Here is a 72,089-nt window from a genome sequence, read left to right on the forward strand (position 1 = left end):
ATTTCTTGGGTTGGTTGGAGCTCTTTGTGTCTGAGGAGGGAGTATGGAGGGATGGGTGTTAGGAGGTTGAGAGAGTTTAACATTGCTTTGTTGGGGAAATGGTGTTGGCGGTTGTTAGTTGATAGGGATGGTTTGTGGCATAGGGTGTTGGTGGCTAGGTATGGTGTGGCGGATGGTGGTTTGGAGGATGGGGGCCGGAGTTGTTCTTCGTGGTGGAGGGAGATATTTAGGATTAGAGATGGGATAGGCGAGGGTGGGGAAGGTTGGTTTGCGGATTGTGTTAGGAGGAGGGTGGGGGATGGAGCCGAAACCGATTTTTGGCGAGATTGTTGGTCTGGTAGTGTTCCGTTGTGTGAGCGATTTAGGCAGCTATATGTTCTAGCTGTCAATAAAGTAATCACGGTGAGGAACATGTTCTTGTTGGGGGTGGAGGATGGTGGGGGGGCGTGGCAGTGGCGGCGTCGTTTATGGGTGTGGGAGGAGGACCTGGTAGAAGAGTGTAGGGATTTATTACTAACAGTCTCTTTGCAGGAATCAGAAACAGACAGGTTGTTGTGGTTACCGGATCAGATTAAAGGCTATACTGTCCGTGGTGTATATGACATGTTGACATCACAGGAACAACCTTATGTTCATCAAAATATGGAGTTAATCTGCCATAAACAGGTTCCTTTAAAAGTTTCTATTCTTGCTTGGCGGCTGTTGAGGGATCGATTACCTACTAAATCCAACTTGGCAGATCGTGGCATTACATCTGTGGAGGATCGATTTTGTGTCACAGGATGTGACATGTTGAAGATGTGAATCATATGTTTTTGTCTTGTTCAATTTTCGGTGCATTGTGGCCTATGGTGCGGGCATGGCTTGGTGTCGAAGGGGTAGATTCTCATGCTATCTCAGATCATTTTGTGCAATTTATTGAATACGCAGTTGGCTTGAAATCCCGTCGATCTTTATTTCATTTGATTTGGCTTTAGTGTGTTTGGGTTTTATAGACTGAACGGAATGACAGGTTATTTCAGAACCGTCAAAGTTCTATACCACTATTATTAGATAAAGTAAAATCACATACCTTGTGGTAGTTGAAAGCTAGTAATGTAGTCTTTAATTTTGGTACACATATGTGGTGGTCGAGCCCACTTTTATGTATGGGTATCGATTGACTCTGATGTAATTCTGACAGGATTTTGATCTTTGCGTGATTGTTATGGCACGTCTTGTGCTTCAACAATTACAGTGTTCATAGTAATATATTCCATTTTTGTTTTTTCAAAAAAAAAATATAAATGAATATTCCATTTGATTTTCTATTTTTTATTTGCCTGTTTTACCATTTTATTATTGTTGTTGTTTATTTATTAGTATCACTATATTGAAGAAAATCTCAAATCAATTTACAGGATATTGAAAAAAATATCAAATCAATTTACAAGATATTGAAAATATTTAAACATGCAAATTTTAAAAAAAAAAAAAAAAACAAATATCCTTGTGTAAAAAATACAAATGAATATTCCATCTTGATTTTCTATTTTCCTTTTTTTACTCTTTTATTATTATTATTATTATTATTATTATTATTATTATTATTATTATTATTATTATTATTATTATTATTATTATTATTATTATTATTATTATTATTATTATTATTATTATTATTATTATTATTATTATTATTATTATTATTATGATTTTTGTTGTTTATTTATAGGTACCACTTGGCTTCAAGTGGTTTATCAACTCCCCCAACGACGAATCGTTTGGGAGATCTTGAGTTAGATTTCTGGTGGAAACAATTATTTGTTAGACTTTACATATTTTTCGAACGAACTCTAGATTACTAGTGTCCCCTTCCCCTATCATTCGAAGGATTAACATCGAAAAATAGACAAAGCAACAAAAAAGAAGATGGAATTAGCAACACCTCATTGCAAAAATAATAATTAGAGAAAAGTGTGTACTGATATCAAGATATTTTTCCGTGACTTCTACCTTTTACTCCTCATACCAATTCCTTAAACTCTTATTTTTTATAGTAAAAGTTTAATTTATAATAATAAAAATAGATCGAATCACCGCTAAAAAAATGGATGGAATAAATTAACCAAATATTGAAAAGAATTTTTTGTTGAGAGGAAATATTCAAAATATTTAAATAACACATAACCTCAACAATAGATTTATTATTGAATTAAATTTGATTATTTAAAACATATGTAATCATATTTAAAAAAACATGAATATGGTTATTTAAAAAATATGGTTATTTCCTCTCAATAAAATATTCATATTTAATTTATGTTTTTGTTAAATAAGCCATAATAGAGTTATTATTGAATTTAAATAAGAATATTCATATTTAATTCATGTTTTGTTAAAAAAATTCTAAATTTTGTTTTGGAGAGATCATTATAATATTATCAATTTTTTTTTTTTGTAAAATTTTATTAAAAAATATGAATTTTACATATGAGTTTCCTCTAAAGAAGAGACCAAAAGTAAAAATATAAATTTTTTAGGGACTACAAATCAAAAAAATAAAAATTAAGGAACTAAAACTAAAAATTAACATATTTATAAGGATAAAAAAAACACATTTAACTATTATTTCTTCTTCCAAAAAATTATGGTTTTTTGGAAAGGATAAAATATCAGAAGTGACGGTTAAAAATATTGGTCTCTCTTTACAAAGAGCGGAGTCAGTTTCTTAATTTTCTTGGAAATGGCTTTTTCTGTAGTGTTGGAAGCACCATCATCACATTCACATTCAACAACAAACCCATTATTCTCTTCTTCTTCAAAATTTCATTATGCTTCCAAATTCTACGCTTTCCCTTCTAAATCCACAGTTTTTCTCACCCTTACTTCCACCCCTAATTATATAATCAGACATGCTTCCGGAATTGATTCTTCTTCTCCGGTTCAAGAACCTGAACCGGTTATGGAACTGGGTCTTGACCCGATTCGAGATAGGAGACGGGTTGTGAGGGTTGCGTGGGAGAAACTGGTCCGTTGGTCAAGGTCTTGGCGGTCTAAGTCTAATACTGATGTGCTTCAACGCACCAACAAGGTTTTCTTTTTATTTTTTATTTTCTTTTTTGTATTTTTTTTTATATGCGAATTTGTTAAGCAATTTGTGGAAGAGAAACGAGGAAGCACTACACCATACACACTAACGCTAGAGACGACATTACACTGAAACAGATATTTGAATGTAATCACATGTGTCGGTGTTGTGTTAATGTGAGACACATGTTGTGTCTGTCTATGAGCACTGACACCAAACACGACCCAGACACATGACCCTACTTAATTTTTTGAAAAATCAATTAATTGAATGCAATTACATGTGCCGGTGTCATGTTTGTGTCCGACACCTACATGGGTTGGACAACACCTTTCATGAGAATATTCGTTGTTACAGAGGTGTCGGTATTAGACACTGATACATGTTTAGACCCTGGACACACCTTCCATCATAACTCATAAGTGTCAGTGCTGCAAAGAAAGAAATGATATTTTCTAGTCAAAATTTTGATATCAAATTTGGCGTCCTTTGATTTTTATGCAGAAGCTAAAAATTAAGAGACAGTTAGAGATAAACATATATGGTGTCATATACGGTGCCTGTATTTTGATGTTGAAACAACATGGCTTTTGGTAGAAATCTTTATTGTCTTCTTTCATGACTCATGAGTATAGGTATAGTGTTCTTAAATGGTGGGGTGTAGTCTAAGGTTTTAAGTCACGGTATTGGTAAGAGTTGTGTTGCGATTCTTTATATAAAATTGAGGTTAAGTAAGGTACTAAGGTTATAATGTGGAGAATTGTGGATAAATGTGGTCAAATCCTTTATTTTATAGAGAATTGCGGTCCATGATGGTTGTGTTGCGGTCGCAGAGAGTTCATGAACTATGAGTTTGTGACCGAGATAATAGTCCTTGACCTTTATTAATATTTTAAATTTTTAAATAGTTTTTGAAATTGAAAATCTTCATTCAGATTAGTCTTTTTGGATAAGTGTGCAACGAAGAGTATTGATTAATTAAATTTAGGAATCGTTGGGAAATTTTGTTAGTTTTAGAGACCAAGTTGACAATATCCTACAACTTTAGAGATTAAATTGGTTATTCATTCCCTATTAAACATTTTCTTTGTCATTCTTTTCAGTATATTCGATTTGTGATATGATTTATGGTTTATTGGCTTCTTCATTTGAAAATGGTTTATGGTCTTTTGTGTGTTAGAATATATGAAAGTATTTTATAATATCCTTTGATATTATTATGTTACATTATCATAGTTTATCTCCAAGGATTAATATTTTCTTGGTTTATAAGAATTTAATTTCTTGTCTCAAATTATTTTAGATTATGATGTTTATTCAGTTTGTGTTGTGGCATGTATGGCACTGTGAACTTTTGTTGTTGTTGAATAGGTGGTAGTGCTTGGAGGGGGATCATTTGGTACAGCAATGGCTGCTCATGTTGCCAATAGAAAGAATCAGTTAGAAGTCGTGATGCTTGTTCGAGATCCTAAAGTTTGCTCCTCTATCAATGAGAGCCACTGCAATCGGTAGCTAGTTTCTTTGTCCTTGTGATCTTACATACATGTTAATTTGTAAGTTTGGATGATCTAATTTCATGTGCCATTTCTGTTGGTAACTTGTTCGTTTATCTTTTGCAGTAACTACTTCCCGGATCACACACTGCCGGAAAATGTAGTTGCAACAACTGATGCAAAATCTGCTTTGCGTGATGCGGATTACTGCTTGCATGCTGTGCCTGTTCAGGTAATTTGAATTTGCATTTCTTCCTTAATTTCTGGGTAGTAGTTTTAGTCATGGTTATCAATGTCTTAAGATATATGCGAGTCATATCCCGATTCAGTACAAAATTGTACTCAATTGATATGAGTCTCTAGTGTGTATCTGTTTTGGATATGAAATTCACTGTGAATACTGATTCATTATTGGTAATGGTAATGTATATTAATAATAAGATTTGATTCATGATTCGGAAAATAGGTGTCCCGATTCACAATTTGAATATAGATTTGATAAAACCATGGTTTTTGTTTTAATAGTATTAAACTGTGTAATGATTAACTTTTTGGAAGCCTCCTCAATTGCATTGCAGCCACATTTGCCTGTATTTTTCGCAATTTCAAGAAACATAGCATAAGTGCAACTGCAATTTAAAACCTTGATTTTATTGCTACCTTCATCAAGTCTGGGTCTTTGATGTCGGATAAAATGCATATGGTTAACCTTGGCATTTGCCAATAGTAAAATAGGTGACTGTCTGAATCTCTGTTTTTCTGTTATTGCAGTTCAGCGCAGCATTTCTTGAAAGTGTTGCTGATTATGTTGACCCAGGCTTGCCATTCATTTCTCTCAGTAAAGGCCTGGAGCTTAATACACTGAGGATGATGGCTCAAATTATTCCTCAAGCACTGCGAAACTCTCGCCAGCCTTTTGTTGCACTGTCCGGGCCTTCTTTTGCTCTGGAATTAATGAATAAATTACCTACAGGTTACAATGACATTGCTAATTACACTTGTCAGTTTTGTATTTTTCGACAATGTGTATTATTACAGCATAAAGGCCAATGATTTTTGCCATTTCGTTCCATTTTAAAATACAGCAATGGTCGTGGCATCAAAAGACAAAAAGTTGGCAAATGCAGTTCAGCAGCTACTAGCTTCAAATCATTTAAGAATCAGCACATCCAGGTAGATGACCTTCAGTAGATTCATAAATGATATTGAGTTTCATATGTAAATACACTTTATCTTTCTGATTTTGTTTGATACATGATATGTCAAACAACTGTATAGACAGATTTTGATGCAAATGTTCAGGTTGTAATCTCTGATAACTCCAGTGATGTTACAGGAGTTGAAATAGCAGGTGCCCTTAAGAATGTGCTTGCAATAGCAGCTGGGATTGTAGAAGGTATGAATCTTGGTAACAACTCAATGGCTGCTCTTGTCACGCAGGGTTGTTCTGAAATACGGTGGCTTGCGACAAAGGTAAATGACCTCAATTAGACATTTTGTAAATAGTAGAAACTTTCCCTTTTCTTTTATTTTACAGATAATAATCAAACCAAAGAGGATTAAATTTGCTTTGTCAACGATTTGACTAGGTGTAGATAATGCTGTTCAGAACATCTAATTTGCATTGCACATTATTATAATGATAATTAATCCCAAGGTCATGGTAGAGCAATCAATGGTTGGAGATTTTGGATTTGCTAATATTAATTCAATTCGTATACACTTTCAATGTAAAAATGTTTTACATTGCCAATCAATCATAACCGTTAGAGACTCCGGTCGTTAAAAACGATTGAGTTTTCATCATAACTAGTTCTACTTCTACGGCCACACATATATGTTTCTTATACTTATATATGGTTTTGTGTGGATGTACATTTTACATAGATTCATAATAATAGATGCCATCTATTGAATGTGTACACATGCACATTTACTTTCTATTTGTATTTTCATTTGGCATATAAAGGCACTGTTTGGATAGACAGCTTAATTAAGCGCTATAAATGCTTATGTATACAGTATAAGTTATTTCTATAACATAAAATAAAGTCGAGCCGTTTTCTTTCATAAACTTTCCTTGAGAACTTATGAACATGTTATAAGTTGTTTCAATAAGTCTCGCTAACAGTTTTACAAGTGTTTATGTTAGTAAATAAGCTCAAATAAGTCAATTCAAACATGCTCAAAACCTTTTTCATTTCCCCTTAAAACGAATAGAAATAATAATAATAGTTCTCTTTCCTTTTGTTATCTTTTGCAGATGGGTGCAAAGCCAACTACAATAACTGGTCTGTCGGGAACTGGAGACATAATGCTGACATGTTTTGTCAGCCTTTCGCGAAATAGAACTGTCGGTGTGCGTCTTGGATCAGGCGAGAAGCTTGAGGACATACTTAATTCCATGAATCAGGTAGTTTCCAATTGTTCTTGACCATACACAAAATCCTTCAAAGTGGTAGAGTTACTGAAATTACAGGCCTTACTATGTGCAGGTAGCAGAAGGTGTCTCAACGGCTGGAGCTGTGATTGCGTTGGCGCAAAAATACAATGTAAAGATGCCGGTATTGACTGCAGTCGCTCGTATTATTGACAATGAACTTACTCCCAAGAAAGCTGTTTACGAGTTAATGAGCCTTCCTCAGGTTATTTATTCTTACCCTTCTCTCATAAGAACTATACGGGTCTTTCTTATATTAACCGCCCGTTTGGTTTCAAATGGGAACTCCTCAACTCAGTTTGAAATGGTCAAACATGGTTTGACCATATCTTTTACTGTATATGGTTTTTTATATATCAATTGTATGCTGGAGCAACTAATTCTTAGCTTTCACGATGAGGTTGAATCGATTCTAACTGTTTGCAATTTTGTATATACATGTTAAAAAACTTTTTGATAATTACACACTCTAAAGCAATTTTGATCTAAAATATGCAAACAACGTGATTTCATTAAAATTACTTTGACGTGAATGCATCCAAACAAAAATTTTACAATCAACTTAATCCAAAATTATTTTTTCGCAGACGAGTTTGATTGATGACAATTTCTCTTCACAGGTTGAAGAAGTATGAAACCTCCCACCAACACATGGTTTATCTACCAGCTACTTTTTAACTGCTGATTGAAAGGCATTCGTGTAGTCAATTCTTTTTCACCATTGTGCTTCCAATGCTGTGAAGGCTTGGTGATAACAATTTTGTACGATTGGAGTTGAACCATACAGTTATAAGGATTTGATAAATGTGTAGATTCTGGACAACATTTATAGTCTTGCCTTATTAATGCATGTCATTTCTTTGTGCACGTGTATTCTCTTACAAAAAGGTTGTAGTTGGCATGAGCAGGTTAACAAACCAGATTGTTCAAGATTGCCCATAAACTCCAATGACATGCATGGAAAATGATATTGATCCATTGAGAACTTATTTAAAATCAAATTATCATAAAGAGGTCACAAATCATGAGAATATTATATTGTTTAGAAATTATAAACGAATGTTCTTCAAGGGTAGTAAATGAAATGAAATGTAATATTTGATTTGAGTGACCTGTCTTGTAGTTGTGTGGGAATACTAGTGTGAATGCGTTTTTTCTTTTAAAAAAAAAAAAATTGATGTATTTTTTGAATTTGGGTGTAATTAAAGTGTAAAGTAAAAAAAATCAGTAGTTATGTTTTTTTTTTTTTTTTTTTTTTGAGGAATCAATAGTTATGTTAACAAACTCTTATAATGTACTTAGAATATCTACTTTTATTTTTGGTGATCAATGATTAATATTACTTATTTTACACTCTAAATTGAAGGGTCCACTATAGAGGAGTTGAATCCGTATTTTTTAATGCCTTTAATTTTCCAATCACTTGTAATGTTCAACATATGTGTGGTGTGAATAATGAAACTAGATTAAAACGGGTTAAGATCTTCTCCATTTATAAAAATAAATGGAAGATGCAATTTGGAGAGAGATAGACACAAAAAATAAGTGGTGGGTCCTATCATTAAGTAGGTTCCACCATCATTAATTATTCTCTCTAAATGGAGGAAATGGAGATGGAAATAAATGGAGAGGATCTTGACTCGATTAAAACTACTTAAAATTATTTAGATAATAGCTTTAATTAAAATTATGAGTAAATTACACTTCCCTTCCTTAAAGATGATTGAATTACACTCTCCTCCCCTCTTATGTTAAAATATACAATCTCATCCTTTGAAAAATAAAATTTATACTCCCCTTCCTTATAAGATGCTTGAATTACAACCCACTCCCTTAATAATTAAATATGCACTACACTTTAATCTATTTTAACATAAATAAATATATTTATGATATATATTAATTTTGAACCACCATTTAAGAAAAATTAATTCATTTCTTTATAATTTAAATGTCAATGATGTTTAAATTTAAATATTTTGCTATTGATTTTATAATTTAGAGTATAAAATTAACTTTTAAATAACCATGCTTTATTGTCTTTAGTAATTTTTCACATATTTTAATTTTATTTTGGGATGTTTCATATTTTATAATAGAGTTTAAAACTACATGTTAATGAAATTGTGAATAAAATATAGCGAAAAGTATGTATTCAATATTTTATTATATTAAAATACACACGCAATTATTTAGCTAAATATGCTTTTAAGAATTTAGATTGCATATGGGTAGAAGAAACTCCGCTTTGTATTTCTACAGTCTTGGCATTTGATTTATTGCCAGACTTTGGTTATTGAAATTGTCTTTAACGTAAAAAAAAAAAAAATAGACACGCAATACTATTTTTTTCGAAGTGTGTTAGATTATTATTTTTTTGCAAGATTATTAGAAATAAAAAAAAACATTGAGGGAGTAAAGTGTAGATTTTAACATAAGAGTGAAGGGGGATGTAATTCAAACTTCTCTTAAGGGAGGGAAGTGATTTTTTTTTTTAATATGTTTTGAATAAGAGGGGAGATGAGTGTATATTTTAACATAAGAGGGGAGGGAAGTGTAATTCAAGTATTTTTGAGGGGAGGAGAGTATAATTTACTCTAAAATTATTAAAGAATAATCTTTTACAGACCAACAATGCCCTTAACTTATGGGTTACATTAATTAGGTTTTGGAGAATCTCTCAATATTTTTGTGTTGAGATATGATTTTAGACTTCCGTAAAGAAGTTAGAGGAGGGCAGACACGGTCAAACCCCTAAGCCTTTTTTTTTTTTTTACTAAATGCCTATTAGCCTCTCTTTTTTTTTTTTTTTTTTTATCAAATATGCCTATTAGCCTTTTTTTTTATCAAATGCCTGTTACCCTATAGATGTAGAAGAAATACATAGGAAAGGTATGCATTTATTTCTTCCGATTATTTAGTAATAACAAAATAGGAAAAACGGAAAATCAAAAAAATACAAATCAAAATGGAATATCTGTTCCCGTTTTTTATGCAAAGGATATTTTTTACTATAAATAAATAAGAATATGGAGTTTAAGGAATTGGTAGGAGGAGTAAAAGGTAGGAGACACAGAAAAGGTACACACTTTTATCTAATTTTTCTTTACTGAGGTGTTGCTATTCTATCTATTATTTTTGCTGTTGGTGTTGTTTTGTGTAATTGATGTTGTCTGATTGATCTTCATCATGTATATATCTTTTGTTTTTGTTTTATCCTTATTATGTGCCTAATGATATTGCCAAAGCACAACTTTTTATTTTAATATTGCTGAAAAACATAATGTGAAAAACCCTTATGCTCCTATGGAAAAACATTAACACTGGTGGTGAACCACCAAATTGTTTTGTTTTGTCTATTTGATTTTTTTTTTTTCCGGTGTTGTTTTTACTTTCATCGTCGGACTCAATACATATGAGGTTTAACGCGAATTTTAAGTTGACACTCTTCTGAAGCTTATAATATTATTATTACAATATGAATGAGGTCTTTTATCAAATAACATTTAGATAATATTTTATTAATTTTAGTAGAATATGAGGTCTTTTTAACAGGAATTTTTATTTTTAATATTTTTTGAGGCCTACGATGATTTACCTTGGTGGCCTTACCTTTGGCCTGCCCTATGAACCGCCGAATTGTTCCATGGCGCCGCTCTTGCTTTCCCATCGGTGAACTGCAGCTGCGTCGTCCACAGTTGTGGTTCACTCTTGTGCTTTTTCAACTTTTTCCTAGCAATCCTGTCAACTTTGTAAAAACTATCGAAAAATATTAACACTGATGAAAAACCTTTTAACGCCAAAACTCAAGCTTTTTACATATTATTATGTCACTAATGTGAATGTCCTCTGCATTTAGTGTTTTACCTTTGCCTAATGTCCCATTCTGGCTTGCTTGCTTGCATTAGGTTAAGCGAGGAAGATTAGGAATTATGGGTTTGACCCACGAGCTCCATAGTCCATTCTGATAATTAATTACATTATCTTCAAGGGTTTACTTTCGACAAAAAAAAAAAAAAATGCTTGCTCTTTGTCCTGAAAAACCAACCTTTAAAAGCTATCATCCAAAGCTTTTAAAAACATTAAAAATGTCATTTTTGTCCCAAAAAATTGCGCTTTTGTATGGTCCAAAAGAGTAATCATAAAAAAAAGGGTTAATTATGTTTTTGGTCCCTACAAAATTGCGACCTTGTAAGTTTAGTCCTTACTTAATTTTAATAGCATTTTTAATCCCTACAAAAAAATTCTGCACTCAATATTAGTCCTTACTCAATCCAATTTTGTTTAATTTATGCTTAAACTCTTAAGTTTTTCAACAATTTTTTACAGGCGTGTTAAGAACGTTATTAAAAGGTCCTCCGAAAAAAATATCGCAAAAATTTGATTTCTACGTCCATATTTTTGTTACTTATATCTTAAATATCGCAAAAATATCGCAAAAAATTATAGATTTTAGTATATGAACATTTCATAGTGTTCTAAACTTTTAAAAAGAATCGTTAAAAAATTTAAGAGTTTAAGGATAATTAAACAAAATTTATTTTAGCAGGGACTAAAATTATAAGTAAATTTTGTTTTGTAGGGATTAAAAATGCTATTAAAATTAAGTAAGGACTAAACTTACATGGTCGCAATTTTGTAGGGACCAAAAACATAATTAACCCTAAAAAAAAAAAACACACACACACCAATTTATACCAACCTTTTTTATTTTAGGATTTTATCAAAATTTTCTTATTTATTTTATGATGTTAGTCGTTTTTATTCATTGTTTTGTTAACATCCTTTTGTTGTGTTTATATTTCGCTGTTATCGTTAACTGTTCTTTTGTTATGATACTATTTTTGTTGTGTTTGTAGAAAGAGAAATGATATTTTGACAACCACTTTTTGACAACTTTTGGACAATTTTCTCTCTCATACTCACATGATATTGTTATCCTCTCTCTTCCTTTTTCTCTCTCCATTGTTTTTGACCAATAATAAGAAGTGAGAAAAACAAGGTTGTCAACAAAGTTGTCATCAAATGGATGTCAAAATATCATTACTCTTGTAGAAAACTCGTATTTGCTCATATGAAGGTAAAGATCATCATTTGTCTCATCACGTTCGATGTCTTCCTAGCTGTTGTTGCAGGAAGAAACATCCCATCACCTCCCCCTTCTCCCGTCACCTGATGTTAACTTTAATGATTCACCACTTCATCCCATCGGACCTCCCCCACATCTCCTGTCACCACATGATGAGAACTTTGATGATCCACCACTTCATCCCATCACACCTCCACCGCTTCTCCCGTCACTTGATGTGAACTTTGATGATCCACCACTTCAACCCATTGTACCTCCCCCACTTCTCCCGTCTCCTGATGTGAACTTTGATGATCCACATTTTCATCCAATCTCACCTCCTCCACTTGCCATGTCTCCCGATGTGAACTTTGATGATCCACCGTTTCATCCCATCTCACCTCCTTCACTTGCCCCGTCTCCTGATGTGAACTTTGATGATCCACCGTTTCATCCCATCTCACCTCCTCCACTTGCCCCATCTCCTAATGTGAACTTTGATGATCCACCGTTTCATCCCATCTCACCTCCTCCACTTACCCCGTCTCCTGATGTGAACTTTGATGATCCACCATTTCATCCCATCTCACCTCCCCCACTTCTCCCGTCTCCTGATGTGAACTTTGATTATCCACCATTTTATCCCATCTCACCTCCTCCATATCTGATTGTCAACTGAAGCAATGTTGTCCCTCAACATTCATCTTACAACTAGAAGATTTTCCAAAACTTTATTACTCTCCTTATTCTTATTTTAGAGCTTTTGTTTTGCTTCATAACATATTGTTATTTTCACTAAAGGTCCAATTAGTGAATATAAGTATTTTTTTTATTTTTTTTTGAGGGAATAAGTATTTTTTTTATTGAATCTTTGTTTGACATTGACATTAACATTATGTCATGTATTCGGTTATGATGGATTAGTTCCTCTATTACAATTTAGTCTTGAATGGTTTAATTTTAAGGGTTAAATAATATTTCTCCGTAGATTTGAGCGAGTTTTTATTTACTTCCATTAATTTTATTTTATTTTTAAGATTATTTGAATTTTAACCTTACATGTCATTATTTCTTTTTTAAGATTATTTGACATTATAGCATGGTGCGCTGAGTGTATAAATCATTTTATTTTACAATTTTTATTTGTTCACTTGGTTAAACCAAACAAGTAGCTTGCATTGTGAGACAAGGTTTATATACTTATATTGTATGACAAATGTGCCTATGTTAAGAAATCAAAACATTTTATTTTCCTCAAAACAAAAAATGAAATTAAAACATTTTGTTATTTAAGACTCGAATTATATAGAGCAAAGCTCAAGTGTTTCCATTTATGCCCCATAATTTATACCCGGAGACTGAATTTTTACCCCTTAACAGATTTATGAGAAACCAGGAGTAACAAAAAGTTATTTACCCTTCACTTTCATGTAAGAAGGTAAAAATTAGATTATGTTAAAAGGTTAGATAACTTTGTAAGCCCAACTCTCTTTTCATAACTATTTACTCTTTTTATCACTTGAATTATTTTTACAAGAACATCATGGTGAAATTGAGAGCATCCACTATCAAGATTCAAAACCAACCAACTTTACATTAATATCATGAGCATAGCGTAGGGACATTGCATAATTTATGCAGGGGCTGGGGTTCGAACCCCGGACACTCCACTTCTCCACATTTAATTGTGTGAGCTCTATCCATTAGGCTACTAGACCCAAAAAAAAAAAAAGGAAAATGTACTCGAGGTTTCCGAATCAATGAGTTTAATTAATTCACTTGAACTCTTCATTTTATGACTTATTTTCTTTCATTTTTTTTTTTTTATATAAAGCTGATTTTAGGAGAAATTGCTCAAAAGAGTGTTGCCGGTATATTTCTCGTAAAATAAATAATAAGTACAAACGGATGGAGAATGTTATATGCATGATGTGAGGTGAGTTGGTACTCATGTGACACATCGCATGATGTGGGACTTGTGGGCCAACATAACAGTATTGGTCAAGATCGACAACAGAGTATGAAGAAAAATCGAAACGATAACAAATTGATAGAATCCCAAAGAAGAAGAAGAACAAGATCAACGAAGATCATTCAATCTTCATGAAGCGGATGAGGATGCAGAGCAGGGCGAACCTGCTAATACCATCTACATACTTCTCAAACATAAGAAAAGATGAAGAAATGAAGAAAAGTTATTATGATTCTTTGAATGAATTCAGTTACATATCGTTGTATATATACAAGCTAGAAATGACAGCTCATCATAACTAACTTGTAACAAACTAAATGTAATGTAAATGCAATTGAAATTTACACTCAAATGATATAACTTGTGCTCTAAGCTAACTATGACTTGTGTTGCAAACTTGTTCTTCCTTCTCATTTTTACTGTGTGCTAATAAATCCATCCTGAAAAGCTCAGAATCACCTCAAATTTAGAAGCTGAATGACCATTGAATATTGATCCTCTTTCTCCTCCCTTGTTGCTACTCCATGCTGACATCATTTAGGTCCTCCCAAGTGAACAAAGAGACAGTGATTAAAGAAGTTAGGACCAAATCACTCCCTCTTGTCTTCCTCTAGATCTTCAATAACTCCAAATACATGATGATCTGTAGCAAGTGATGTAGACGATGCCTTTCTATCCTTTCTTTCTAGCATGGTAGACATTTCTCCAGACATCTTAACTCCACTTCCAACAACTGCGACAGCTTCCTCATCAAAATCATCTCCCGTCTCTTCCGAGTACGAATACCTACGACGCCCACGTAAAATGTCACTTCCTATGTTAGTGTATCAATCAAGTATAATCAGCTAATTTTTCAATTTGGTTAGCTGCACATTCATTTTTCAAAATCATCTTTCAAACATATGATCTCTTCTTAAGCTATAGCCTCAAATCTCATGGAGTATGTTAGTTTGAATTTCATCCTCGGTATCTTGAAATTCCTTTGGCATATTCTGGTTGACTTTGGAACGAGGTTTAAGCTAGAATGTTATTCAAGTGATACATATCTTATACCTTATCAATAGAGACAGAACGAATCAATCATACTACTTATAAGTTATAACGATTTCACAATCTATGTTAGCATCTACATTAAATAGTAACTACAGCGCTATTATTGCATTGCAGAATTTGAACAAATCGCAATTACACTATGGTTCTGGGATACACTATTTAGGACAAAATATTGTGAAATAGCTGCTATAACAGCACTATAGCACTATTGCGTGGTGTAACTTGAACAAACTGGTATTTTCAGCGATCCTCTATTGACAACACTGGTCAGAATTAATAATTACATACCTCTTTTTTGGGATTTGGTTTAGATTCAGTCAGTCCTCTCTATCTCTCTCCAAGTCAATTTTTTTCAATATAATAATTGAAGGGCCAAGATTGATTATGAACGGTTTCCAATGGTTATGAATGGACCTGACCGTATGGAAAATTGAGTGCACCTAATCCTAGCTCCCTTTTGGGTATGTTCGCCATTATTATTTATGTTTTTTACTTCACGGAATGAGCAACAGTAAAGTTAGACTATACCTGGTTGGATTTCGAGATGGGGCCCAGAGAATGCAGATCACTATCAGGAGAGCATAAGCAAGCAAAGTCCAGAAAGCTGGGATGGCCCATGCTCTTCGCCACAGTTCCCCTAAAGGGTCTGATGCATTGAAGTACAACTGAAACATGATTAAATCAGAGCCTGAGACACTTGTAGTTATTAGCATAAAACACAAAATCAAGATAATGAAGAATACATTTCTGTAGGTTAATCAGGACCTAGTTTCCTCAACTGTTTGATAAGCTAGTCGAATTTTACTTGTTTGGGGTAAATAAGAAAGAAAAGAAGCAGTAAAGAAACAAAAGACTACCTCATAGCCAATCCATAATACTGAAAGCAGCACCGTCACTGCAAGAGAATTTGTAAACTTCCTGTACAACTCAAGTTTTCCAGTACTTTTCCTAATCTGTGCATATAATCAATAAATAGACACAATCAGTTTTAATTGACAGCCAAGAAACTAAAATGCAAGTTATACCTGATTTAAGAGGGGAAATGTACAAGCATTTCTAACAATCTCCAAGAAAACAATGATCTTAGTTTGAAGCTCTGACCATTCTTAAGTTATTGGTTTTTGATCCTTCCTTGGAACATCATACTTTCTAAAAACACAAAAGCTATTTCCTAAAGGTACTTGGGGCCTGTTTGGATTGACTAATTTGAACTTGTCTAATAGCATAAGCATTTTTGAAACTGTTTGGGAGAGCTTATGGAAACAGCTTATGACATATCCGTAAGCTGTTTTCAGCTTATTTCCATAAGCTCTCTAGGATAGCTTGTGAAAACAGCTTATAATTTATATGAAAACAGTTCTTTATTTTATCTTTGTTTATAGAAATAGCGTATACATAAACACTTATAGAAATAGTTTATGTTATTGGCACTTGATTCAGTTGTTTATTCAAACACAGCCTTATTTTTTCCTTTGTTATGCAGTAATAATACTTTGGTAAGCATGTCACAGTAACAATTATAGTCAACACAAATTGTCAAACCCGTGCCAATTCTAGAAATTCATATACTGGATTTAAGTTCATTGAAATGTTGCCTCTCACAAGTTAACAAGTAAGGGAGACCATATTTATAACCGTGCATGAATGACAGCAACGATCGAGACAAGTATTGCATACTAGGTTACCTGAAGCTTCTCAAGGGTTTTAGATAATGATGAAAAGATCCAAAGAATAAAGCAAGCATCCAACAGAGCCACAGGCAGCACCAGGAAAAGCCTTGTTTTTCCAGAGAAGTCATTAATATTACCGAGATGTTCCACCAGTTCAAGTGCTTCCGAGGCCACAAAATACACCACGCCAAAAAGAAGGACTTTTGAGGTTAGACCACCAAGTGTTGGACGGACTACTCCATAGCCCATAGAAACCACCAAAAGAAGAAGCCGTGACACTGTCTTCTTGACAGCAGTGAAAGTCACGGCCCATACTGTAATTACCATTGGCCTGCTTCCCGTCGAATTGAAATTTGCATACTCAAAATACCACAGAGCCATTTCACACATGCCTAGGCCAATAACAGCAGTAATGTGGTAATGCAACTGTATAACATCTTTCCAATATTTTACAAACCAGAGAAACCAAACAAGACCAAGAAAAAGATAAGCCAAAGACATCAAACCATAAAAAGTCATCAATGGCATCATCTTCCCGGGTAGATAACCATCCGGATTTCTCCACACAGTTCTTCCGGAAATCACCGTGTCCTTCAGTTCAGGATCACAAAACATGAAATACAAATAATACATCCCAGTACTATTAATATCAACAGTTTGAATGACCATGTTAGTCTCTTCATTTTGTCCTTCAAAAAACGTTTGCAAGCGTTTCGGACCGTTCGGTTCATCAGGGTTCTCACGGATGATAACCTCTCCTAACTTACAAGAACCTTCTTTAGCAAGCTCTGGTGTGCAGCATATAGCATCAGAGTTCAAATAAACACCCCCAATGTTATTCCTGTCTCTTACCTTAATTATTATAGCTTCAACCAACCCTGTCTTTTGTTGCATCGAACTTGCCTTTTGAGCAGATTCTTTTGTCCTTCGAAAGTTGATAGACTCAAACCTAACATTAACATTAACATATTAAATATAATAACTCTTTTAAACCATATCATATTTGATCAACTATAAATTTTACTGTTAAAATACTATCTTCTATCTGTAAACATGCGGCAGGTGGGTTCTCCGCACCCAACCCGGTTTTACTGGTTTTGTCTATACACAAGAGAAAGGGTTCAAATCCCCTACTTGTTTAAAGTTTCTCCCCTATCAACCAAGTTATCTCTATAAAGAACAGAAAGGTTGAAAACCCAGTTTTACCGGTATTGTCTATACACAAGAAAAGGTTCAAACCCCCTACTTGCTTATTGTTTTCGAGCCCATTATCACTCAGACCAATCAGATGTTTGTTCTAATCAACCCCTGCCATACTTAATTATTTTATTCCAATTCTATCTCAAAGTCTTACTCTTTCACTATGCATCTCTGAAAATACTTGTATTTTTGTTGTCTATAGACGAAGTGACAAACACACCCTGGAACCTATGAAGCACGGACACTCTTTGGATTAAGTGTGTCCCGATGTCAGACATGTGTCGTGTCCGACACCAACACAACACCGACACCTATAATTACACTGAATTATGTGATTTTCTCAAATTATTACCGGTGTCGGCGTGTCAGTGTCGTGTCCGTATCCGTATCCGTGCTTCATAGCCTGGAACTCACATAAACAACTTTGAATTCCCAGGTTCAAACCCGAGTGAAGGTGTTCAGCCTACCAATATCAGCATTGCCATTATAATTTACACAACTAATATGATCTTCAACTAATTTACAACTTTTCTTAATAGTTACAAAATAACGTAAAGTGACACTCATTATCAATATGAGACAAAGGAAGTATCTAAAAAATGACACTTGAGCTACAATTTCATTAAATTTAAACACATATGATATCCAAATAAACAAATCAACACATTTCTGTCATCTAGTACCAAAATTTAATATTATATAACAAAAAAAAACATTTTTTTATCTTACAACAAAAAGTTGACAACAAAAAACAAAACCCAATTTGTTTTTTTCATTTCATATACCAAAAAAAAAAAAAAGATCAAATCAAATTCTGAAAACGGTAAAAAGGTAAAAAAAAAGAGAAGCATTATTACCTGATGAAGGATTTACCAGTGGGAAAGTTATCAAGAGAATGGTTAAACTCAATAGGTTTAGAAGCGTAAAGACCTTCACTACCACCATGAAAGAAGAACGAATTAGCACGACGGATGAACGTTTCGTTTTGGTAGTCGTGAATGGAAGCACCGACGAGGGTGATGATCGAATGGAAAGTGAGGTAGAGGAAAACGGCGGAAATTGAAGAGGGGTGGTTCCGGCGACGGTGACGGCGATCGCCGCCGTGATCGGTGTAAGACATTGTTGTGTTGTGTTGTGTTGATCTGAAAGTGAAAATGAGAAGAGAGAGTGAAAAGAAGATGAGAGTTTTCAGTGATTTGTCGTAGGGTGATAGGTGAAAGAAGTAATACGTGGCACACTCTAATAAAAGAAGTGTTTATTTTAGATTCAATTAAACAAAATAACATTTACGCGTAAATTTTCGATATTTATAAAAGGATCATAAGACGTAATTAATCTTTAAATTTTAGATGTGGATTTTGATTTTAGTATTTATAAAATAAAATTGTTTTTTTTTTTACAAGATAAAATAAAATTGGTTGTTTTCACCTTTTTTAAAATTTTAAATTTTTTTGGTCGCTATCAGGTAATTTATTTCATACCAACTAGAACGCCGACCCGTGCGCCGCACGGGTCTTATGAGCCGTTAAAATATGATATATAATAATACAAAATATGTTGGAATGGAATTTATAAAGTTTGAATACAGATACAAAATTTATCGGAGTAACCGAAGGTACCGTACCGATAGATAATGTATACTAAACTTCTTGGCTCTTGTTAATAGTCATGGCAAATGAGAAAGCAAAAGGGAATTGTTTTCTTTGAAACTTGAACAATTTTAAGTTGAAAAGTGAAGAATTGACAGGGAATTGAATCCGCGCTCAACCATATCAAATGTTTTCTCGACTTTTACAATCAAAGTTGTAATTGCAATATGTTTTTCATTTGTTTAATTATAAGTATAGTAATAGCTTTTAATTTTAATCTCAATAGAGATATCGATCCAATGTGTCTCAAATAATATCAACTCAATTGAAGAGAACTTATGAGAAACAAAAAAAAAAATGCAAAGAAAATCTTACTGCAATTTTTTCTTTCTTTCCAAACAACACTTTATTATCACTTTCACATATTTAATATCATTGCTGATTCATTTTATAACAGAGACCTCTTTCTAAAACATAACCTATAAATTACTTGAAGTAGATTATAGAAACCACTACATTCTTTTGATAAAAAATATCAAGGTCATTACTTATTCCCTTATCAAAATCTGCACTGTCACACGGTAGATTAATATACTAAATCAATCAAAATAAGATTCCTTTAAGTGGAGTAATTGAGCATTGTCACACGTGGTTTGAGCCTTTAACAACATAACTTCTGGATAAGATTCCTTTAGAAAAGCATAGGAGAGTAAAGCCTTATCCTAAAAGCATAGTAATTTTAACTTGAACATTCAATTTATGGTTAACAATCATCACTTCTTGCTCACATCATGGCCATGGACCAATATTTGATTACAAATTATTATCTAAAACATAATATCAATCCGCAAACAAAACTATTGTTCACAAAAATTCTAACTATTATGCAGAAAAATAAAATGTGTAATATATAATACTAATACACATGTTTCAAACTAAACTCTAACAGCAATAATGCACTAAATTGTATATTAAGGACTTGTAGTAACCTGTCAAGATTTCCAAATTTCAGTTAAAAAACACCTTGAAATCAGTTGAGTAAGCAGAATATTAAGTCAACAAAATGCAGCAAAGAAAATAGAAGCCAGCAACATGACACAATCTATGTAAAGCATCAGTTCAATCATATACAGAATCTCAAAGTACTAAACCAATGTATTAAACATGTATATTGGACAAAAATGTTCTTGTCTTGGGAATTATCATTATTCAATCTAACTAAGAAACTCCATTTCAATAATTTGAGAAAATCAAGTAACAAATATTAACTAAGAATGTAAATTATCTCTGCATTTCAGAGGTAGGTTAAACTTCCCAACACAACGATTAAACTATAAGATCTCAAGGAATGATTATCTTCTTTAATTATTAAGAAGCTCCGTGTATTGCAGAAAACTAAAGTAATGATATCCATAATCTACATCAATACAATGTTAATTCAAGCTTTAGCAAAAGGAAAGTATTTGTGTTTCTGAGTTTAAGAGGTTGCAAATCATCTTAGTGTAATGTGTTATGTATCAAACTTGACACGCACTCTTCTATCCTCTTGTGACATATGCGAAATCTATGTTCGACTTAAAAAAATTAATTAACATTATTGCACCGAAACTTTCTGGTAGCTTAGACATGACCTCTTAGCAAAAATGGAATGCAAAAGTTTGGAGTCATACCTCTTTCTTATTGCACATTGGATAAATGCATACAGATCCTTCAACATTATCAACCTTGAATGGATATCCCCGTTAATCCTTGGCTTAACCTTCTTGATAGGATAGGAAACAAAACAATAAACAAATTAGAAAGAGCCTTAATTGGTGGAGCAATGCAGTCGATGAATCTGGTCCCCAAAGTCAGCAGCGAACATGAATCATGTATAATTTAAAATGCAGTAGCAGTTTCTAAGTCAGAAGATCAGGTAAATAAGGCTTAATTTAAAAAAGAACTCATTAGAACTTTTTAAGCTTATATAAATGGAGGAGTTGGAACTCAAGAGAGAGCTATCTATGAATTCAAAAAAGAACTCATTTTTAACAAAATAAGAATCAACATAGGATATTGTGATCAACATATAAATAACCTCTGCAGTGTAAACAATTTATTGAACAAAACTGTTAAAATATTCTCAGCAGCTATTCAACCATTTCAATGAGATAAAATGATTTAATATCATCGCTCACCATTGGTATAATTCAAAATATCACACCCAATTGTGAAACAGAACACGAAGAGTGCAAATTATGTGATTTGTTTTGCAAAGTGTAAATCCACGGTGAAGTGCATTAAGAAATATGAAACAAACACATTTGAATACATATTCAGATAATGAAAAGCGATGAAAAGAATGATACAAAAGCATACGATTACCCTTTAAGCAATGAAGCGCAAGCAAACTTTCAAACTCACGAACGGCCATGTTTTGATCGGCACACCTTGTTGTTATGTTTTTTGTGTAGCTGGATGGAATGAGGATGGCAAAAGGGTGGATGAATGTGTGAATGTGCGTGGAAAACTAAAGGTTTACATACAGTACGGTAAATAAAATAAACAACATTAATTGCCAAAGAATTTTAAAATCAGAACAAAATGGGAGGGAAATTTTTTGATCGGATAATTTCTTCTTGGAGCCGAACCCCACTTTTGTGGCAGGAAAAGATCAATAGTATTGGGATGATAAAAACCCAGCTTATAGCATCCTTCAAAAGAGAAGTTGCTACTCTTTGCGCAGATATTAACACAGGATTCAATATCTCAACATCAATTTTATACATCAGACCGCAACATTCAAAATCTACAGAAAAAGCGCAAAGACTGTCTTGACTCCCAACTTTTAAAATCTGCCAATTCAATTTCAATTCAATTTCACTTGACTCTCAAAATCCAGCTGGAAATCATCAAAATATTTCATTTGCATCAATCACTTTACAAATGTCAATCTACAACCAACTCTTAAAAACACAACACCAACCTTGATTTATGAAAGAAACCTAAAAAAGTACCAAAATCCACTCCTCCCAATCAGAAACTTTCAACCTATGTATTGACTCTGCTTGAACCTCCCTTTTAAGCAATCTGCTATGTTGCAGCAGCACTCGTTTAAAAAAAAGGATTAAAAAAAAGGAGAAGGAGGGATGATGAAAAAATTGCGCACAAATTAGAACTAAATAAACAGGTAGGGGAAATATATAAAAAAAAAAAAACCTAGAGAAAGAGTAGAAAACACTTCCAAAACAGTTAGAAGCAACCATGTCAAGCTAACTAACATCGAGAATAAAATGGAATAGCTAAAACATAAAATAACCTATCAAAAATTGGCACAATAGCATAAAATTATCAAACCATTGCTAAAATTAACCAAAAAACACACAGAGGTTGCTACCAGAAAGCATACAAAAAAAAACACATGTTGCTGTAAAAACCATAAAATACCAACACATCATCACCCTGACGAACAAAAGAAATAGGTCGAACACTCGTCTATCATGATAGGAATGCCAAACCTTGAATGTGTCGTTCTTCCACCGGGTATGAGTAGTGCAGCTATCCCACTTGATGCGACTGTTAAGACTATCTCACCTCTAGATCTTATTGCAGCTGCCATTGCTCTCCAAATGAACGTTTTGCTTGTCCTGCCGTATCCATACAAAAAAGCAGGCCTGGAGTATTTGAATTGACCCTACTCATAATAGTGTCATACACTTTATGTTGCTCATCTGTCATTGTTGAAATTAAACGTGAATGCTCGCCAGCTAACACGCCCCTATTATAGTTCATCTCATGATGAATTAGACGATTTTCCAGATCAGGTATAAGTGATGGAGCTACTCTAGGCATTGGAGGGAAGTTGGCCAAACTCTTGCCAGCACTGAGAAGGAGCAATTCGATATCTGCTACTGCGTATATTTTCAACTAATCTTCTGTCAAAACCAAATATGCACAACAAAATTAATGAAAATTCAAGAATTTAAATATTGATCTCATAATGCTCTATTGCTGTCCATGTGTTCAAGTCTATGCTATAACATATCATATACAAATAAGCACTCATGTTAACCAATTATAATGGATCAATCCAGAACACAAAAAAGTATATATGGATTAAACATGCTGGTATCAATTTCATAATGTTGTACTACTGTACATATTTTCTGGTATAGCCAATAAGAATCACATATAACTACGTAAAAAATTCAGCAAGTTGTATGTATTCAATGTATACTCAGTGTCCAAAACGCATGAAATAAATATACTGCTTCTGCGTAATAAAATATATGACATATTACGGCATTGAATTAAGATTAAGGTACAACTACGTTTCTATCAATTGCAAAAACAGACAGAAATATAAGCATCAACATAAACATAGGAATTACTTGAAGACAACCAACACATAAAAGAGCATGTGGTTACCGTAAGGAAAGAATTGAAGAAAAATCAAAAGAAACAGGTCAATGAATTAAATTAAGGAATTACAGAAGGAACTTTTTGGACAAATATGAAGAGGGTTTGAAACCGGTTTCTTAAAATAATGGGTACACAGTTCTTACCTTGTGAAATTAGCCTCTGTCGATTCTTCGAAATCTGATCCCTCCGCCGTCTAAACTAAAGAATCAGACCGTCCACCACAACCAGCTCCCTCCGCCGCCTCATGTTATCGGAAACCTATTAAAGCCACCATTACCAATCAAATCAATAAACGCCATTACAGTTGGAGAGATAAGGGCAACAGAGAGAAAGAAACGACAATGGAGGAGAGAGCTTCTGAGGAGAGAGAGATGAACTCACCGTCAATGGTGGTAACAGTTCTGTTTCAGAGAGAGTGCGAGAAAGGGGTGCCAAGCGTGTGTGAGTATGCCAAGCGTATGCAGTCAACTAATCACTTGTTAGGTTATGTGACTGCATACCGTAATATGTGGGAAAAATTGTTAGGATTTTGGGATTAGTATTAGCGGAATAAAGGGAAAAATTGTTAGGATTTTGGGATTAGTATTAGCGGAATAATGGAGGAAAAATAACAAATTGCAAGGCAGATTTGAAATTCAAATAATTAGGTTTAGTGACTGCATAGCGTAATATGAGGGAAAAATTGTTAGGGTTTTGGGATTAGTATTAGCGGAATAGTGGGGGGGAAAAATTAGGTTAAGTTGCTGCAGACGTAACAAAATTAATAAATAAGGATTATTTAGTGTAGAAAATATTTGCTTTATAAAAAAAAAAGGCAAGAGGATAGGAATAAAATTGGTGCGATGCATTTTTTTAAATGAAATTTGTTACGTTAAATAATTGCAGAAAATATTTGCTTAAAAAAAAGGAGGATAGGAATAAAAAAAAAAAGAGGATAGGAATTCAAAAAAAAAAATAATAAGGATTCGGCTGGCCAAAAGGAGGATAGGAATAAAAAAAAAGGAGATAGGAATTCAAAAAAAAAAAATAAGGATTCGAAAAAAAAAGAGGATAGGAATAAAAAAAAAAAGAGGATAGGAATTCAAAAAAAAAAATAAGGATTCGGCTGGCCAAAATTATAGCAAACTTGATAACAAAATTTGGCTGGCATTAATTAAGTAAGATGATCAATGGCTAAAATTGAATGGCGCCTAAATGTGCAAGATCCAATGGCTCAGAAAAGTGGAGGGAGAAATGGGGGAAAAATATTAAGGTTAAAAATAGCTTTAGGGGTTAATCTTTATTATTTAGGGTAGAAAATATTTGCTTCATAAAAAAAAGGCAAGAGGATGGGAATAAAATTGGTGCGATGCATTTTTTTAGATGAAATTTGTTATGTGAAATAATTGCAAACCTAAAAGTGTAGAAAATATTTTCTTAAAAAAAAGGAGGATAGGAATAAAAAAAAAGAGGATAGAAATTCAAAAAAAATAATAATAAGGATTCGGCTGGCCAAAAGGAGGATAGGAATAAAAAAAAAGAGGATATGAATTCAAAAAAAAATAAGGATTCGAAAAAAAAAAGGAGGATAGGAATAAAAAAAAAAAAGGAGGATAGGAATTCAAAAAAAATAATAATAAGGATTCGGCTGGCCAAAAGGAGGATAGGAATAAAAAAAAAGGAGGATAGGAATTCAAAAAAAAAATAAGGATTCGAAAAAAAAAAAGAGGATAGGAATAAAAAAAAAAGGAGGATAGGAATTCAAAAAAAAATAATAAGGATTCGGCTGGCCAAAATTATAGCAAACTTGATAATAAAATTTGGCTGACATTAATTAAGTAAGATGATCAATGGCTAAAATTGAATGGCGCCTAAATGTGCAAGATCCAATGGCTCAGAAAAGTGGAGGGAGAAATGGGGGGAAAATATTAAGGTTAGAAATAGCTTTAGGGGTTAAGCTTTATTATTTAGGGTAGAAAATATTTGCTTCATAAAAAAAAAGGCAAGAGGATGGGAATAAAATTGGTGCGATGCATTTTTTTAGATGAAATTTGTTATGTGAAATAATTGCAAACCTACAAGTGTAGAAAATATTTGCTTAAAAAAAAGGAGGATAGGAATAAAAAAAAAGAGGATAGAAATTCAAAAAAAATAATAATAAGGATTCGGCTGGCCAAAAGGAGGATAGGAATAAAAAAAAAAGAGGATATGAATTCAAAAAAAAAAAAAGATTCGAAAAAAAAAGGAGGATAGGAATAAAAAAAAGGAGGATAGGAATTCAAAAAAAATAATAATAAGGATTCGGCTGGCCAAAAGGAGGATAGGAATTAAAAAAAAGAGGATAGGAATTCAAAAAAAAAATATGGATTCGAAAAAAAAAAAGAGGATAGGAATAAAAAAAAGGAGGATAGGAATTCAAAAAAAAAAAAATAAGGATTCGGCTGGCCAAAATTATAGCAAACTTGATAACAAAATTTGACTGGCATTAATTAAGTAAGATGATCAATGGCTAAAATTGAATGGCGCCTAAATGTGCAAGATCCAATGGCTCAGAAAAGTGGAGGGAGAAATGGGGGGAAAATATTAAGGTTAGAAATAGCTTTAGGGGTTAAGCTTTATTATTTAGGGTAGAAAATATTTGCTTCATAAAAAAAAAAAGGCAAGAGGATGGGAATAAAATTGGTGCGATGCATTTTTTTAGATGAAATTTGTTATGTGAAATAATTGCAAACCTAAAAGTGTAGAAAATATTTGCTTAAAAAAAAGGAGGATAGGAATAAAAAAAAAAAAGAGGATAGAAATTCAAAAAAAATAATAATAAGGATTCGGCTGGCCAAAAGGAGGATAGGAATAAAAAAAAAAGAGGATATAAATTCAAAAAAAAAAAATAAGGATTCGAAAAAAAAAAGGAGGATAGGAATAAAAAAAAAGGAGAATAGGAATTCAAAAAAAATAATAATAAGGATTCGGCTGGCCAAAATTATAGCAAACTTGATAACAAAATTCAGCTGGCATTAATTAAGTAAGATGATCAATGGCTAAAATTGAATGACGCCTAAATGCGCAAGATCCAATGGCTTAGAAAAGTGGAGGAAAAAATGGGGGGAAAAAAATTAGGTTTAGGGTTAGCTTTACGGGTTAAGCTTTAGTAAATAAGATATCAAAGGTACCTCCTACATGTTCATATTATTATGTTTATTACAAAATGTCAAAATTAAAACATAAATTTTTGAGATGGTGAAAACATTTCATTTTAGAGACTAAAAGATGAAAAATTTATTTGATCCTTAATACAAATGCTAAGGGAAAATTTTTCTTAAGTATATCTTTTTTCTCTTGGTGTGGAAAACAATTCAACTGGGAGGAAAAAAATAAATTTTGTGTATCTTATAGATTTTTCGACCTGGATTGTCACCGCTAAAGAACATAAAACTCTTATCTATAACATGATACCTAAAAAAAAAAAGGTTGAGGGCAATAGTTTTAAAAAAGGGTATTGTTAACGAGTTCTCCATGGCGCTCTTAAACATTCTAAGTTAAGATAATATTTTTTAACATGACCAAATATTTCTATTTTCAATGGATTGAATACACAAAGTTTTATAAAATTTTAATTTAAAATCTTTAAAGAGTATCATGAAAGCACTCTTAACATTTCTTTTTAAAAGACATTAATAAAGACACATCACATGAGTGAGCACGATAATGCTGGTGCACACCTCCGCACATCCTACGTCATACACATGGCCTCCAACAGCCCCATGATGAGGAGTCACATTTCACGGAATCCGTTAACACCTCCTTCCTCTATATAAGGGTGACTCAACATCACCTTCAAGGTACGATTTATTTCCCACCCATTTTTGCACATTTCATCTCATTTGTTACACAGACTTGAGCGTTGGAATGATAACGTGTCTGCAAGCACCCTTCGTTCTACCGCAAAGACCACATCACCACTGTGCCGGAACACCGCACCGTTATAGTTGCATTCATCTGTCTCTACCGGATAGATCATATTCTATTTTGTAATCATACAGTAAAAATAAAAAAATAAAAAGTTCTAAAGAGATCCAAGTAAATTTTAGTTTAAATATGTTTTTATCCCCAAGCATAGATATTTTTTTATCTATTTTAGTTTCATGAATACGTATGTTGAACATCTTTGATTAGGTTCAAATTCAGAACCTTTAATTATATGTGTGACTTTTGAATGATTTTTGTCATTTCATTTGTAGAAAAATGAAAAGTAAAGTTTAATAATCTTTGTGACCTTCGTAAAAAAATACAAGCAAGTAGAACATCTTCCTTCAAAAAAAAAAAAAGCAAGTAGAACATCTTTCTTTGGGACCTGGAGTCCTGGAGGCAATGGCAACTTGCAAGAGTGTCGATATGGATTAGATATGCGCCTATCATATCCAATATTGATGATAACCCTATTTGTAGCCTACCAATTTCGCTGTGGTTGTAGAAGCCAAAATTTATCCAGGTGAACTCGACTCGTAAACTCGACTCAAGAACTCGTACGAGTTTACCTAAAATTAAAATTAAATAAAATTTATTATTTACATGACATATGTAAACTAATATAATATTGTAAATAGTCCAATGCAAAATATGACTAAATTATAAAGGTTTTCAACCACCATAATAAAGCATTATGTTCAACTAAATATCAAAATACAAAATAAACTTGCAAAATCATAAGTCTCTTACGTCTTAACCATCCAAAAAGGTAAGTTTCACAAGTTTCTGAAGTTGTTAATAAAACTATAAAAAAAAAATTAGACTTACATTCCGATTTTACTCGAGTTTACCCGATTTTACCTGAGTTTACCAAGTTTGACCGAGTTAACTCGAGTCAAACTCGTCAAACATTCCGATTTTACCAGAAATCGAGTTTACCTCCGAGTTGACACGATTTTGGTACCTAAACACGTAAACTCGACGAGTTAACACTCGATTTGTGGAAAAAAAACATTATAATTTGTAAGTTATTTGTATTGTATGGGATGGGATGCTGAGCTCCATTTGTGTCAGCTTCACATGAAGTGCAACGATCAATGACTTGTAACTGTTGGATTTGGATTCTAAGAAAGTTTGAAATGGTGGCATTTAACATGGAAAAGTCTAAAACTTTCCCACCATAGGTCAGTAGATTTTGACCATTAGATTAGAAAAGAGTATTAATTTTATCATAGTCTGCCTACACTATATTTTTTTCTTCTTTCACTTTCATTGTCTTCAACCTCTAACTATGGAATTTTACACTCAATTTCAACGAAGAAGAACAAAACAAGAACCACACGAGTCCTATAATCATCATCAACAACATCTCAAATGACACAATAACCAATAAATCATGAAAATAACAAATTAACGGTACCCTTATTCTTGCTCAACATCCTAGCTTAGAAGTTCATTGCAATCAAAATTGGTTTTTGCAGCATGCTCTAAAAATGAAGAAAATAACACAGACTGGCCAAACCCAGATCAGAAAAAAGAAAAAGACAAGAATTTTATTATGAAAATAAAGGAATATGAAAGAAAAGGAATAAGAAATACAGTTTTTTTTTAAGAAGAAGAATAAGAAATACAGTTGCAACAAGGATCTTCTCCTGTAATGCTTGCATCCACATCAACTAAAAATCAAGTACCCACAAAATTAAAATCATTAAAAACAATGAAATCCTCCAAATGAAGAAATTAACTTCTTCACCAACGATGGCAGACCCAACAACTTTCATAGCAACATGGTTCACACCTTCTTCTATTTTCATATTGTAAACCTTGTCATAGGTACCATAGCTCTAGCTTTTCGCTTCAATGGTCCACCCAAAAACAACCAAACTCAACAACAACATCTTCAACTCAATAGTTCACCTTCACTTCTCAACTGTATCAGGTCCTTTAACCTCGTCACTACAACAACCACAACAACCAAGAATGTTTGAAGGGAAGTTGGTGTTGGGTGAGAGAAACATGGATGGAGGAGAGAGAATGGTTGGGAAAGATAGTGTCAAAAAAATCTAGTATTGAGAGAGCATGACAATACTGTGGTCTTCTATTGATCAAATGGCTAAAACCAAAGTGACCCATGGTGGGAAAGTTTTAGACTTTCCCATGTTAAATGTCACCTCGAAAAATATAGTTGAAGTTTGAATGTGAGAGAAACAAAGCGGAATTATTGTTGGCAATATCGAGGTTAATATCATTGTTTAATTTTGGGTTTTGAACACAAGGTTTGAGTTAAGAAATACTAAGAAATTAGAATTAGAGACTTGAATTTAAACTTGAATGAAGGATCAATATTAATATAACAATTTATTTTTGTCACTAAAAAAAAATTGGGTTTGAGCATAGTCTTGATATCAATTGAGAAACTTAACATTGAAGATAATCGAACTAAAACTATGAAGAAGAGTACACTTCAACGTACAGATCAAAACACTAACGGACCCAAGTGGGTTTTGCAACTGGGAAAATTAAGTTGAAGTTGTAATGTGAATCTGTTACTGAGTGGTCGTATGATGTTTATTTAGTAGTAAGGTTTCTATCTTATGATATGATTATTTAACAATTTTTTTCTTTCAAATTTGGCTGCCCATTATAGATTATTTTTTAATATTTCAATTTTCATTGGTGTAGCTTAGTGAAGATTTAATTATGATCAACTTGAACCGAAGACAACATGTTGTGGAGAGCTGAATTGAGATTGTAGGCGTCAGTTTACATTTATGTGTTATGTTTTGGTTAATGTTCGTGGACTATTTGTGATATAATATAATATTTGGTTTTCTTGGTGAGAAAAAAGGGGTGGGTGAGTGTGCAGTAAAAATTGCTTTTATAGTGTATTATGGCTGGTGATAGAGAACCATCCATAATTAAAAAAACGAACTTTCTATAAAAAAAATCTTTCAAGTGGAAATTTCGGATGAAGGAAATCACCATTCACACAACATGCATGTTTTCTCAAATCAATAAATAATAATAATAAAAAAAATGCAAAAGTGTTGATAAAGGAAATAACGTTGAGGTCATATTATGTTACCATAAAATAGTAATTCTTATGTTATTTAGGGTGTGTTTGGTTTGGAAGAGAAATTGGTAAGAGAGAAATAGGTAAGAGAGAGTTTGAGAAGAGAGAAATATGTGAGAAATAGAGTAGATTTGAGAGGTTGTTTGATATAAGAGAAAGAGAAATGAAATAGAGAAGAGAGAAGTGTACTTTTATAGAAAAGTGAGAAAAGAGATATTATATTTCCATTTAAAAAGACAAATATACCCTTGATTAAATTTAGTTAATTTTTAAATTAAAGTGAATCCATAAACTATTTAATTTTTATCTTTGTTTATTTAATTTAAAATAAACACAATTTAAACGTCAGATTTTAATACGTTTTTAAAATAACAGGTTCTTTATTTTCTTTTATAAAAAAAACAACACTTTTTTGGTTGATATAAAAATTTAAAAACGGATGCAAGCATAATCATCAGGATTATAATCAATGGCAAAAGTGACTTTTTGTATGGAAAAATCAGAACAGCACTCTCTCTCTTGCCATTCTTCACAATTTCTTCGCTAGTTTGAAGAGAAATCATAATGACATGGGGCCCACCACTTTTTGTTCTCTCTTCTTAACTTCTCTTCATACCAAACAAGAGAAGTTTGCTACTTCTCTTCTATTTCTCTCTTCTTTAACTCTCTTTCTTATTTCTCTCAAACCAAACAAAGGCTTAAGGAACATTTTCTTTGACAAAAGGAATATTGTCATTTATGACTGATGTGCCATTAATTAAAAAATCATTCAATATATCAAATAAGGTGTTTTAATACGTAAAAGAAAATTTTCATTTTAAAAAATATCATAAAAAACAACTTATACCCCGTGCAAGAGATGAATTCCCAAACTAATTAGTATTTTCTATGTCCCAAAATATAATTAAAAATTGGTCAACAAAAGTTAATGGATATGGTTCAAAGTTTATACTAGATGCATCAATTTATATTGACCCATTTTTACTTACATTTGGGACGGAGGGAGGGAGTACATTTCAAACTTTTAAATTTTGTTTGTATTTGTCAGAACTCTTCTATCTTTCTCAACCAGCAAGCCAACTTTATATCTCTAATTATATATTTTTTATTTTATAACCTTTTTTCCCTAATAAAACTCCTTTTATATTTGAATATTACTTCTTTCAAATAAAAAGATAAAGTACTTTTATCAAATAAAGTGGGTTGTCGTTTAGTAAGCTAACGACTAATATGCAAAATAGAATGCACAATATATGTGGGAATTTTCTTGGACATGAATATAAAGTTGTTACCTGTCGGGGCCTGATCAAATTTTCTTTTTTTAAATTTTTGAGGCAGAGCTTGGCCAGAAAATATGAAATGGTTAACTTGATTAAGTAGTATTTTTTTTAGGTTTATTATTTGAACAACCATTTGTTGGATCATTAATCCAACATTGGACTTATATGTGAATAATTATGTATTGTGGACTGCCATTTAAGTTAGGCCTAATTAAAGTGATCTAATAAGGTTTGGCTAAAGTGAGCTTATGAGTATCTAATAGGGTGTGAGCCTTTAATGTGTAGAGACTAATGGGTAATTCTATTTTTATGATGGGCTAAAATAGAAATACCAATAGTTAACCCTAGTTTGGGTGTTATAAATAAAGAGGTCATGGTCCCCAGGTCACACACACCAAGCTGCCGTTCTTTGCTGACATCTCATCATCACAAGGAGATCAAGAGAATAACAAAGGGTTCTCTCAGTGAGAGTGTGTGTTGATCTGGAAGGCCATTACCACATCAACAATCTCCAAATATGAATTCAGGTACGCTTCCGCATATTGATTTGTTATTTCTGATGATTAACATGATTGACTCTAGGGTTTAAAATCAAGTTTGGTTCTTACAAGTGGTATCAGAGCGTTTAATCATTGAGAAAATAAGTTTTTATATCGTATTCGGTTTTCTTTGCTCGTTTTTTTTATTGAGCAATTCCTTTGGGTTTCGGTTTCTGTTTTTTTTTTTTTAAAGTTTAATATGAATTTGGTTATTAAAAGTGCATCATATATTTACATATGCTGCAATTCATGAATTCATAGTTTGATTATTGAATATTAATACTCTTTCACGATGGTGTGATGCGATGAGTCAGTTTAATTGTTGTGTTTGGCCTTTAACTGATCACAGCAATTTTTTATATTTGGTTTATATTTTCTGCCATACTGATTAGTGACATTTTATCGAAGGTTTTGGCATAGCTGTTTACGTAAATAAAAGTTTTTTTTTTTCTTTCGGATCTGATGCTAACAACTATTTTATAGCCATGCCTTCGGATACCTTTTGGCAGAATATAATAATATGATCTTTTTTTTTTTTTTTGATATTGTGATTTTCGATTTTGAATATAAATTGCACAAAGGTTTTGCAGAATAAAGCAAATTAGGATTTGGTTTATGTATGCATATGAGGTGTTGTTTTGATCTCAATTTAACGTGAATGAATCAAGGTTTTGTTCATTTTACTTTCGGTGCCATACATAAATTTTGTTCCAATCCAATTATTATTTATTATTTATTTTTTTGGGATAGAAAGGAAATTGGTACAAAACTTAAGTTCTGTTTTGGAAAATTGCAATATGTACTGTTGTACTTGCAAATTCGGTCACAACTTTTGGTTCAATAATTTAAAATTAAATATGGAACAATTTAGGTATATATTTTAGGATGAATTGGTTGAAGCAATATGTCACCAAAGTGACCTCTTTTGTGAAGATTAATTTATGTTAAAATATAAAAGGTTGAATTTTAAGTTTTGGTTAAGTAATTATAAATTCAAATAATAAGGAACAATTTATGTATATATTTTGAGATAAGTTGATTGAAGCACTATGTCGCCAAAGTGACATCTTTTGTGGAAATTAATTTACTTTGAAATATAAAAGGTTGTGCGTTTGTAACTTATGTGAATAACTAATCGGCCCAAAGGAAGGTTGTTATTTTACAGAATTGCAAGTGCACATGTGGTAATAAACATGTGATAATTATTCGGTTTTACGTGTGAATAATGAATTGGCCCAAAGGAAAATTTATTGTTTGACATGTTCTTATTATCAGTGTTTGATTCCTGCGCCAAGGTGTCACTGAAAAGTTAATATTTTATTCAAAGATAGAATGTTAATGGATTCCCGATATCTTGTAATGAGATTTACCTTTATTTGAGTTTAGTATTACTTTTATTCTATGGTTTATCTGAGCATGTTTTGCTTGTTTGTTGTTCTCTGTTCGGATGATCCTATGAATATTACACCCAACATCAGTTATTTTGTTAAATGGCTCAAACTTCAAGTTCTAGAAAGTAAATATTTTGATCGTTCCTTGAAGTTATGGCTATCAACATTGCATTAAAGTTTGACTATCTCTTACCTCTTACGGATGAGAGTATCTCTAAAATAAAGAAGTGAGAGAAGTCAAAATTGCATGTGTTTGATGATAATGATGAAGGCCATCCGTAAACATTTAAGGGCAAACTATCTGAAAAAAGATAATTACAGTTAAGGATTTCATTTAATTTAAGATATTGAAAAGTGGTTTGTCAAGCACGAAAAGTCCAAGATAGATACGTTTTTGACGAACTTTAATTCGATAAAATGTAAGGATAAGGAAGCTGCGAATACAGTTCCTCAAAAGAGAAAGTTATTTATTTTGTGGAGCTGAAAAGGTATTACATGTTTCTTAATTTGGTTTGTTTTGAGATCAATTTAACTTTCATACCTAGTGTGTCTATGCCGTGTTGTCTAAATTGTTGAAAACTAAGTGATGCTGAAAGATACATCTATATTGGTGACAACAATACAGTTCAGGTAGAGGCAATTGGAAAGCTTAGATTATTGTTAAAGACTGGATTTTATTTGGATCTTGTTGAAACTTTTTCTTTGTAGCGTCTTTTACACGAAATTTTCTATTTCTGCTTTGGGCAAGTTTTGTTTCTCTTGTTCATTTGGAATTGGAAAAAATTTAGCTTGTTTAAAGATTCAAAATTGGTTGGTTTCGGTTGTTTATCAGGTTATCTTTATCTGATTGACATAGTTGCTTCATTTGATGAAACACTGCAGTTAAACACATTAAGTGTAAAAGTAAAATTAGCCAATGAAAATTATGTTACATTATGGCACAAGAGATTGGGTCACATCTCCAAATGGAGAATATAGAGACTTGTATCAAATGAAATTCTAGAACAATTGGATTTTCCAGATATTGATATTATAAAGGGGAAACAAACCAATACAAGGAGATTTAAGGCCAAATAGGTCTTCGGGCGTCTTAGAAGTTAAACATTCCAATATTTGTGGGTCATTCCCTACAACTTCTTGGAATGGTCAACAATATTTTATAACGTTCATAGACGATTTTTGGTAGATATGACTACATTTATCTCATTTATGAAAAGGAAAAGTCTTTCGACATGTTCAAAATATTTTAAGTTTGAAGTTGAGAATCCACTCAATTAAAGAATAAAAGGCGTCAGATCAAACCTTGGTGGTGAATATCATGGTATATGTGACAGTTCAGGTGAACATTGTCCAAGACCAATTGCTAAATTCCTAGAGGAATGTGATATCGTCTCATAACACACTATGTCAAGTTTTCTTACTATGAATAGTGTTTCTGAAAGGCGAAACAAAACGCTTAAAGTTATGGTAAGAAGTATGATTGCTCATTCTAACTTACTAGAATCACTCTGAGGATAAGCAATTAAAATTGCAGCATATATCCTTAATAGGGTTCCAACAAAATAAACTACACAAACTCCTTACGAACTTTGGATAGGCAAAAGGTTTATTTTAAAGCATTTGCATGTTTGGGGTTGTCCAACTGAAGCAACGCCTAATAAGCCAATTGAAAAGAAGCTGGACTCAAGGACCTTGAGTTGTTGTTTTGTTGGATATTCTAAAAAAGATCTAGGGATATAAATTTTATGATCCCATAAATAAGTCGATTTTCAAATTAGGAGATGCCCGGTTTTTTGAGGATGTCGAGTTTGCAAGGGAAGATATGGTTAAGGACTTTGTTATTGAAGAGGAATATCTTGATATTTCCACAGGTGTCATTGACATTGCTCAAGATCATTTTCTTGACTTTGTCACAATAAATCAAGACAATGTTGAAATCCCCATGCAAGAAATTTTTCCAAAAGAACAAACTCTTACATCTCAAAAACATATGCCATTAAGGAGATCCACAAGAGAAAAGTAAAGTAAAATACAATATGAATATATTGTGTTTATTCAGAAACATAAGGTTGACATTGGAATGATGGATGATGATTCGATCAACTTCCGTCAAGCCATGGAAAGTTAGAATTCTTGAAGGTGGATTGATGCCATGAATTACTAGATTAAATTCATAAAGGACAATGACATTTATGATATTGTCACATTGCCATAAGGTACAGAAATTATTGGTTTCAAATAGATATTTAAGACTAATAATGATTCCAATGGCGATGTGGAGAGATACAAAGCTTGTCTTGTCATATAAATGGTTTATACAAAAGAAAGGCATTGATTTTAAAGAGACTTTCTCTCTAGTTTATTTGAAAGACTCTTATAGGACTAAAATGACATTGGTGGCATATTTTAATCTTGAGTTATATCAAATGGATGTAAAGACTTTGTTTCTAAATGGCAACATTGACGAGACACTTTATGGTGCAACTAGAAAACTTCGTTTCAAAAAGATTCAAAGGAGATGGTTAGCAAACTTAAGAAATCCATTTATGGGGTCAAGCAAGAATCTCGACGATGGTATTTCAAATTTCTTCAAGTGATCATCTCGTTTGGTTTTAAGGTGAATTTGGTTGATGATTGGATATATTATAAGTTCTGTGGGAGTAAGTATATATTTTTATATGTTAATGATATTTTGCTTGCCAATAACAATATCGACTTGTTGCTTGAAACCATGAGATTTCTAGAGAGAATTTTGAGATGAAAGATCTTGGTCATGTATCTTTGGTATTGGGCATTCAGATATACCGAGATCGTTCTCGGTGTATTCTTGGATTATCCAAAAAGAGCTATACTGAAAAAGTTCTATAAAGATATGGCATGCAAGATAGTAAACCAATAGATACCCCTGTGGTTAAGGGAGACAAGTTTAGTCTCAATAAGTCCCTTAAAATGCAGATGATTCTCTATGCATCAGCAGTAGGGAGTCTAATTGTTTGTACGTATCTAGATATTGCGTACATTACAAGGATGTTGGGCATGTATTTAAGTAACTCATGTTTAGAGCATTAAAAAGCAGCCAAAAGGGTCATACGGTACTTAAAGAGAACGAAAGACTACATGATCACATGTTGGAGGTCAGATCAGTTTTGAGATCATTATGTATACTGACTCCAACTATGTTGGATGCAAAGATTTATTTTATGAGACATCCAACCATAGTACTTAACTGAGACATTTTGTCACGAGGCTGCACATATAGTGAATATGGAATTTAAAGACCACTAAAATTATTTTTGTGACAATTTATCAACAGTTCTATTTTGTAATAACAACAGGAACCTGACGAAGTACAAACACAAAGAGATCAAGTTCTTGGTTATTAAAGAAAGATTTATGAGTGAATAGTTGTCTATTGAGCATATCAGGACAAACTCCATGGTTGCGGATCCGCTTATGAAAAAGTTGTCACCCAAAAGGTTTCATAAGCATATTGCTTGTATGGGTGTTATGGCATTAAGTGATATTCAGTTTGTGTGGGAGTTTGTTATTTTAAATGCTTTTATGATATAGACATATTTCAGTTTAGGTAAGGTTTAAGGATATTTTCTGCCGAAATAAAGTTTTGGTAGTTTACACTCTGATTTTGGTTAAGGTTTGATCTCATTAAGGATTAAGGAGGACCAATTGGAATTAGGCATGTTCAGATCATATGTCGTTTCTCTATTTTTTTTCTTTCATATCTACGCTAAAAAACTGGTTATTTTAAAGTTTAATGATTTAGTTAAAAAAAGGTTAATGATTAATGGACACCTCTTTTCACCCCTTACACACTTACATATATGTGGTATCTTTTTGTTGTTGTATTAGACACATAAAAATGACATGTGAATGAGGGTCAAATTAACGTATACTAATTAATAAGTGTGTATTTACCATGACTCTATTTGAAATGCTCATAATATTTGTAGTAATTCTTTTTTTTTTTTTGAAGGAATATTAGTAGTAATTCTTTGTTTCTCTATTTCAAATTCATACACTACGAAAGTTTAATAACATTGGTATTAATTCTAGATGTCACGTGTAACCAATTTTTTTCTTCTAGATGTCACAAAAAAACAAACTATTATTTTCCATAAAGAAAATTAGTATTAAGTCACTAGGGCCATTTTAAAACAAAAAAAAAAAGTCGATCACTAGGGGCCAATTAAATTTGAGGACCACATTTTAATTTTAAACTAAATAAATATTTTCCTTCTGCGATCGGACCAAATAAACAGTAGTTAAAAAGGATGATTCCCAGAAGTTAAGTTTAATTAACCGGTTAATAAACGTTCAAATCATAATTTCAAAGAATTGGCACCTAAAAGAAGAAAAGTTCTTGCTTAGGTCAGTACTTCAAACATTGAAATTTCTTCAAATTGAGTGTCCAATGAAAGAAACGGTTTCAATGGGGCAGGGGGGGTCTACTCCAAGACCAAAAGAAAAACAAAAAAAGGAAATACTAGTTTGAAAATTTTCCAAGTGGCATTGACCAAAAGACCAAGTCTACGCTTCCACACCCCACCTCATATTCCCATTAACTTTGTATAACAAAAAATAATTTTTCACATTCGTTTTTAAAATTCCTTGGTATCCATTAAAAATTGGTTACTTGAGTATTAGAGATAGTGTTAACAAGATAATGTTCATAACATTTCTTTTAATACCGAATGATATAATTTTGTCTAAATTTTTATGTTGAGTTTTTGTGAAGGCCAATTACATTTTTCATTTAAAAAAATTGAAAGTGTATTTTTGTGCGCTAACTTACTTAAAAAAATAATCTATAAGACAGATTTAACAAAAAAAAGGTTAAATTTAGTATAAAATAGTTTTATATGAAAAAGTAAACGTAACGTAAATTTTTAGAAGGCTAATCTCTTGACATGTAATAGAAAAAAGTTCGAATACAATGTTACTATTTTAAACTTTTTGACATGTGCAAATTTATATATGATAGATAAACCCCAGGTAATTGCATTAATTTTTAGAATAAAAATTTGAACTCAAAACCACTTATTGACTCGAAAGAGACACATGTCATTTCATCACTATTTATTGCATAATTAAGTCCGTAATTGCTTCCTCTAATAGTAGCTTATATATGTCTCACATTATATAGACAGAACCAACCTAGAAGCTTACCAAGAAACTTTGCACTTTCTTAACAACCCCTTTATATATTTTCAAAGATTGTGTTCAAATTTACAGTAAACCAAACAAATCCTAAACTTACCGAAGCCATGGAAGAAGTCATGAATTTCATCATGCGTGCTTTTGAATTAGCAAAAAATCTTGAACTAGAACTACCCAACATGGCCAACCACCCTGAAATGCTATTCTCATCCATTGATGATGTAGAAAAAGCATTTAATGCTGCCAAAGAAAGAGTAATGATGATGTTGTCATCACAACATGACACAACAACAACAACAACAAAACCTTCTAATTCCTTTGCTCAAATTCTGTCTCATGATGTTTTCATGCAAAAAACTCAACATGCTCAAATTGGTGGAAGTGGAAGTGCAATTTCAATGCATGCACATTCAATGGATCAATTGCTTCTAATGCAACACCCTTTTGATGTGAGTGTTCTAATTGAGAATAAGATGATAAGTGGCGGTGGTGATGACGGTGACGTTCAGTTGTTAAGGTCTAGGGGAACTTTGAGGATTGCTGAAATGGGTGGGAGGGATATGGAAGGTTTAGATAGATCAAAAGGGTTAGAAGGAGATCAAATGCAAGCAATAGAAACACCACCTTCAAGACCAAAAAAATGGTATGTATATAATACATTTATGTTTATAAGTTCTTTATTATTAATTAGTTGATTAGTTAAAGTGAATATGTATATCAAAGTTTCATATAATAAATGGAGCTTGACATAGCCTCACAATCTATGTTATTGAATCAAAGTCTTGGAATTGATTGAAATGAAACATCTTGAAACAACACAATAAAAATTATTTCTAAGGTATTGAATTTAGGTGTTGAGGTTGATTGAATTTATCTAGTTTCAGTGTTTTTCCAACGCCGGGTAATTTACATATTTGGGTTTTAGTTTATGGTTATAGGTGCCTTGCTAATTGGGCAACTAGATTACAAAATTGCTTTAAGATGTGACATATGCGACCTTAATTTCAGTTGAATTGCAATCATAGATACATAAATAATCTTGATGTTGTGTCTATGTCGCAGCCACGACCTAACTTTCAACTTTGATGTATACATGTGATTGAAAGTACTAGCTAGCTTATGATGAGAACAAATCTTTTCTGTAAGATTTTCACTAGAGGGAGTCCATAATGAAAATTTTCACCCTACTTAGGATTTTCACATTATAAAACTTTTAATCAAATCATACCAATCATTTCCATAAGATTTTTACTAGAGGGAGTCGAAGTTCCTAGTACAAACATTGAGTAATCTAAAAGTAGAGATTGAAATGAGGTTAACTTGGCCTCACAATGTGTGTGTGATTGAATCTAGGTGCCTTGCTAATTAGGTCACTAGTTTATGAAAATGGTGAAGATAGAGCTTGTCCTGTTTTTGTCACAATTGTAGATTGCTTACACTTCAGCCGCCAACAACAATAATTGAAAGAAAGAAAACAAAAGTGAAATGCTTTTGAGGTATTGAAAGCTTTAGTTTAGGATCCGTACGTTATTATTGGTGTGTTTGTAAACAGAAAGGAAACTGACACAAAATGTAAGATAGAATTTTCCATGGTCTTTCTTAGTAATTAGGCAACAAGTCATCATGGATATTTCCTCATCATTCACACAAGACAGCTGTGTTAGTTTACATGACCAAAACAAGGTCTTTGCTATAGTATTTAGGCACAAATAGACATTTTCTCTAACCATAAAAAAAAAATTGATTTGAATTTTTTTGGTGTTTGCTATTTTGGTGCGTGTCTAAGAACCGTGTATTTGGTCTTGTGATCATGTAAGACTAGCTTCACTTAAACATATTGAATTGAAAGTTCTTATAAATTATATCAAATTTATATACATTTCATGCACAAAAATAAACTTGTCGAAATTGTATCTCACTAGTTAATTATTTTAATGGATTATATGCTATTATATTATATATGCACAAATTTATATATGCAAGATCCGGGGTTCAAACCTCGAACCCCGGCCACCACCAAAAAAAAAAAATTCACTTTTCTACACAATAGTTTGACACAATTATTAGGAAGTTAATATGGTATAATTCAGTTGTTAGATTGGTCAATTTTTTACATAAAATTATAAGTAGGTTAATTGATCATTTTCCTATATGTGTGTTTGTGTGTGACACATTGACCTAATTTGTTGTGCCTTCACATGCATTGGTAGCAGCAGGAAGAATGATTTGGAGAAGAGAACAGAGATGCATCCAGCACCTCAGATTGGAAACACTGAGATGCCACCAGAAGATGGCTTTACTTGGAGAAAATATGGCCAAAAAGAAATACTTGGCCGCAAGCACCCAAGGTAAATTAACAATAATTACTTAGAATTGTACTTTATAATATAGGGTAATAATTTCCATAAAGAGTTTGAAAGTTTCAATTCTAAGACAAATTCGTCTTTCATTATGCACCATCCAGAAAACCTTATACCTTTCTTCTAAGAATATTTCTTGGTCATGTTGAAAATTCAGTAGAACAACAAGTGTGTGCCCTATGAATTGACTCATTCACACATCATAACAAGACAAGTTGACTATTTACATTCATGTATAAGAGACAACTAGTCGCTTTTTCATCACAACTACTCAACTAGTATTAAAAAAAGAAAATACTAAGATGAATAAATTCATCACGTTTATTTTGCCTTGATTACTTGTTAAATATTTCTTTTTCTTTTTTTTAATAATTGATTAGCATTAAAAAAAAAAAAATCTAAAACAGCAGTTTTGAATGAGAAATTGTCTTGAGTAGCTTATCTAAAAAAAATATTTTCAATAATTGATTTTCTTCAAAAAAAAAAATTGATTTCATTATAGTAAGCAACACTTAATTGTTTATTTTTTAAACATCTTGGTTTTTATTATATAATTTGTTGGCTAATTTGAAATATTTATTTCCTTTATCAGAAGTTACTATAGGTGCACACACCAAAAATTATATTTGTGTCCAGCCAAGAAGCAAGTGCAAAGACTTGATGAAAACCCTAACATAGTTGAAGTAACATATAGAGGTGAACACATTTGTCACAAATCCTTAACAGCACCATCATCATATCCACCACCACCAAACCTACTTGTGAACATTAGTACCATTGAAACTGCCATTTCTTCCCAAGGGTGGCCACCTGCGGTGAACCACGACCTCAGGGGCGGAGACGGTACTGGTGGACCCTCTACTTCAAGATTCGGCATTGATTATCCGGTGGCCGATATGGCCGATGTAATGTTCAACTCGGGTAGTAGCAGTGGCAATAGTATGGAATCACTCTTTTATCTAACTGAAGATAAAGGTGAACCTGATGAGGAGAAAAACTGAACAATATATAAAATAATTCATTTCCTGTTGAAGTTATTTTCCAATGATTTTCTCATATTAAAAGATGGATCATTTTGCATCATAACTAGCTAGTTGATATATGGCAGGCTTCATGTTTAGGCTTAATTTATATCCTGCATTATTATGTAATGCAAGTTTAATTTTGTAGCTGATGCATAGAAGAGAGAAATTATGTAAGTAATTCGAATTCATAATTGTTTCCCCTTGTGTAATATTTGCAATTTCGTAGAATAAAACTTAGTTTTGATTTAAATTGCAATCTGCAACCGTAATTGTGGAAGCAATGTAAAAGATTTCGAGGACTCTACAATGACATTCTAACTATACTTTTGACCGCATCGGCCACATTTTCCTGCATTATAAAAATTTGCAGCATAACTCCATCTGCAATTTACAACCATGAGGTGTATATGATGAAGTAGGATGAACTTCTCTTTTTGGTTTGGTTTGGTTTGGTTGTACTTCTCTTAAATGGATTCTTGTATCAGAAGTCTAACTAAAAGTGGAGTTGAACGACATATTTTGTTGCTTGTTGGTGCATTTTTTCGAAACAATAAAGTCCATATACAACACGGAGGGGGGAAGAAGAGGAAAGATAACAAAATTAAAAGAGAAAAAAGCGATCCAAAAAGACTAAAACTATCCCCTACCAAAGACATTCCATAAGATATTGATGAAGAAATACTAGCATTTATAAACGAGTTCGTCTCATAAAAGATTGTGTCGACAAATAATAATCTATCTATATTTTTTTTTTTTTGAACAAGCCAAAATGGAATATAATAATCACCAAGAGCTATTCATCTCGCACAAGGCGTGCAAAGATAAACGCTCCTAAAAGAATATAAAGTTCAGTTTTCTGTTGCCAAATAAAACACACACAAAAAGAAGAAAAGGAACATTAACCCAAAACACCCATACAAATTAAAGGGTGCCGCCACCAGTCATTATAACTGAAAGCTGAAGTTAGCCTATTAGCCTGTAACCAAGAAAAAGACACAAACTTTACATTGTCAAAAAGTTGTTCCAAGTCTTCTGCTTTGTCTTTGAAGATCCTGTTGTTTCTTTCCTTCCAAACAATCCAAACGCAAGCATGCCAGATCACCTTGAAATAAGAATGAGTAAATCGCGTTAACCTCGTCATGTGACCAAACTGATGTAGATGATCACTGACAGAGTCTGGAGAGATGAAATAAATACCAAGCCACCGATAAACCCTGTACCAAACGCTGCCAAAGATGTCACAACGGATTAGAAGGTGACATGCCGACTCCATGGAGCCACAACCACCTATGCAATATATATCATCCTGGTGAAGAGCCCTCCTACGAAAAAAATTGTCTTTGGTAGGAAGTCTGTTGCGGAGAAGCCGCCAAACAAATATAGAAACCTTTAACGGAACCTGTTTCAACCAAGCTGCATCAAAAAGACCACGCTTCATTGATGTGTCAGGAAGCGTAAGAAACTGATAAGTCCCCTTAACGGAGTAACCGTTAATAGGATCCAGAACCCAACGTCATCTGTCAATCACATGATCCTGCAAAACAACAGAACACAGCAAAGAAGAACACTCTGTAACCAGCTCCTCTTCCCACGCCAACAAACGCCTCCGCCACACCCAAGCATCACCGCCGTCCTCCCACCCTCTTCTAGCCATCTCCCTCACCATCACCCTTTTATTTTCAGCCAAATCAAATAAGCGAGGAAAACACACCTTTAAAGGCGTGCCCCCCACCCAGTTGTCGTGCCAAAAATATGTACTACTCCCTCCACCAACCACCCTACGGATATTCTCCTCGAACCAACTCCCCTCCCCCAAACCGACACCACCACGAATATCAGACAACATCCTCCACCACACCGAACTATCCCTCCCAGCCTCCTTCAAACGACCCCCTCCTCTCCGTACCTAGCCTTTAAGACTCGATACCATAACCCCTCCTTATCCACCAACATACGCCAGCACCACTTCCCTAATAAAGCAACATTAAATTCCCTTAACCTCCGAACTCCTAACCCCCCCTCCTCCTTCGTTAAACAAACAGAATTCCAGTTTACCCAAGCAATTTTTTTAATATCCTCACCGCCCCCCAAAAAAATTCTTAAATAAAGATTCGATAGAAGAAATTATACCTGTGGGAGCCTTGAAGAAGGAAAGAAAGTAAACCGGAATAGATGACATGACAGATTTCAGAAGAATCAGACGACCCCCAAACGAGAGAAATTTGCTCTTCCAATTCGACAATCTAGAGATGATGCAGGTCAAAATCGGTCTCCAAAAATTTAGTTTCCGCTGATCCCCACCTATAGGCAACCCCATGTACACAAATGGAAAGGCACCAACTCGACACTGTAAGACCCTAGCAGCCTCCGACAACCAAGATTCTGAAACATTAACTATACTTCTATACTATATATAAAGAAAACTACCCCTTTCAGCACTTTTGGGTTGAACTTTTCTTTCCAAAAATACCCTTAATTTTAAATACAAATAACAAATAGATAAGAATAAATTTGATTTAAATATTAAAACATATGTAACAAACGTGAGCAAAAAATAATATTAAAGATTGGACTTTAAATCCTCTAAAAAAAAATATTAGTAACAAACGTGAGCCAAAAATAATGTTAAAGATTGGACTTTAAATCCTCTAAAAAAATATTAATAACAAATGTGAGCAAAAAATAATGTTAAAGATTGGACTTTAAATCCTCTAAAAAAAAAGATTAGTAACAAACGTGAGCAAAAAATAATGTTAAAGATTGGACTTTAAATCCTCTAAAAAGAATATTAGTAACAAACGTGAGCAAAAAATATTGTTAAAGATTATACTTTAAATCCTCTAAAAAAAATATTAGTACCAAACGTGAGCAAAAAATAATGTTAAAGATTGGACTTTAAATCCTCTAAACAAAATATTAGGACTCAAAATATTTTAGAAAAAGATTTGTTTTTTGTTTGTCAGGTAGAAAAAAAATTAAGAAAAATAATTTGTTAGCACTATATTAAATATTAATAAGTAGGGTTCGCACAGTTCATAGTTCGTTCCCGCATTGTTTAGTTTTTCTCAACCTCTCTCAACCCTTTGCATCAGAATTAACCTGTAAGTTTTTTTATTTTCCATTCATGTTACAACTAATCAAATTTGATTAATTTTATGGATTATTTGACTTTGTTGGTTTATAAGTGATTATGATTCTAATTGTTTACGATTAATTTGATGGATTATTTGACTTTGCTGGTTTAAAATTGTTTATACAAACTATGATAGCGTGACTTTTTTTTATATAAAGAGAACCATGAGTTTTTTTTTAATTATTAAATAAATCATTATTTGTTTAATAAAGGCAATATAGCTTCATTAACGTATGTAACGTCGGTACCGATGATGACATTGAACCCTCTATCACTCAACTCCTTTATGCTTTCTATGTGATCTTTGTTTCCCCACTCAAGTTTTTTTGTAGTTAGTTTAGTCAGCAATGGTTGTCCTCTTCACATGCAAGTTGTGACGCCCCACCATTGATAAGGACCTCCAATATTTTCAAATGGCCTTCACTCACTGCTGCTGCTGTTGTAGCATAGCCCCAGAACAATCTCACATTTACATTAGCTCCCACATTCTATTTAATCTTAACACTTAAATTTGTGTTGGCGACATGTCACACATCTATGGCTTGAAATTGGGTAAATAGAGCACATATAAATGGAGCAATGATGAATGCCACTATTTGGACAAATATCACAGCCATACGTTGATAAAAAAATATTAAAAATTCATGCCTTCTTTTGTTAAAGAAATTAAATATATGCATGGTACTTTTACTAACTCTTTTATTACCCCTTTAAAACAAAAAACGAAAATCTCTTTCATTATTAATTATTAATCTTTTAATTTTGACGGTTCTTATTAGAAAAATGGGTAATAGCAAGAGTCAACTATCGAGGGGGATCACCAGAAAGTAAGGACAAAATATGAAAGTAAAAGAAAACAGAGAATCGACAATGAGCAAATACAACAACGACTACTTCAAAGACGAGAAAATTATAAACAACGGAAAGAAACGGAAAAAGGAAATGAAATGCACTAATGATATCGTTGAGCCAAACGCCCAATCAAATTTTCACAACTATGAATTTTCAAATACACACTTTCAAGGAACCATGACAACAGAGCAAAATCAAGTATCATACATATTAATGACCCAACACTTGGTTAGTGATGAAAACAAAATTATATACTTTTACACCTATTTAACAATTACTATTATTTATTATTATATTGTGATACTTATTTTTGTGTCATAAACATTCTTACATATTTATTTTAACTACCAGATCTTAATAATGCATCAAGAGGAGTTTCTCAAAATTCAACAAAAATTCTCATTAAAGAAGGGAAAATAGAAGAAGATGAAGACTTTACGAAAAATGTAGTTTTTAAAAATATTATTTTATCACAATCATAGCAATGTTTCTTTTACATGACATGTCATTTATACATTTATCTTATGATGTTACTAATTACTATTAGAATAAACAATAAATGATCATTATTTTATCTTTATTTTATATGCAGACAAACTAAAATATGTTGAGTTCATAAATAATTTTGTATATGGCTTGACAATATTTTGTTTATAAATCAATATATCAATAATTTCCATTAATATTTTAAAATTTTAATTAAAATTATACAAACAAACATAATAAAATAATCACATGCGTTAACGCAGTAGAAAGAGAGGACAGACGGACACAAGGGTTTGCATGTGGCAAAATGGTTGGTTTTAAGTCCTTAAAAGAGAGAGAGAGAAACGATTAGGTCATGTCAGACTTCCTTCCGTGAATTGTATGGATAATTACAAACTATGAATATAGTGATATTCATTACTTGATTTTAATACCAATGAGCAAAATAGCTAGGCCAATTTCTTGGTCACTAACTTTCTTCAACGGTTACTGCTCCCTGAAGCAAGTAGCAATTATCATTAGTTTATATCTAAACTTAATCAAGAATTAAACGGTAAAAATAGGTTAAGCCAGCAACGTTATGGTTAATAATCATTGTGACCTAAATCGATTTATGAATATTTGTAAACTTATAAAAAAAAACATTAAGAACAATATTAATCGAATAAAATAGCAAAGTAATCGACCGAAATTCAAAGAATGCTTTAAGTCACATAATCAAACAATTACAAGGAAGTTCCTCTTTCATGACCTAACCTAGAAAGGATTAGCTACTCATATTTTATATACATATAAAATTAGATATGAATGTTCACGATAAAAGGATCACTGGTTGATAATTTCTTGGCTCCCGAATGAATCTGATCGCTCCAATCCTTCTGAAATCACGTTTCTGCCTTCATCTGCTCGTCAAAATTGTTTTTCAACTAATCTAGGGGTCCAATATTTATTTTGGGTTTTTATTTTATGTTGACTGCATTTTATTAAAACAAGCAGTTCTAGCAAGATATTGGACCAGATGTCCCAAACATATAAGTAGGACATCTTGTCTCAAGGTGTTATGCTTTGTTTCGCGTTCTTGGAAGATTTGATTTTTACGTGAGATCTTTGAAGATTTGATTGAAGATATGATTCACGTAACTTGTGCTTCAAGAGGCATGTGTTTCTGGAAGAAGCTTATGTCGGTTTGCCTATGTCGTGTTATTTGTATTTAATGTCCTAAACATTTTAGGAAACATTATATATACTTCTAAAAGATTGTAGCTGAAGACTCTATTAGATCAGCTGTATTGGTTTAGCCTGATTGATCATTAAGCCCACATTTTTGTTTGTCCTTGTTACTTGTAGCCACTCATTGTATCACCTTGATGCACTGAGCTGGAATATTTTAGTTGAGTTGTACTTTGTTGTTTGTTAACCACTCTAAAGCTTTTAAGCAAGAGTAGGTTTTGTCTATTGGAGTTGTTCTCCTATTTGATTGGAATTGTTGATTGAAATCACAGGTTGTGGGGTTAAGAGAAAGTGAGATGGGATCTCATATCTAGGGGGAGTCTTAGATAGAAATACCACGGGTAGTGATTAGGTGAAAAGGAAGTTAAACGGAGGTTGTTCACATATGACTTTGAACTAATACTATTATAGTGGATTTCCTTTCTTGGCATGGATGCCTCCAAACGTAGGCGACGTTGCACCGAACTGGGTTACCAAATATCATGTGTTCTTTCTTCCTGCACTTTACTATATTGTTTATTGTGTTACTTTGTCACAAGTAAGTGTCCAGAACATCGCATAAGAAATTCTTGGTGTCCTGAACATCTTATATGACATATGTCCACTGCGTGCCATAATTTCATTTTATAGGCACGCTTTTCCCAATGTTTAAGGGAAATTAGTTTGCGATGCAAACCTAAATCTCATGATGCAAGATAGACAATGAGCATCTCTTTTGGCCTTTCGTTCTATTCTCCCTGTGACATGAGATAAACATAGCCGATCACCTTGATTTCCAATTGTATTCTCGCAATGCGCGCTCATAGCCCGCATTGCAAGATAGGAAGTAGCTGACTCCTTGATTTCCTCATCCCTTGCTCCATTTCTTCTCACCAAAACACCTATAACGACTATACCCAAAGAATCATCAGTGATAAACTTGTAAAAATCATAACACGTAACAAAGTTGTCTGGTCTGGGTGGATTTCCATGGCTTCAAGGATTTCCCCCCTTTTTTTTTATCCTTTCATGACTTTTTGGGCGATTTCTTTACAAAAATTGACAAAGCAAACATAAACTACCTACTTTTATGCTAAAATGACACTAAATGATGACAAAAAAAAACCTATATGAATTCTTGTCATCAGAGCCCCACACTTGAAATTTTGCCTGACCTCAATCAAACTTACATATAAACGTAAAATCACATAAATTAACACACCTTCCTAAATGACAAGAAATAACCAAAAATAATTTTATCTCTCAAGCGATGTAATTACCGATGTCTTATGCATTTTTCTGCTCATACTACTATGGTTCTCCACACTTCAAGACAACCAGCCCAAATGACTGATAACGTTGATGAAAAGCAAATTACAATCTTTTTCTACTTAAAACTACTTCCTAATCATTGAATAAAGGTATTCTCTTAATTCGACATGCACATGCCCCTTAACCAGACAATTTGAAAGTATTCTAAATGCAAATCAAAGCATATACAATGCACACATTATTAGAAGGATTTCATGGGTTATAGCTTGACTTAGATAAGGAGTGAATAATTTTGGAAGAGTAATGTTAAATTAGAGTTTGGTTTCTACCACTCTTTACTGATCTATTAAGTATTTCCACAACAACCAAGTAATTGTGCCTTTATCATTTTAGAATGGCTACAAAGAGATTTTTTTTTTTTTTGTGAAGGGACCTATTTTTGATCTTTGAGGTCTTTCTCCTCCATTTTTTCTTTTTGAGAGACATATTTCTAAATTTTGTCTCTTGATTATTTGATTCCCTTGTAGACCCCCAACTTAGGATTTTGATAATTCCAGAAGCAACCCTCAACTTAATTTTAAACCTACATAAAACATTTTGATTCTTCTACCTATCACCATAGACGATAGTATTGATGGAATAACATATGATGTTTTTAGCTATGTTTTTAGTTATTTTCTTTGCATTTGAAGGCAAATTAGAAGTCAATTAGAGGAGTTGTCAATAGTTTGAGGAACTTTTTGTATTGTTTTTATTTTAGTCGTTGTAATTCAGTTTTATTCAAAATCATACAACTCCATAGGTGTTTTGAGACTTTTTAGTGGGAAATCATGTAAATCGGAAAAACAAGACATCCAGTGAAGGATCAAGGATATGAAGATTGAATATCAATGGTTCTTAGAAGACATCTGAAGACAATACAAAGTGAAGAATATTCATTTGAAGTTCCATGGCAATGCAAGACGGAAGAACGCTTGAAAAAGAGTCGAAAACTACAGAACTTGCGCACTCGGGGCTACCAGAACGCCCATGCACCCTACGCATGAGGCATCTTTGGCTACTGCAAAAAGTGAGCCTAAGCACCAAACCATGCGTCCCAGGAATGGCTTTGACAAGTTGTTGTTGTTTGCTTGTTTTCCAAGCTGTTTTTGGTGGAAAAATCACATTTCTTTTCTATAAACCCATTGCGCACTCTTTTATTCATTCACAAAGCTAGTGGTATAAGACAAGAATCAAACATCAAGAGCTTCAAGGTAGAGGATCTCCATCCTCATCTTGTTCTCTCTAGGGTATGTTTTTCTATTATTTTGTAATGATGTATGTTGATATATGCAACTAAACCTCTTTGATTAGGGTTCTATGATGAATCCCTTCCTATTTATTGGATTCCATTAATAAAGTTTTTGTTCAATTTATGATGGCTTAATTGAACTTTTGGTCCCCTAACAAATTTCTCGTTTCCATTTTGGTCCCATAAGTTCTAAAATCAATGTTTTGATCCCTTTGGTTTTACTCCGTCGGTCAATATGGTCCTTTCTGTCAAATAAGTGTCTTTCCTGTTATTGAGTTCACACGTGGAGGATCCGACGTGGCACGTATATAATGCGTACTTGGACATAGAGAGAGAATAGAAAGCTGGTTTTAGAAACTTGAAAAGGTTTTAGAGTGAGTGAGATACGAATGGTTGCAGAAGAATCAAAGAGGAAGAAAAAGATCGATTTCGCAAGCTGAAGACGAAATGGCTGCAGAAGATGACAATTTTGAAGGTCCGATTGACGAGGTATGTGTTCACCGTCGTTTTACATTCTGCTTTAGGGTTTGTTGATATTTCTGGTTTAGGGTTTTGGTTTCAGGTTTTTCAATCCGGTTTTTTGGTTTGGGATCTGGTTTAGGGTTAGTGTTTTCAAAAAAAACATTTTTTTAATCAACTTTTTAATCGTTTTAGGATTTTGAAAATAAAAAACTTGTAAGTCATTTTAATTTTGTTGTTTATTGGGTTAAGTTGGTTGTTTTGATTTTATAACAGTTGGAAGGCAGATTTCTGCTTGTGGTCCACCATTGGGGGGGGGGTGTTCAATTTGACCATACTCAGTATGATTGGAACACAAATTGTGTTAGAATGTGACCCAAATTACTGGAGTTATTTTTCTTTGCTATCAACTGTTAGGAGACTAGGTTACCCCATGATTAGGTGCCTTTGGTACCATGATCCTTATCTAGTGGATGACTTGATTAGGTTGATGAATGACCATGGTTGTAGAAGGATTCAAGATATAGCAGAAATGAATGATAAGGTTCATCTTTATGTAATACACTCTGTAGACCAACCAGACATTGATAATCTGAACCCTTTAGATGAAGCCAATGACTTTCCTGTACCAAATGCAGGAGTTGTTTGGGAGGAAATTGTAGAGGATGTGGAAAATGTGGGTGGTGAAGTGCTGGAGGGGGTTCCTATGATTGAATACCCAGTAGGAAATGTGGGAGAAAAAGGGCTGAATGTTCTTATAATTGAATACCCTGTAGGTGACAGTGAGGGAAATGTTGTGGATGACGGAAATGCTGGTGACATGGTGGTAAATGAGGGAAATGCTGAGAATATGTTGGAAAATGAGTGGAATGAGGGTAATGTGGTAAATGAGGAGGACCTAGTAGAAGGTGAGATGGATGGTGGGGCTAATGGTGGGGCCAATAGTGGGGCAAATGGTGGGTAACTGATGTGAATATTGTAACTGATGGGGGGGCCCCACTGGTGTGAATGAAACAAATAAGGATAAGCCCACTGAGTTTGGTGAGGGATTAAATAATGACATAAATATTGATGGCCCATTTGTGGTTGACAAAACTGGCGAGGAGGAAACTACAACTGGTCTAGAGGAAGAATTGAGGGATGTGCTTGATATTAACTTAGAAGATGACAATGATGCTTTCTGGCTAGGTGAGGAAGGTGAAGATAATGCTCTAGACATTACCTTTGGAGATTCAGAGGAAGAGGTGGGGGATGAAGATAATTTTGGAGTTGTAGTTGGTGAAGAAATAGAGAAAGGAGGTGAGGTTTTAGCAGGTCCATCAACTGTTGGTGAATCAACTCAGGAGAAGCAAATCAGCCACATACAAATGAAGGGAATCAGAGTGAAGTACAAGCTAGTCAGCCAGAAACAAATCAAGGGAATCAGGGTTAAGTAGAAGCTAGTTAGCCAGCAACAAATCAAGGGACTCAGACTGAAGGAGAAGCTAGTGGTAGTAAGTTAAAGAAAAAAGGGGAAGACCAAAGAAACAGAAACAGAAGAGTAATGAACATGTGTTTGAGGATGAGGTCTTTGCTCATCAAATTAACATAAATGAAAATGGTGGGGAGGTTCCTAGTCAGTCTAGAATAGTAAGGGATAATGGATTAAGTGATGATGAGGAGTACAATAGTGATGAGTTGGAGAGTAGATCTGAAACTGAAGATGAGGAGGAAAATAGAGGTAATAAGCATAAGTTTCCAACATTCAAGCAACCTGAAAACATGAAAGACTATGAATAAGAGGTAGGGACATATTGTGTCTAAGAAGCAATTTCAAGAAGCTGTGAGAACTTATGGAGTCCATTCTGGTAAGGCTTTAAAGTTTAAGAAGAATGATACTAGAAGGGTGAGGGTTATCTGTAAACCTGGTTGTGAAAGGGAGCTATATTGTGCAAAGATACAAAATGAAGAAACATGGCAATTGAGGAAGATTCCAGTGTATGCTTGTGTGGAAGATTCCAGTAAGATCCTAAAGAATCTCATTTAACTGCTGTTAAGTAAATCTTCAGGCATCTGAAAGGAACAACAAATCTTGGACTCCTTTACAGGAAATCCTTAGATTATAAGTTGGTTGGATTTTGTGATGCTGATTATGCTGGTGACAGGATTGAAAGAAAATCAACCAGTGGAAACTGTCAATTTCTTGGTGAGAATCTGATATCCTGGGCTAGCAAAAGACAAGCTATTATTGCTATGTCTACAGCAGAAGCAGAATACATCTCAGCTGCAAGTTGTTGTACACAACTAGTTTAGATGAAACATTAGTTGGAAGATTATCAGATTAATGCTAACAGTATTCCCATTTATTATGATAATACTGCTACTATTTGTTTTTCAAAGAATCCAATTCTACATTCAAGAGCCAAGCATATCGAAATCAAACACCACTTTATTAGAGATTATGTTCAAAAAGGAATTTTGGATATACAATTCATTGATACTGAACATCAATGGGCTGATATATTCACTAAGCTTTTAACTGTTGAAAGGTTTGATTTTATAAAGAAAAATTTGAACATGCACTTTGTGTCTGATTAAAATTCTTGCCTCTGAATAGGAATTTAGGTTCTGAAGTTATTCAGAAGCTATAGTCCATCAGAAGCTCTTCACTGAGGTTCTGAGGAAAATGTGCTTCTGATGACATCAGCATCTGAACTCCAGAATCTGGACTTCTTGGTTCTGAATAGTAGTGTTAGTGGAAATGTTGGAAGCTATTACTTTTTAGTAACACCTGTCCCATTAACATGACAGTTACTCTGAAAAATTCTGACGTAGCTTATGTGTATTGGTGTGTAACGTAAGAGGGCAATGATGAATTTTGCTTTGAATGCACTATCTCGCGCCCCTATGTCATTAATGTTGTGTTTGTTTGTCCCCTTCTGAATTGCAAACGTTTTACTAAAAACACTTAGACAAAAACACACACTTCTCACTTCACTACTTACACTTTCTGATTTTAGACCGTATTCTCCAAAATCTCTCTTTTTCAAAATCAAAACCTAAGAACCCTAAAACCTTCATCAATCTCCATGGCATCTTAAAGTTCCAGTCAAGCAACTTCCATGCAATTAGATACTTGTCGCGTCATTTTTCGGAGATCAAGGCTATTTGATTAGCTTTTGCCTCACTATTTTATTCACGACTGAACATTTTATTTTTTAAGAAAAAAGGGGAAAAAAGTTCAAACCACCCATTTTGTAAAGATTAAGGGTTCGGAGGTTGATTATATTTAGGGAAGGTGTTAGCACCCTAAATATTCGTAGTACTCTACGAGAACCTCTTGATTTGTTTAACTTTTTGTGCTTAAACTTGCTTGCTTTTAAAAGAATGAAAAATAGAATTGAATGATGAGTTAAAAAGAAAAAGAAAATTGATTTTAGTTGATTTGGAAGGACAAGTCCTTTGCCTACGTACCCGTGAGGGATCAAAACCACCTAGTTCATGGTAGAAATTGACGTTTGATTGGTTTTGTGTTTTTTATTAGTTTTGAAAAAGTTTTAAAGAGAAAAACCAAGCGGCAAAAAGAATTTGTTTGTGTTTTTTATATTGAAAGAAAAATGACTCAAAGTAGAATTAAAATTGATTTGAAATTTGATTAAGAAAGAAAAATAAAAAGAACGATCACTTGATTGAAATCAAGGTTTATTATGAAAATATTTTTGTGATTTTTGTTATTTGAATGTTTTTTTTGTTTTGGAATAATAAACGAAAATTAAACTAACGGAGCAATAAAATTAAAAGCACGCGGATTTTTGTAGTGACGTTGGATCATCACAAAATCCCTCATCTATTTTTTTTTGTATTTTTTGATATATATAAAGCGGTAAAGAAATAAAAGACACACACACACACACACACACACATTTTCTCATTTATATTTACATTGGACCTAAATACATTCTAATTGCTGGAAAATAAATGACAATAATTAAAATGCTAAATAGAAATAAAAAAAATGCTAAAAAGAAATAAAATGCAAGAAAAAATAAAAGAAAATAAAAGGAAGGGACAACCAAAAGGACAAAATTACCGAAGGGACAAAATTCTGAAGGGAGTTTTTCCGAATGGAGTTTTTCCGAAGGGACAGAAAAAAGAGGGAGAAGAAAAGAAATAACTAGTCAACACAAGCTAAATGAGGGAGAAGAGAGAAAAGTTCTTTGACAACTCAAGAGAACTTTTGGTGTGTGAAATTGTGAGAAATGAGAGCTATATTTATAGGTGAGGAGGTTGATAAAAATGGAAAAATGGTTTAATGGATTTTGATGGTGATTTGAATGGTGTTTAATGGTGAATTTTAAAAGAGGATTGTGAAAGTTTTGACTCTGCACTGATGGAGGAAAAAATATTTTGGACCCCTGGACACTTAATTTTGGACTCATTGACACTTTGGTTTTTTTTTTGACACTAATTAAAATGAAATGAAAAATAAAATAAACCTAATAAGAAATAAAATAAAAACAAATTAAAATAAAAAGTAAAACAAAATAAAATTAAAAGAAGGGAAATAAAAGGTAAGATAAAACTAAAAGACTAATAAATAATAAAATAAAATAAAATTTCCTTTGAAAAGTCAAAGACTATTCAAGATCAAAAGGCACGTGAATGCAGGATCTTTGGTAAAAAATTGGGGTATGACACATGCCCCTATTTATGTTTCTTCGTCCGGAGACTTGAAGATGAAATCTTTGATTTGACGGACCGAAGAGACTTAAATACAAAAGTACACCAATTTTGGACCTAAGATGCTGTGAAATGCTCATGATGCAAGTATGAATGCAGGATGGCAAAAATGATTTGACTCGGATAAGAAACAACAACTGGATACCCAAGTTCGTTGGAGAAAAAGGGATCCGACTCCGCTAGGGGGAATGTAGTTTCACTGGGGAAAATTATTGTCTACTATCGCATTGATAGTTGTATGAAGACAAAACCTTGGGGTGACATCTCTTGACCAGACACACTGAGGATGACACTTTTGACATTCCGACAAAACGGGGAATGACAATTGAGAGAATAGAAATTGAGTGACGTCTCGTCATTCGACATACCGGGAGATGACACTATTGACATTCCGTCATCCGACAAAACGGGGAATGAAACACTTGATATTCCGTAATCCGACAATCCGGGGAATGAAACACTTGATATTCCGTAATCTGACAACTCGGGGAATGAAGTTTTTGATATTTCGTAATCCGATAAATCGGGGAATGACACATTTGATATTCCGTAATCCGATAAACCGGGGAATGACACTTTTGATATTCCGTAATCCGATAAACCGGGGAATGACACTTTTGATATTCCGTAATCCGACAAACCGGTAAAAGAAGTTTTGATATTTCGTAATCCGATAAACCGGGGTATGAGACTTTTGATATTCCGTAATCCGATAAACCGGGGAATGACGCTTTTGACCTTCCGTAATCCGACAACAAGGGGAAAGACACTTTTGATATTCCGTAATCCGATAAACCGAGGAATGAGACTTTCATATTCCGTAATCCGACAAACCGGGGAAAAAAGTTTTGATATTCCGTAATCCGATAAACCGGGGAATGAGACTTTGATATTCCGTAATCCGACAAACTGGGGAATGAGACTTTTGATATTCCGTAATTCGATAAACCGGGGAATGAGACTTTCATATTCAGTAATCCGACAAACCGGGGAAAAAAGTTTTGATATTCCATAATCCGATAAACCGGGGAATGATGCTTTTGATATTCCGTAATCCGATAAACAGGGGAGTGAAACACTTGATATTTCGTAATCCGACAAAACGAGGAATGAAGTTTTTGATATTTCGTAATCCGATAAATCGGGGAATGAGACTTTGATATTCCGTAATCCGACAAATCGGGGAATGAGACTTTTGATATTCCGTAATCCGATAAATTGGGGAATGACGCTTTTGACCTTCCGTAATCCAACAAAATGGGGAAAGACACTTTTGATATTCCGTAATCCGATAAACCGGTGAATGATGCTTTTGATATTCCGTAATCCGATAAACAGGGGAATGAAACACTTGATATTCCGTAATCCAACAAAGCGGGGAATGAAGTTTTTGATATTCCATCATCCGACAAAGCGGGGAATTAAGTTTTTGATGTTCCATCATCCGACAATGCGGGGAATTGAAACACTTGATATTTCGTAATCCGACAAAGCCGGGAATGACACATTTTGTGACAGAATGAAGGGTAAACGCAAGATGTCCATTGTTTATGACTGACCACTTGAAACATGATAGAAGGTAAACTCAAGATGTCTGTTATGTAGGACTGACCACTTGAAACATGATAAAAAGGGACCAGATTGAAGGAATACAACCAAACAAGACTCCGGGTGACTGATGCAGCCATGTATGAATAATTATGTGTATATGTTGTGTATGCATGAATGTATAAATACGTGAAAGTATTAATGTATGAATGAATGAATGAATGTATGAATGTAACTTGTATGACCGTATATATAGTATGTGATAGGTGACTCGATGAAACGAGACAAAGACAGGTAAGATGGGAGACAGACTGATATTGCAGTACAAACACTCGACAAACTTCCTTGGAGATGATATTATTGTGAACAAATTGAAGCGCAGACGGGGTAAATCCCGACACAAGGTAGCAACTGATGCCTCCTGGGGATAAAGCCAATTGTTGACCAAAAGTCTGGAAGAAGTCGCCATTTATAAACCAGCGCAGAGTGTTCTTCCACTGGTATGCCTTAGCAGTCATGTTTTTTTGTATATTTTTTTGAAAATCCCTAACTTTTGCCTGGACCGCCCTTTCGGGTTTTCGGTCCACCAGGAATATATTCCTTTTTTGTGCCCCTAATTTTTGCCTGGACCGCCCTTTCGGGTTTTCAGTCCACCGGGACGCTCTCTATTGCCTAAGCCGCCTTTTCAGGTTTTCAACTTAGCGAGCTTTTCATTTTTTGTATTTTTTTTTTTTGGATTGTGACTTCATCTTGCTCAAAGCAGAGGTCCTCTCCATAGTGCTTAGTCATGTTTCTCTTTCGGAATGTAACTGTTCTCGAGGCGGATGTTGATGTACGCTTCACCTACTCACGAGTTCAAAGAGAGTGTGTTTGTTGTTTACACTTTTCAAAAGATGTAAAAAAAAAGTTTTTGTATTTTGAAAAAAAAAATTGCTTCAAGTATTGCCATCAAAAATAGAAGAAATTTTGTGAATAGAATAAATTAGAATTCCAAGTAAATGGGTACAGACTGAAATTTGATGAATTGAGTGGTGACCTTCCAATGGCGTGGCCCCATAGATCTTTGCAAAAGTTGGAAAATGGTAATTATATGGGAAAGGTACATTGAACACAATAACTGTTATTCTCCCTAACAACTTTGAATGCCCCTGTTCTGAGTCTTTGATTTGGAGATGCTTTGAATTGGAGGTCTTTTGATAGTTGGATGCCCCAAGTGGATGGTGCTGACTAATGCAGTTACTTTGTCATGATCTTTAACTTTTGCATAGATCGCCCTTTTGGGTTTTCAATCTATCAGGATAATCATTTTTGTTCATGTCTCTAATATTTGCCTGGACCGCCCTTTCGGGTTTTCAGTCCACCGAGACGCTCATTTTTTCCTAAACCGCCTTTTTAGGTTCGCGACTTATCGAGCTTTTATTTTTGACAAAGTATTGCTTGACTGCACCGGTATTCACAGGACATGCGGGTTTGTCACCATCCATAGTTGTAAAAAGTCATTGTACACGAGCCTTCATAGTTAGGCGTCCCCTTGCCCCTGGAGTATGGTTAGAAAGATAGCACCTTTATGGGCACAAAGTCTCCTTCTTTAAATTCATGAGGACGAACCTTCTTGTTGGAAGTTTGTTTCTGTTGGAACAAAATGTGTTTAACAATGAACCTTAAAGAGTTTTGATGATAACAAGGTATTAAAAATTGTAAATTGGACAAGCTAATATTTGTTCAAGTGTACAGGACCATAGTTAAAAATGTACATCATATAAAGGTTCTGAAGAACAAAAAGAGAGTTATGGACTAAAGAAAAGGAAGCTTGAAAGCATCTAAAAAGAAGTGCATCTGAAGTCATAAGTGCTACTGAAGAATGATGACATCATCAGAAACTGAAGATCATCAGAAGCTGAAAGTCATCAGAAGCTGAAGGTCATCAGAAGTTGAAGGCCAACAGAAGCGGATAACCTTCAGAAGCGGATAGTCATCAGAGGCAGATAGTTCAGAAGCGACTTCATCAGAAGCTGAAGCTCATCAGAAGCTGATTATCACCACAAGCTGAAGATTCAAAGATCAACACTTCAAAAGCTGTCTATTGGATTCGAAAACACTGCAGAAGATTAGTGGATGGTTGCAACGGTCATTTTGGTGAAAATTTGAAGGCCTTAGAACCTTATCTTCAAAAAGCGTTGACATTGTACTTTGTACGAACTGTACAACCACCTTCTCCACTACTCTGTTTTGTGTCCACGCTACAGGACAAGAAAACAGCTCCAGAATAACAGCTTGCCTGCAAAGATGTTCCTTCACAATGGGAATGGATTTCAAATTGGTTCTTCATAGGACAACAACCAAATCAGGCAAAAAATCATTGGTGAAAGATCAAGCTTCAACAACGACTCTTTGATGTGCTGGCAATTTCACAACGTCTCTTTCACACCTCTATATAAAGGAGTGAAGACTTAGAGATTTGGTAATGCTGAACGAAAGACTCATAACATATTTACAAGTGCCAATCCTCTACTGAAATTGTTCTGCATTCACTTAGAATTTCTGTGTCTCAAAGTTTCATCTTAGATATTCTTAAGTTATTGAGTCTGTATCTGATTTGTATTGTGAGCACCTCTGATTGTATATCAAGTGTTCAACCTTAAACAATTTTCTGTGTAATTTTGTTTAGTTAGAAGTCTCTTGCAGTTGTGCTTGAGCAGGGAAGTCTCTTGATTGTGTTCTTGAGCATAGGAAGACTCTTGCAAAGTGTGCTTGAGCAAAGGAAGTCTCTTGCAGGTGTGCTTGAGCAATTGTAATCAGATATTACTCTTAGTGAAATCTCCTTGGAAGTGCAAGGGGGACTGGACTACTTCCGGTTTGTGGAAGGAACCAGTATAATTGCTTTGTGTTTTTTTTCTTCTCTCTCTCTCTGTTTTATTCCGCTGCGTTCAGATTCTGATTATCACTTCAGAAGCTGTTTCACTTAGCTTCTGATCAGTGTGTTCAATTTTAGGAGAAACGAAGAATTTTTCAAAACACAATTTAACCCCCCTTCTTGTGTTTTTCTCACCTTCAGTTTCAACCTCTTTTGACATAGTTGTATAAGGTCGTCATGTATTTTAAGTTCTGTCAAGCTTGGATTTTGGCAGAACTCCTATTGACGAAACTTTCGACCTCCACGGGAAGCATGGCCTCCATGTTGTATACTGAAGAAAAAAGGGGGTTTCCCCTGTTGAAGTGTGTACTAAAGTACAATACTCATGAAGTGCAGATGGTAGCATCTCGCGCTAGTCTTTGTAAATGAAAGCCATCTTCTGGACAATCTTCTTTGATATTTTGTTTGCAACTTTGACGGCTAAGATGCCCTAGTAGGCGAGAGATCTTTGTCGGGAATCTCTCCATTCTCCTCTTCTTCATCCTCAGACAAAGGGAACTCAAAGTTGGAAGAGAGTACAAGGTTAAAGTGTTCAACGGGTTTATTAATGCATGATTTGATTATTGATTTTGACAAGTAAGTACAAGTTATGATTATGCAGATATTTGAGAATGAAATTTATTTTTTGGTTTTTTGTATTACCATTTCTCCTGAAAAAGCACAAAATAAAAACAAAGTCGGGATCAAAACGACCTTTTCATTAATGATGGAAAACACATGAAGCAAAAAAACCCTACACAAATTCACTTTCGTCTCGGGCGGTACGAAAGGATTTTTTTGAAAAGCAACAAACAACAAACCAACGCATTATTTGAACAGATAAGTAGTAGAAGGAACATCAAAAATGACCCAATTGCGGCTATCCACTCCATGTGTCACAATATAGTCTGGCAGTGGATTAACTTGCACGTCCGAATTCAATCTTCGAAAAGCAAGACATTGGCTTCAATCAGCATCTGGACTTCAATCTTCAAAGAGAAACAGTGCTCGATGTCATGGCCGGGTGCTCCTTGATGGAAGGCACAAGAGAGGTCTGATTGATACCAAACCGGCAACTCGTTAAGCACCCGAGGAGGCGCTCTAGTTTGGACAAGGTTCTTCATGAGCAAGATGGGAAGCAGCTCTGCATATGTCATTGGGATTGGGTCAAACTGCATCTTTGGAGCCTGTTGTCGAGGCTGTTTTGATGTTGGCGTTCGGGCCTTTGCTGGAACTATGGTTGATTCCGCGAAGCTACCAGCGAAGCTACCAGGGTACTCAGTCTCTCTAACTCGGTCTGGAGTGTTTGTTACCTCTTCAAGAATGCTCGTGGATTTCTTGTTCAAACTGGTACATTTTATTTGCACGAGTTTTGTAGGTACGAGTTGGCTTTGGTCGAGGACAGCCGGACCACTTTTGAAACGAGTTGACCCCTTTGATGGAAAGAAAATTTTGTGAGACTCGGATTTGAAACTATGAAATGCAAGATGATGCATGATGCTTATGCAAAAATGGACAATTTTTATTTTATCGAAGGACTTGTTAAAGTGATTGTAACATCATAAGGAACATTGTTTCATTTGATAATTTTAAAAAAACAGTTTCCTTAAATAGCAAAGGTAAAGTCAAGGAAAAAGACCCCAACAAAAGCTAAGGTCTAGTTAAGACTTTTGAAGATGTATTTCTTGGTGTTCCTCTTTACAAGCTCCATACCTCTGATGTTTACAAAAACTTATCTAAGTCCTTCGATATGAATGTATGCATGTATGCATGACTATGCAACAAGAACGGTGAAAACATGGTGAGGTTAAGTCCATAATGTGGGAGTCAAGGATAAACACGCCATTTGGTAAGGACTATGGTTTCATATGTACCTGTATTTCGGGTTCTACCAAGTTCTCAGAGTTATCAACCACTTCTGAACACTATCGGGTTACGGAAATACTTCCGCTCCAACAATGTTCGTAAGAAAGTCTCGTCTGAGTGTAGTATCGCGTATCAACTAAGCCAAGATTACTCATGATTAGCCACCGCACTACATCCTAAAAGGCCAAGAGGGGTTTAAAGGTAACTAAAGGTCCCCAACTTCGACGGTCACTTGAAAAGAACATGCCAGACACGAATACTCATGCCAACATAGTATATTTCCAAGATCCCTCAGTTGAGTGGGGTTATCACATGTGTCACAAACCAAAATTCACTCTTGGCAAGGCACTATGATTATACCACCGTCCTATCCTAATGTTTCTCTCAAGTCTGGGTAATGGACTTATCTCACCACTCCCGTTAGAAAGAAGAAAGAGCATATATACACGTATTTCCATCTTCTATTTTTTTTTATTTTTTTTTTGGATTTTTTAAGCAAGTTTAAAGCACAAAATTTTAAACAAAGCCAAGTTAGGCTTAACCCTCTTAAGGGGTCCCCAGTGAAGTCGTCGTTTCTGTCGCGTCATTTTTCGGAGATCAAGGCTATTTGATTAGCTTTTGACTCACTATTTTATTCACGACTGAACATTTTATTTTTTAAGAAAAAAGGGGAAAAAAATTTCAAACCACCCATTTTGTAAGGATTAAGGGTTCGAGGGTTGATTATATTTAGGGAAGGTGTTAGCACCCTAAATATCCGTAGTACTCTACGAAAACCTCTTGATTTGTTTAACTTTTTGTGCTTAAACTTGCTTGCTTTTAAAGGAATGAAAAATAGAATTGAATGATGAGTTAAAAAGAAAAAGAAAATTGATTTTAGTTGATTTGGAAGGACAAGTCCTTTGCCTACGTACCCGTGAGGGATCAAAACCACCTAGTTCATGGTAGAAATTGACGTTTGATTGGTTTTGTGTTTTTTATTAGTTTTGAAAAAGTTTTAAAGAGAAAAGCCAAGTGGCAAAAAGAATTTGTTTGTGCTTTTTATATTGAAAGAAAAATGACTCAAAGTAGAATTAAAATTGATTTGAAATTTGATTAAGACAGAAAAATAAAAAGAACGATCACTTGATTGAATATCAAGGTTTATTGTGAAAATATTTTTGTGATTTTTGTTATTTGAATGTTTTTGTTGTTTTGGAATAATAAATGAAAATTAAACCAACGGAGCAATAAAATTAAAAGCGCTTGGATTTTTGTAGTGACGTTGGATCATCACAAAATCCCTAATCTAATTTTTTTGTATTTTTTGATATATATAAAGCGGTAAAGAAATAAAACACACACACACACACACACACACACACACACACACACACACACACACTTTTTCTCATTTATATTTACATTGGACCTAAATACATTCTAATTGCTGGAAAATAAATGACAATAATTAAAATGCTAAATAGAAATTTAAAAAAATGCTAAAAAGAAATAAAATGCAAGAAAAAATAAAAGAAAATAAAAGGAAGGGACAACCGAAGGGACAAAATTACCGAAGGGACAAAATTTTGAAGGGAGTTTTTCCGAAGGGACAGAAAAAAGAGGGAGAAGAAAAGAAATAACTCGTCAACACAAGCTAAATGAGGGAGAAGAGAGAAAAGTTCTTCGACAACTCAAGAGAACTTTTGGTGTGAAATTGTGAGAAATGAGAGCTATATTTATAGGTGAGGAGGTTGATGAAAATGGAAAAATAGTTTAATGGATTTTGATGGTGATTTGAAAGGTGTTTAATGGTGAATTTTAAAAGGGGAATGTGAAAGTTTTGACTCTGCACTGATGGAGAAAAAAATATTTTGGACCCCTGAACACTTAATTTTGGACTCATTGACACTTTTTTTTTTTTTTGACACTAATTAAAATGAAATGAAAAATAAAATAAACCTAATAAGAAATAAAATAAAAACAAATTAAAATAAAACAAAGTAAAACAAAATAAAATTAAAAGATGGGAAATAAAAGTAAGATAAAACTAAAAGACTAATAAATAATAAAATAAAATAAAATTTCGACTATTCAAGATCAAAAGGCACATGAATGCAGGGTCTTTGGTCAAAAATTGGGGTATGACAATACTGAAGAAACTTATCAGATTAAAGGTAGAACTATGGAGGTGGAGAAGACGAGTTAACGGTTCAAGTTGAGAATCCAGTGGATTTCATCTCACTAACTCATCACAAGTGTGATCTCACAAGTTATTTGAAATATCAATATATGAATGGTTACTTCAACATGCTGAACGGTCCAACTTATGTGAATTTGGTTAGATATTTCTGGATTAGGGCAGAAATCTATGACAAATATGCTGCTAAGTTGGAAGAACAAGAGAAGGTGTTGATTGATCCTAGTCTTGAAGGAAAGACAAGAGCAGAAATGGGTCTGAAACCATTTACAAGGACAGAAATTCGTTCAAACATAATGGGGATTCCTGTCACCATTACCGAAGAGGTGATTGGAAAGGCTTGCAGAAGAGATGTTGAAGGAGCCTTCCAATGGAATCTGAATAGTAAATCAAGCACCTGGAAAGAAAATGTTCGTGATACTCTGTTCAATGGCAAAGTTAAAGGAAAGTACAAGGATATGCAGAAAGAACACAAGGTTCTTCAAAAGCTGATGCAAGAGTGTTTTCTACCCAAGGCTGGGGGGGTATATCAGCTGTCATTAGAACACAAGGTGTTCTTACACTTCATTGTTACATTTGAGAAAGTAAACCTACCAAGGTACATTTTTCATCACATGCTGAAGACATTGAAGGAAAGCCAGGACAAGGAAATAAAGTTTGTCCCTTATGGAAGACTGCTGTCAGAAATCTTCCATCAAGGAGGTATTTTGGAAGCTCTTAAATTGTCCAAACTGGTTACTGATGATCACTTGGGCACAGTGGTTGGCAAATACATAAATGCCAACACTTTGAAGCGCATGTATTTGGTGAAAGAGGTCACAGAGCTACCAACTGATCTAAGGAGTCTATGATAGTTTCTCACCTCATGTCTGATTTTCCCCCTATCTCAAAGGAAGATCCTCCTGAAGTACGTGCTGCCTATGTATTTGATCATTTTCAGTGGACTGGAGAAATCATACTGTAACGACCCAATATTTTATAAATGACATGTTAATTATTTTAATTATTTATTATTATTATAATATTATTTTTAGTGTGATCCTTCTATTTTTATAGTTTCAATCGATTTATATTTTTTACCACAACCACATGAAACCTTTCCTTATTAACCATGCATGTGTTTTTCCTCATTGTATTGCCTCTAGATACTAGTAAAAAAATTATGTATATCATATATTTTTTTTATCTTACGTGTTTGTGAAGTGAATCATTGCATTTGACCTAGCCATAATTGATAAGAATTGACCAATGAGATTTAATGATAATTATTCACTTTCCTCCTCGTCATATGCTAATGTTAATTGTGGAGTATTAGAAAATAAAAGACATTAAAGTAGCAATTGATATCCATTATTATGGTTACTTTGTTGACTATAGAAACCTATCATATTATCAATTTTTGGTCCTACGATAGTTTTTGTGATTTCATTAGATTCACTTGATCATAGGTTTGTTACTTGTATATATATGTAACTCCTTGCAAGCATTGTTATTCAACCATTCATCACTCATTGTCGTGTAGCAATGCACTTATTATAAATTGGTAAATCAAAACATAGCCTTATACCTCCACTTAAGTCAAAAAAAAAAAAAGTATCACTCTCATATTAGAAGAAGAGAACTAGTTGAATCCTTTTATAGCAAAGCAAACACCCTTGTGTGATTGAGAGTTTTTGTTAGGAAGTAAAGCGGCAAAAGGTAAGGGCTTTTTCCCATACGTTTGTACTAAGTGTTAGGACCTTGTTATGAAACAGTGGTATAAATTCTTGTCGTTTGAAAGAAGATAATAATAATAATAATAATAATAATAATAATAATAATAATAATAATAATAATAATAATAATAATAATAATAATAATAGGAGGGATCCATTGACTCCAAAAGTAAGTTTAAAGAGTTACTCCAAATCTTGACCATTAATTTTAATATTAATTGATGGTTGTGATCAATCACCACTAATCCCTAGCATAAGGTTTTATTGCTTCTTCCTAAACAACCCGCCCAATACATCAGTGAAAACAATCCAAATAAATGGCTAATGCAATGGTGAACCAACCATTTTATTTGATAGGAGATTAAAGGAAAAAAATCTGATTCAACTGTGAACTTTTGCAATCGTAGAATACAATTGATTGAATCCAATTAAAAAAATGAATTTAATTGAATCAGTTTTTTTTCTTTTATTCGATAGAAGATCAATTTTATTTTTATTGAATGAGATCTTTTACTTATTCATATAAATAATCTAGAATTGAAGTCATCACAGAATTGCATGATTTTTTAAGCCAAATCTTAGATACAATTGTATATACAATTTCAGCAAATGGTATATAGTTTCATCTTGATTTATTTTAAGTTCCACGAAAGTCTTTGAGATTGCCTTGTCATTGGAACGTGTAGGTGTTGAGCTCTTTAGGAAGAAGGAGCATTACAACCTTATGATAGGGATTAGTAGTGATTAATCACAACCATTCATTAATATTAAAATCAATGACTAAGATTTAGAGTAACTCTTTATACTTACTCTTGGAGTCAATGGATCCCTCCTCTTAATAATAATTAAAATATATATTGATTAAAGTTTGGATTTATTTATGAAATTTATATATGAGAATGTGATATTGAATTTTATTATGTTTTATTTGTTTTGTGATGTTTGAGAATAAAAAGATATAATTTGTTTATGATTTAGTTGTGTGGTTGCCTTAGTGGCTGGGTTCTATTTTCTTTTGCCTAAGTGGCTAGATTATATATTTTTGAAAATTAATCATCATGGCATGGCATATGCATAGCCTTTGTGGCTTGTTCCATTATCATGACATTTGCATAGCCTTTTGTGGCTCGTTTTAGCCTTTGTGGCTTGTTTAGCCTTTGTGGCTTGTTTATATCTGGATCATGTAGTAATTAAGAGCATGCATCTCATGCATAATTTTATTTGAGTTTTTTTCTTAAAATATGGCTCAAGTGTAATTTTATTTCTTTTGATCGAGAAAATTTTATACTATCTATTTTAGAGCATTGTTTCTTGTGCTTTGAGTATGAACCAATTTGAATAAGAAAATTGACCCTTACATTAATATAATGTTGTAGGTACCAAAGATGAAATATGAAGCTTGATGTGTGATGAAACGCTTACGGGGGAAAATTGGGTTTTTCAATGAAAAAGAAGACTAGTTTTCATTAATTTGTAATTGTAACTTTTAAAATATTTTTGAACTCTATTATTTCTTCCATTTGGAAATAATGAATATTATAGAGAAATTTTCTATCAATTTATTATAATAGTTTATGTTTCTATTAGTTTTTTTTCAAATAGTTTGGAAAAACAAAATATAGTCTCATATTTTCTAAAGTAATGAATAATTTTAAGTAATGTGTTGGATGAAAATCTGGGGCGTTACACATATAATATAGCTCCATACCAGATACAATGTATCGCACTCCTCTGAAGATTGCTACCAAGAAGAGAAAGTCAAAGAAAATCTCTTCAGAAGTTGTTGAAGGCGAAGCTTCTGAACCAAAGCCTAAGAAAGCTAAGAAGAAAAAGCTACTCTTCAAGTCAATGAAGTTTGTTCTGCTCTGCCAGCCATACAAGAAGAAATTGAAGACTTAGAGCCAGTAAATGTTCTTGACAAAAGAACCGAAGGAAACTAATATGTTGGTTCTTCAGGATCTATACCTGTTCAACCAAAGATTCAGAAGAAGAAAAGAACTGATGTGAGGAAGATAAAGGAATCTCAGTATGTGCTGTAAGAGGAGGCAGACGTTGAAGCTAATGGGCTGGTTACAAGGGAGATGACAAACAAGAAAGCTGTTGACGACTCAATTCTACAACAGGTTATGCACATTGCAAGTGAAATTGATGTGCCTGTTGAGTCACTACTAAAGGAATCAACTGCTGAAGATGCTCAGAAGGTAATTGAGCTGGCTAAAGATGTGAAAGATTTGGTTACTGAAGAAGCTGGTGGGATGCTAAAGGCCACAGTTGAAGATAAGAGGGAGGAAGGCACATCAGAAGCTGTTACTTCAGAAGCTACTAGAGGTAAAAGTCCTTCTCAAATTATCTCTGATAATATAATAGATTTAAATACCTCCGCATCCTCTTCTAGCTCAGATAAGACCCCCATCCCATCACCAGCTAACCAATCTTATAAACCTGATGATGTTGGAACTTCTGAACCATTGTCTATAGATGATAGACATGGTGCTTTAGTTGACCAAAGGCTTGGATTATGATGTCTGATGCTGACACTTTAGTATCAGAAGAACAAACTCTTGTTGAATCAACAATCATTGTAGCCTTACATGCTTTTGTTTCAGAAGCTACAATTGATCCTCAACCTATTAGTGTAGCCCTACCATCTTCAGAAGCTACACTTAACACTCTTGAACTCCCCACTGAATCGGACATCATAATCACAACAGATTCAGATGTTGAAGATGAGCAACCTATTCAAACGGGTACTACCTTAGAATCATCTTCACCATTTGTTTTAGAGTATGTTCATGATGCACCCTTTGTTCCTCCAAACCCATCTGTTGTTATTGAAACTTCAAGCACATATGCACCTTCTTCCTCAACAATCATTAATCCACAACTTACAAATGTCTCACCCCCACCTACCCTTTTGTTAGAATCTGATATATTAAAGGAGGTATGTGAGAACATCTTCAAGGACTTGAACAAACTGGTGCATAACAGAAGCAACTTTGTTCATAAGGAGAATTATGCAGATGAATGGACTGCTCTTAGAGAAAGAGTTGATTATGTGATGTGTGAACTTCAGAAGTTATCTCTAGAAGCACATAATCAGGCTCTGAACACCCTCAAGGACTGGTTCAAAGAAGTTGTTAAGAGTATGGAAGAAGTATATGTTAACATGAATCAGAAGAAAAGCAAGCTGTATATCTCAAACCCTCTTGTCTACATGGATGCTTCTAGTATCATCTTATCAAGTGTCCATTCAGAGAACCCTGACCTGGTTAACAAAGTTGAAGATTCAAGCTGAAGCTCCAATTCTTGAGAAGTTGAAGAATGATTCTGAACAAGAACAGAGAATCAAGAAGCTGGAGAAAGATATTTTTGAGCAGAAGATGATGTATGCTAATCTTCAAAGGAAAATGATTACTCAGCAAGAAGAGTCAAAGGTTAGAGAAGAAGCACTTACCAAAGGTTACAATGAGCTCAAGGAAGCACTGGAGAAGCAATCTGACAAGATGACCAACATTGATGAAGAAACAAAGCCAAGCCTTAGATTGCACACTAATTTTTAGCTTGTTTTTAATTCACTTTTGATATGTCTCTAATCTTGCTTCTGAACAATGTTGTTTATCTGTTTAATTTGATGCTTCTGAAATGATTTATTTGCTCTGATTATTTTGACTATGTTATTTTTATCACATGATGTTTTTTTATCAATTCTCTTATTTTGTCTTTATTTTTATACTTTTTGTTGATGACAAAAGGGGGAGTAGATATAGTATTAAAGGCTCTGAGCCCCACTAATTTTAATTTAATAAGAATTGAATTAGGAGAACCTGCTTCTTATCTGTTAGTCTATTGATTTTATGTGAGATTATTCTGAGTGTTATTTTGTTTAAAACTGAATTTAATTAACTTGTATAGGACTTAGGGGGAGCTTACAAACCTTGCCTTAAAGGACTATTGGACTTAGGGGGAGCTTACAAACCTCAGACCCTAAAAGTCAACTTGTTAATTAAATTAACAACAATTGAACATTTTAATACTAGTGTTTGTCATCATCAAAAAGGGAGAGATTGTTGGAACAAAATGTGTTTAACATTACCCTTTGAGTTTTGATGATAACAAGGTATTAAAAATTGTCAATTGGATATGCTAATATTTGTTCAAATGTGGAGGATCATAGACAAAAATTTAGTGTCTTTAATTCAAGCATAGGTTCTGAAGAACAAATGAGAGCAATGAAGTCTACAAAATGGAAGCTTATGTTGCAAGGAAGCATCTGAAGAAAAGAGGTTCTGAAGATCATCAGAAGCTGACGTCATCAGAAGCACTCTCATCAGAAGTTGCTCACCAGAAACTGGCGTCATCAGAGGTTCTGAAGATCATCAGAAGCTGGAAGACTGGAAGCTTCATGATTTTGTCAAATGTTGTTATTATCATGCCTATGTACGTAGAAGGAATGGAAGCCTGGAGCAACGGCTAATTCAGAGGAATTGAAAGACATTGGATGTTTATTCTTTGGTGAACGTTGGAAAAGGAAAATAGTACAACTGTACAACCATTATCTCCACTACTCTGTTTTGTGTCTGCAATAGTACAAGACTACAGTTGTGACTACGCTGGTATTCCTCTATACTTGGAATGGATTTGAAATTGTTCCTTCATAGGACAATAACCAAATCACGCAACAAATCATTGGTGATTTGATCAAGCTTCTACAACGACTCTAATTTGATGTGCTGGCAGATTTCCAACGTCTCTTTCTCACCTCTATATAAAGGAATGTAGACTTGAAGAATGGCAAGACTCTTACAACAATTTTACAAGTGTCAAACCTCTGCTAAAATTGTTTTCACATCAAAGTTCACTTAGAATTTCTTTTCAACTTTCATATCTTAGAAATTCTAGAATCTTAAGAGTCTGTATCTGATTTGTACTGTGAACACCACTTATTGTATATCAAGTGTTCAACTTCAAACATTTTCTTTGTAATTCTGTTTGAATAGAAGTCTCTTGCAGTTGTGCTTGAGCATAAGAAGTCTCTTGATTTTGTTCTTGAGTATAGGAAATCTCTTGCAGTTGTGCTTGAGTAGTTTGAAGTCTCTTGCTATTTTGAGCAGTGAGCAGTTGTAATCAGATATTGATTTTAGTGAACTCTCCTTGGAAGTGCAAGGGGGGCATGACTACTTCCGGTTTGTGGAAGGAACCTGTATAATTGCTTTGTCTCTCTCTCTCTCTCTCTCTCTCTCTCTCTCTCTCTCTCTCTCTCTACTTATACGCTGCAACTAGACTTTGATAACTACTTCAAAAGTAGAACTCGATCAGGTTCTGAACAGTGAATTCAGTTTTAGGAGAAGAAAAAATCCCCCCCCCCCCTCCTCTTGTGTTTTTCTCATCTTCAAAGTCCAATTAAGCCATTTATGATATAAAGTATGATTTAATTCGTATATGTTTGTTTTTTATACCATATCTCTAAATGGAAGTAGGATTGACAATCTGAATTCCTTTGCAACAATACAACAGTGAATTGTTTAGTTTCTAAATTAATTGAATCTAAGTAAGAATTTATGGCTATAACTCATCTTAAGGGAACCCCACAATTGTAAATTGTTGAAATGTGGGGATATTAAAATAAACTTCCACTGATTCATCATGGGGTTATGTTCTACTTTCATAAATCCTAACATAAGACAAGTCATAAACTAATAATGAATAGAGTTAATTTCCAACAA

General features: G+C 33.6%; 3 protein-coding genes and 2 long non-coding RNA genes across 6 annotated transcripts; 2 read left to right on the top strand and 3 right to left on the bottom strand.

Moving 5' to 3' along the window:
* Positions 1-2,671: 2,671 nt before the first annotated feature.
* On the top strand, positions 2,672-7,870 carry GLY1 (NAD-dependent glycerol-3-phosphate dehydrogenase family protein). Its single transcript, XM_085715718.1, has 9 exons — positions 2,672-3,073; positions 4,442-4,578; positions 4,690-4,795; positions 5,335-5,536; positions 5,649-5,736; positions 5,889-6,036; positions 6,827-6,976; positions 7,059-7,208; positions 7,624-7,870. The coding sequence occupies exons 1-9, from the start codon at positions 2,726-2,728 to the stop codon at positions 7,636-7,638; spliced, it is 1,344 nt and encodes a 447-aa protein (XP_085571844.1). The 5' UTR covers positions 2,672-2,725; the 3' UTR covers positions 7,639-7,870.
* A 6,386-nt stretch (positions 7,871-14,256) lies between these two features.
* LOC146922952 (Lung seven transmembrane receptor family protein) lies at positions 14,257-19,135 on the bottom strand. Its single transcript, XM_085715726.1, has 5 exons — positions 18,824-19,135; positions 16,782-17,715; positions 15,954-16,049; positions 15,625-15,761; positions 14,257-14,829 (listed from the first exon to the last, which is right to left on the bottom strand). Exons 1-5 carry the CDS (start codon positions 19,084-19,086, stop codon positions 14,634-14,636), a joined length of 1,626 nt encoding a protein of 541 aa, XP_085571852.1. The 5' UTR covers positions 19,087-19,135; the 3' UTR covers positions 14,257-14,633.
* Positions 19,136-20,277: 1,142 nt separating this feature from the next.
* LOC146922953 (uncharacterized) lies at positions 20,278-23,457 on the bottom strand. The gene is made up of 3 exons (XR_015010881.1): positions 23,053-23,457; positions 21,226-21,314; positions 20,278-20,544 (listed from the first exon to the last, which is right to left on the bottom strand). It is a non-coding gene; the product is annotated as an uncharacterized LOC146922953 (long non-coding RNA).
* A 15,858-nt stretch (positions 23,458-39,315) lies between these two features.
* Positions 39,316-42,935, top strand: WRKY55 (WRKY DNA-binding protein 55). Of its 2 annotated transcripts, none has more exons than XM_085715728.1 (3): positions 39,316-40,002; positions 41,573-41,707; positions 42,312-42,935. In XM_085715728.1, exons 1-3 carry the CDS (start codon positions 39,467-39,469, stop codon positions 42,718-42,720), a joined length of 1,080 nt encoding a protein of 359 aa, XP_085571854.1. In that variant the 5' UTR covers positions 39,316-39,466; the 3' UTR covers positions 42,721-42,935. The 2 variants fall into 2 exon arrangements, with proteins under 2 accessions (XP_085571854.1, XP_085571853.1); XM_085715727.1 differs by having other exon boundaries at positions 39,378-40,002; positions 41,570-41,707.
* A 531-nt stretch (positions 42,936-43,466) lies between these two features.
* LOC146922955 (uncharacterized) lies at positions 43,467-44,490 on the bottom strand. The gene is made up of 2 exons (XR_015012652.1): positions 43,942-44,490; positions 43,467-43,846 (listed from the first exon to the last, which is right to left on the bottom strand). It is a non-coding gene; the product is annotated as an uncharacterized LOC146922955 (long non-coding RNA).
* Between the last annotated feature and the right edge of the window lie 27,599 nt (positions 44,491-72,089).

The sequence above is a fragment of the Medicago sativa genome, chromosome 5 (genome assembly GCF_051527215.1).
Source record: "Medicago sativa cultivar Bolivia chromosome 5, Bolivia_mono, whole genome shotgun sequence".
Classification (NCBI taxonomy): Eukaryota; Viridiplantae; Streptophyta; class Magnoliopsida; order Fabales; family Fabaceae; genus Medicago; species Medicago sativa.

Coding starts and splice junctions, on each gene's coding strand:
- GLY1 (XM_085715718.1), top strand. CDS start 2,726: ATGGCTTTTTCTGTAGTGTTGGAAGCACCATCATCACATTCACATTCA. Junction 5,737..5,888: donor TTAAGAATCAGCACATCCAG/GTAGATGACCTT, acceptor TGATAACTCCAG/TGATGTTACAGGAGTTGAAA. Junction 6,977..7,058: donor TACTTAATTCCATGAATCAG/GTAGTTTCCAAT, acceptor TACTATGTGCAG/GTAGCAGAAGGTGTCTCAAC.
- LOC146922952 (XM_085715726.1), bottom strand. CDS start 19,086: ATGTCTTACACCGATCACGGCGGCGATCGCCGTCACCGTCGCCGGAAC. Junction 15,762..15,953: donor TATTATGGATTGGCTATGAG/GTAGTCTTTTGT, acceptor ATCATGTTTCAG/TTGTACTTCAATGCATCAGA. Junction 14,830..15,624: donor CCATCTCGAAATCCAACCAG/GTATAGTCTAAC, acceptor TGGGCGTCGTAG/GTATTCGTACTCGGAAGAGA.
- WRKY55 (XM_085715727.1), top strand. CDS start 39,467: ATGGAAGAAGTCATGAATTTCATCATGCGTGCTTTTGAATTAGCAAAA. Junction 40,003..41,569: donor CCTTCAAGACCAAAAAAATG/GTATGTATATAA, acceptor ATGCATTGGTAG/CAGCAGGAAGAATGATTTGG. Junction 41,708..42,311: donor CTTGGCCGCAAGCACCCAAG/GTAAATTAACAA, acceptor TTCCTTTATCAG/AAGTTACTATAGGTGCACAC.